Source organism: Glycine max, chromosome 15 (assembly GCF_000004515.6).
Source record: "Glycine max cultivar Williams 82 chromosome 15, Glycine_max_v4.0, whole genome shotgun sequence".
Lineage (NCBI taxonomy): Eukaryota > Viridiplantae > Streptophyta > Magnoliopsida > Fabales > Fabaceae > Glycine > Glycine max.
The window spans coordinates 37209101-37281189 of NC_038251.2; the positions used below are offsets into that span (position 1 = coordinate 37209101).

Here is a 72089-nt window from a genome sequence, read left to right on the forward strand (position 1 = left end):
GCACCACCATCGAGCTTGGTTTTAAACGTGACGCACTAAAAGGAAGCTTTTCCAAAGTGGTCTTCGGCATTACATTTAAGCTCGATCCATTGTCAATAAGTACCTTTGCGACGACGTGGTCCATACATCTCACCGACAAATGTAGAGCCTTGTTGTGTCCTCTCCCCTCAACGGGAATCTCTTCTTCCGCAAACGCGATGTAGTTGTTGGTGGTTATATGATTAACGATGCCTTCGAAACCCTCCACCGAGATATCATGTGCTACATAGGCATCGTTAAGAACCTTCATCAACAGCGCACGATGAGGCTCGGAGTTTATGAGTAGTTCAAGCAAAGAGATCCTTGCTGGAGTTTTATTCAGTTGTTCGACTACCTTAAACTCGCTTTGTTGGATGAGGCGGAGGAACTCATGGGCCTCTTCCAAAGTCACTGTTTTTCCTTGAAGTCCTTCTTTCTTTTCGGCCCCTCTTACTATTGGAGGATCTACTTCTTTCGAGGGGGTGGCTACATCTGTGGGCTCTTGGACCATGGGCGCTTTCCCTTTAGAGAGCAATTCCGCCGGGTGAGGGGAAGCGAACACCCGACCACTGCGGGTTACACCACTGAGGCCGGTGATGTTGGTTACCTTAGCTGACAGGGAGTCAACTTCGGTTTCAACTCTTTCGCTGGACGCGGGAGGGGTATACTTCCACGGAACGGCCTTATTACTTTGATATGCAAATGGCGTTGGCTTGGGCGCCGTCCGGGGGTATATTGGTGTGGAGCCGGTCCCTTTCCTAGTAAAGGATATCACTAGGGCCTTGGGGGTTAGAGGAACCCTCTTCTCTTCCGACTGCATGCAAATTTGTGGTTCTTCCCTCCCTCCTATGGACACTTCAAACTGCCGACAATCCATGAGCCGCTGAAGCAATTCTTCCACCGCGGGACAGGTTTCTATGTCATGCGACTCCCCGAGGTGAAACAAACATTCATCCCTTTCGTCTCCACCACGGGAGACCATGCACGCCGCTTGCAGTTATTGATAGATGAAGCGTCTAGAAGTAGCCACCTCTCCTAATCTCTTCGCCCGCGATGGCCCATGCTCTTCGACGGCGTTCACGCTAGCCCCTCCATGACTAGCTAGCGGTTTGGTTCTAACATTTGGTCCTTCCTCCTGAAACGATAGCCAGCCGGCACTAATCAGGTGCTGCACCTTATACTTGAACGGGATGCAGGAGTCAATATTGTGTCTGGGAACTCCACTATGGTACACACACTTGGCACCCGGGTCATACCACTTGGGCTAGGGTGGCTGGAGAACCTTCCCGGGTATGGCCACTACCAAATGATTCTCCAATAATGAAGGCCATAACTCGGAGTATGCCATGGGAATAGGAGGGAAGTTGTCTTTCGGGGGCGGGTGCTGTGCATATTTATAGGTCGCGCTGGGGGCTGTATTATTAACTGGCCGGGTTGCGGCTGGAGCTGTGCGTTGGGCCGGCGCTCTTTCTGCTGCGGGTGGTCCTTTTACTTGAGTCGGGAGGGAATTCCCGGCTCGAATTAGAAAATTTGGGGGATTGGGCTGGTATGAGCTTTGGATATTTTGGGGTGCTTTCATCCATGTTGGGGCGGTGGTGACCGCGTGGGCGTCTCCTTTCTTTTTCCTCGCGCCCACTACTGGGGCTCTTCTGTTGTTGTTGGGGGCCATATTGGCAGCATATTTGAACTTGCCTTTTCGTAGCCCGGATTCAATCCTTTCTCCGGCGAAGACGAGATCCGCAAAGTTAGCTGGCATGTAGCCTATCAGCTTTTCATAGTAGAATGTGGGTAACGTATTGTACTGGTACTGCCTAATCAAAGCAGTTGCCAAGTCCTTCCATGATCGGATCTAGGAAGCTTCCAGATTGGTATACCATGCTACAGCTGCTCCGGCCAAGCTGTCTTGAAAGAAATGGACCAACAATTTCTCGTCCGCAGAATACGCCCCCATCTTTCGGCAATACATCCGAAGATGCCCCTTCGGACATGTCGTACCTTTGTATTATCAAAGTCCGGTACTTTGAACTTGGGAGGGATGACGATGTTGGGCACGAGACATAAATCCGCCAAATCCGAGAATGGGTAATTGCCGAGGCCCTCGACTGCTCTCAACCTCTCTTCAAGCGCCTCAATCTTTCCCTTATCTTCCGCAAAGGGAACAGATTCTTTTACGGGTGTGGGTGAGGCCGGGGTATGACGGACTACGTTCGGTTGGGGTAGTTCATGCGGGGACGGATCTTTGAGGTGGAGCAGGGGGCCAAGATGGGTATCTCCTTCCCCATCGTCTTGCCCGGGATAGTCTTCATAAGGTGGGAGTTGCCCCTCAAAAGTAGGGGCTTGGCTTAACTCTTCCGGGGTGGCACGGGGGGTGAAGTTCGGAGGCAGGCCATAAGGATAAGCCTGCGGACTATACCTTCGACCGAACACGGCCGTGTTTCTGTCTAGGCCCGGATTCAAGGCGGGCTGCAGCACCGGCTCCGCTTCCCTAACTGTACTGGAGGCGGTTGCGATGGCTTTATCCTCTATGGTTTTCTGAAGTTTTAACATGACCTCCGAGATGGAAGCCATTTGATCTTTTAAGGCCGATAGATCGGCCTTCATCTGTTCCTGCACGCCCTCTTCATTATCCATTTTTCTGGATCGAGTGTTATAGGGGTGCCTTGGTGTTTTCTTAGTTATGATGAAATTCCTAAAGAAATAAACAACGGTGAGTATGCTACCAAAACATGAGTATGCAAATGGATGATCGGAGCACTTGGATCCACCCCAAGATTTTTAGATAACGTAATGAGTCCAAAACTTCTCATTTTATAAAAAGAACAAAGCTTTCATCTAGCCAAGGTTATACAAAGGTGTTACAAAAGAACCTAACGATTCCTAATTATATGGGCCATCAAATCTATCATGTGCTGACAGTAATTGATTAGCCCATGGATCTCCTCGGGGGCAGTACACACTTCGGCCATGGCTTTTACTTTGGCTAACAGACGCGGGAGGTCTTGACTTCCATTCAAAGTCAAGGCGAACCTATCCATCCACATAGCCGCTTCTTGATGCAACGCATCAATCACCCTCCCTCTTGCTTCTTTTTCGGCATACACTTGTGCAAAATCCTCCACTAGCTTTTGTTCATGGGCCATGGACTGGTTCAATTCTTCCTTGTATTGCCCTATGATAGCTAGCATGCTTTGCTCCGTGGCTTCCAAGTGTTGATCCAAACTCCTTTTGGACCTCGCGCAAGCAACTAATTCTTCTTTTAAGATCATGCCATGCACCCGTGACCGATCTCTCTCCACTCTTTGGAGCTTGAGCTCATTGTTACTACCCCACAATGCTCCTCGGAATTTCTCTCGGCCATATTCCTCCTTGCGGGCCCTTTTGGTTTCTTGTTCAAGGGCTTTTGCAGTGGCCGCATTTTCCTCTTGTAACTCGGCGCACTCCTTCCGGATATGTGTAGCAGCTGACTTGAACTTCTCCTTGGCGAGTCTTGCCTTCCCTAACTCTAACTTTAGAGCTCGGACTTCTTCATCTTCCTCCGGAGCTTCGAAATTCTCCTCATTGATAACTTTCAATTTGGAGAGCCAATCTAACCCTCGTGCATGAATTCTTAGCCATCCATGATAACCTCCAATGACGCCATTTCGGATGCCCCTAAGCTCTTTGTCTTTCTTCAACGGATTCCTCCACGCCTTGTGGATTCTTTGTATAACCTTGAGACCTTGCGCGCCTAGATCCCTCACAAGGCAAGGCGAGAGACTTTCTTCGGTTGGCGCTCCCCTCATGGGGTACCCTAGCTGTCTTATGGCGAGTGTGGGATTATAATTAATACAACCCCTAGTCCCTATCAGTGGAACATTAGGGTAGTCCCCACACGAGAAAAGAACTCCTTCCTTGCCTTCCTTCCAACGAGGAAACCAATTGATCGCGCTGCCTCCTATCCCAGCCAAATGTTGGTCCCAATCGACTCTTCCTTTTTCGGCGCATGAGCGATAGCTTTGAAGCGGACACGGGTGTCTCGTGTCTTGTCGGAATAGGTGTGAAATCAACCATACACAGAGAGCGGGTAAACAACAGACAATCCGCACGCTGTTTTTCTCACACCTCCGGTCAAAGGTGTCAAACAAATCTGCCAAGATAGCCACCACTGGACTTTCCTTGCTATGGTGATATGCGAGGAAAGCATCAATGGCGGCTAAGTCTACCAAACCGTCGACGTTTGGGAAGAGGACAACCCCAAAAATCAGCAAGGCTAAAATATCTGCAAACGGGCCCCACTTCTCTTGGCTAGCCATATCCCTTGCCTTTCCTTCCAAGTATTTCCGAGGCAAGCCCACTACGCCGTTCCGAGTTTGCTTCGTGCGATCCAACTCCTTTGCTGAATCCTCAACCACAGCCGCAATCTTGCTCAAGGAAGGAAGAAAACCGGAGAAGAGATACGGTTTCCTCCCCCCTAGAGGGCATCCTAATATTTCCTCAAACTCTTCAATAGTTGGGACCATTTGGAAGTCCCCAAACGTGAAACACCTCAATGGCTGGTCATAGTATTGGGCGAGGGATACGACAACTTCCGTAAATACCTCCGTTGCGGCCAAATCTAGAATCTTTCCGTACACTTTGCGGAAGGCTTGCCTTTGAAGAGGTCCCATCAATCGTCCTAATTCCTTGAGGCTAGTGACATCTAGACTTTTAACCTTGACTTGATAAAACCTTTTGCCGTTTTGATTTGTCCCCATCATTTACCTAAAAAAGGGAGTGGATCAAGACTCCGACATGAATGATGCAATGCGTATGCATGAAACAGGAGGAAAACAACACGAAGGGGTAATTCACACACACGAGACCGTAGAGATCCAATTTTAATGCTACGTTTGGGCATGATGGCGCCTCGACGTAGCATTAAAAAGGTTACGTATTACTCTAAAGAAACCAAACACCACTAGCAAAAACTATAAACTAGTGCTATTTATCAAAAGATGCATGAGAACAAATGGCACGGAGCGTGTTTGCTCTTTGCCCCTATTTGGGAACCTATAGGACAATATCTAGGGGTCTCTAATAACTACTTCCCAACAATTCATAACTCACACGGCTGTTTTCTAGAGGTATCATCACTCAAGATAATAATATTGTGGCGGTATGGAATACCAGCGACAACATATTATAAAGAGAGAAAGCTCTAGACGAGGTTTCACTATTATCAAGCAAGTCGGAGACCTGGCATGATGATAGATTCACCTCCACTCCTTAAATTCCCATGAACCCGGGTGTAGGGCCCCTTTTTACTCAAAACCCGTGGGTGCTTAGAATGCAGTGTAAAGAATGCAAAATAGACAACAGTTATTTACATTTTACACAGTTCAATGAAAGTACACACAAAGTTTCACAATTCCACAATTCCTAAAATAGGCCTAACTCACAAAAGTCCCCAGTGGAATCGCCAACTGTCGCAACGTGCCCTTCGCGGGCGAGCGAGGGCGAGGCTCACGGGTGCACTTTCCAAAGGAGGAAAGATGCACGGAGTCGCCACCAACGTTTATTTGTGGAAAACGTCGGAAAAACCGAAGGAAACTGGTCAAAAGGAAAATTCTAAGTTCGGGAGTTGTATTTACGCTTGAGGAAGGTATTAGCACCTCTCACGTTTGTCCCAAAGGACAACAGTCTATTTTTTAGAATTGTGGAATTGTGTTATCTTAACTTTTATTTCTTTTTATTTTTTGAGTTCGACAAAAGCGGGGCTTTTGCTCCTACGTACCCTCCTTTGGAGAGGAAATCAGACCTACGTAGTTCTTTCTTAAGCGTGAATCAAGTGATTCTTTTTACTTGAAAGGTGATCATTTTAAGGCGTTGGACCTTAAAAATGATCCATTTTACTTGGTAAGAAAATGAAATGATAAACTTTCAAAACCCTATTTTTGTGGACGAGCTTGACTAGGCGAGTTGATTTTAGCCTTAGTTTCACTTTAGTTAATTAGTCAATTCAATTAAGAATGAGAAATCCCAAAGAGAAAACGTCCGATTGATCTTTCGCTTTTATTTTACTAAAAGGTATTTTTTTATTTATATTATTATTTTACCTCTTTTTTTGATTTCCAACGTGGTTACGGCACGACCGAACGGTCGGAATTCATTTTAACCAAAATTAACGGACGATACAATTCAAACGATCGGTGGAAATTTATTTTATTTTTAGATTAAGCGAGAAATGACTTAAATAAATGGCTTAAGCACGTCAAAAGGGGGTATAAAAAGCAAATGAAAACGAAAATAAAAATACATGAAACAAAATGTGGACCACCACGGGTACATAGAATGAATTGAAAAGCTTGGTTTGAGGTACTTACCCGTTGAAGACTGAAGAAAACGAAGAACGAACGATGAATCTTGAAGAATGGTCAAGAATCTTCGCGTAATTACTCACGGAAACGTTACGGAAGCGCCTCGGCTTGGATTTTCTTCACGGAACTAATTTTCCTCAGCAATTTCGAGAGAGAGAGAAGTGCCTAAGGGGCTGAACCCTTTTCTTCTTCACTTCTTCCCCTATTTATAGCAAAATAGGGGAGAAGCTTGCCGCCCAGCTCGCCCAGGCGAGCAAGGTTGCTTCCTCCAGAAGCAACAGCCTTCTGGAGGAAGGGTCTGGAAGGCCCAAGTGGGCCAGATTGCTATTTGCACCCCCTTTTTTACTAAATGCACCCCCCTTCTATTTTTTTGGTAATTCTTTTTCCGTAACGTTACGAAACTTTACGAATTTCATAACGATACTTATTTCCCTTCCGCAAGGCTACGAATCCTTACGGATTATGTATTTACTCTTTTTTAGCTTTCGAAGAAGTTACGGAAACTCACGGATTGCGCAAAAACATCTCTTTTCGACTTTCGCCACATTACGGAATTTCACGGATCGCGCAAGCCTGCTTCCTTTTGATTTCCAAGACGTCTCGGTACTTCATTTATTGTGCAACCAAGGACGCCAAGTGTCTCGAAGCGGCCAATCCAAGGTTGTATATCATCAAATAATAATCCCCCGGACGAAATTAGGGTATGACAATAGGAATTTACTTAATCTTTCATACCAAGCCCTAGGTGCTTGTTTTAACCCATAAAGTGATTTTTTTAATCTATAGACATGATCTAATTTTTGTGAGTCTTCAAACCCGGGAGGTTGTTCTACATATACCTCCTCTTGGATTAGACCATTTAGGAAGGCACTCTTGACATCCATTTGATAAAGTTTAAAGTTCATAATAGATGCATAAGCTAAAAGCATCCTAATGGCTTCTAATCTAGCTACGGGTGCAAAGGTTTTTTCATAGTCTATCCCTTCTTCTTGGTTGTACCCTTTTGCAACTAGTCTAGCTTTATTTCTAATTACTAAACCATTTTCATCTAGTTTATTTATAAATACTCATTTTGTTCCTATAATGGGTTAGTTATGTGGTTTCTCAACTAGTTCCCAAACATTATATCTCTCAAATTGATTTAAATCTTCTTGCATAGCAATTATCCATCGATCATCTATTATGGCTTCTTTAAAGTTTTTAGGTTCTATCATAGAAGCAAATTCCATGTTATTGCATAAATCTTTGAGAGAGTGTCTAGTTGTTATCCCTTTTGAGATATCTCCAATGATATTGTCAAGAGGATGATTTCTTGAGGTTTTCCATTCTTTGGGAAGATCATCATTTTCTTGGGCTATGTCATCTTGAACATCCTTGTTTTCTTCAATTCTCTTCCTTTTTAGATTCCTTTCTTGATTGTGCATATCTTTCAAAGAATCTGCAATATCATCAAGAAACTCCTTTCTCGGAGAGGTAATATTAGTTTCATCAAAAGAAACATGTATTGATTCCTCAATTGTCATGGTTCTTTTGTTGTATATCCTAAAGGCTTTGCTATGTAGGGAGTAACCAAGGAAGATGCCCTCATCCGCCTTAGCATCAAATTTACCTAGGCTTTCTTTACCATTGTTTAGGACAAAACATTTACATCCAAAAACATGTAAATGAGCAATGTTTGGTTTTCTATTGTTAAAAAGTTCATATGGGTTTTCTTAAGAATGGGTCTTATTAACGCTCTATTCATAATATAACATGCGGTGTTGACAGCTTCAGCCCAAAAATATTTTGGAAGTGGAGCGTCATTTAAGAGGGTTCTAGCTATTTCTTCTAAAGATCTATTTTTCCTTTTTACTAAACCATTTTGTTGGGGTGCCCTTGTCGAAGCAAAGCTTCATGGTGAATCAAAGGTGATTCAAAGTTTTTTTGATGATAACAATGATGATAACAAAAGATGATGACAAAGGTGATGACAAAACTCAAGTGACTCAAAGATCAATCAAAGAACAACTCAAGTGAATCAAGAATAATTCAAGAGTTCAAGATAAGAATCAAGAAGAATTCAAGACTCAAGAAGAAAGTTAAGAGTCAAGAATCAAGATTCAAGGTTCAAGGTTCAAGATCTCAAAAATCAAGATCAAGATTCAAGACTCAAGATTCAAGAATCAAGAGAAGGCTTAATCAAGATAAGTATAAAAAGCTTTTCCCAAAAATTGAGTAGCACATAATTTTTCTCAAAACATGTTTACCAAAGAGTTTTTACTCTCTGGTAATCAATTACCAGATTGTTGTAATCGACTACCAATAGCAAAATTGTTTTGAAAAAGTTTTCAAATTGAATTTACAACGTTCCAATTAATTTCAAAAAGCTGTAATCGATTACAATGTTTTGGTAATCGATTACCAATCCCTTTGAACGTTGAAATTCAAATTCAAATGTGAAGAGTCACATCCTTTCACATAAAAGCCTTGTGTAATCGATTAAATTGATTTGGTAATCGATTACTAGTGACTGTTTCTGAATAAATCAAAAGATGTAACTCTTCATAAAGGTTTTTGACTTTTTCAAATTGGTTTTAAGTTTTTCTAAAAGTTATAACTCTTCTAAATGGTTGTCTTGACTAGACATGAAGAGTCTATAAAAGCAAGGCTTTGTTTTGCATTTCAAGCATCTTGAATACTTTTCCAATCAATCTCTTACAATCCTTTACAAGCCTTGAATCTCTTTGAACTTCTTCTTCTTCTTTGTACCAAAAGCTTTCTGAAGTTTTCTGATTTTCCAAACCTTGAAAACTTGTACTATTCATCTTTTTCATTCCCTTCTCTCTTTTCCGAAAAGAATTCGCCAAGGAATAACCGCCTGAATTCTTTTTGTGTCTCTCTTCTCCCTTTTCCAAAAGAACAAAGGACTAACCGCCTGAATTCTTTTGTGTCTCCCTTCTCCATTGTCAAAGAATTCAAAACGATACAGTCTGAGAATTCTTTTGATTCTTCCCATTCCCTAATACAACAGTGTTCAAAGGACTAACCGCCTGAGAATTCTTTTGTATCCCCATTCACAAAGTATCAAAGGTTTAACAGCCTGAGATCTTTGTCTTAACACATTGGAGGGTGCATCCTTTGTGGTACAAGTAGAGGGTACATCTACTTGGGTTTGACTGAGAACAAGAGAGGGTACATCTCTTGTGGATCAGTTCTAGTGGAGGGTACATCCACTAGGGTTTCAAAGAAAACAAGGGAGGGTACGTCCCTTGTGGATCTTTGCTTGTAAAAGGATTTTTACAAGGTTGAAAGAAATCTCAAGGATCGCAGGTTGCTTGGGGACTGGATGTAGGCACAGGTTGTTGTCAAACCAGTATAAAAACTCTTGTGTGTTTGTTTCCTTCTTCCCTACTCTTTTACTTTCCGCTGTGCATTTAATTTCCGCTTTTACTTTCTGTTAAGTTTCTCTTCTACTCCTCATTCTCTTAACAATTTAGTAAAAGCCTTAGAAGAGTAATTGTTTAATTAGTAAAGGTTTATGAATAATTAATTCAACCCCCCTTCTTAATTATTCTGAGGCCACTCGATCCAACAAGTGGTATCAGAGCTGGTATCTTGTAGAAAGTCTAACCTCTTCAAGATAAATGGCCTCCTCAAATCCCTTGTTTCCTGAAGGAAATTTCATTCACAGACCACCCATTTTCAACGGTGAGGGTTACCATTATTGGAAAACCCGCATGCAGATATTCATTGAAGCCATAGATCTAAATATTTGGGAAGCAATAGAATTAGGACCACATATACCCACTATAGTAGATGTAAGCACAAGCACTACAAGCCAAAAACCTAGAGATCAGTGGACAGAAGAAGATAGGAGAAAAATCTAGTACGATCTGAAAGCCAAAAACATCATCACTTCAGCCCTAGGGATAGATGAGTACTTTAGAGTGTCAAATTGTACTAATGCCAAGGATATGTGGGATACTCTCTAGTTAACCCATGAAGGAACCACAGATGTAAAAAGGTCTAGAATAAATACTCTTACCCATGAATATGAATTACTTAGGATGAACCCAAATGAAAATATCCATAGTTTGCAAAAAAGGTTTACACATATAGTAAACCATCTTGCATCTTTAGGAAAAATCTTTCCTAATGAGGATTTAATTAATAAAGTCTTAAGATGTTTAAGTAGGGAATGGCAGCCCAAGGTAACTACTATTTCTGAAAGTAAAGATCTTTCTTCCATGTCTCTTGCCACTTTATTTGGTAAATTGCAGGAACACGAGATGGAACTTTAACGCCTCAATCAGAATGAAGAAAATGACAAAAAGAAGAGAAGCATAGCCCTTAAAGCCTCATCTTCAATACAAGAAGATAACAAAGAAGAAGATTCAGATGGTGAAGAAGATTTTTCTTTCTTTGTTAAGAAATTTCATAAATTCATCAAGAAAAGAAGAATTGACAGGCGTTAGAATTTCAATAATGGAAGAAAATCACAAGATGATTCTCAAGTCCTTAGGTGTTACAAATGCAACAAAATTGGTCACATAAAGGCCAATTGTCCTTCAAATGAAGAATGGTCAGAGAAAAGTGAAAAGAAAAGATTTGATGAAAGAAGAACTAAGAAAGCATACATTGCATGTGTAACACCCTGATATATATATATATATATATATATATATATATATATATATATATATATATATATATTAGTAATTATGTTTGATGTTTGATTATTTTTTGCGTTATTTTCATCCGTAATTATTTTTAAGGAATTTAATTTAGTTAATAAAGGGGTGTGGATAGATAAGGATCTAGCTTCTCAAAGAAGCCACGAGGAAGCCTCTTAATGAAGCTTCTAGAGAAAGTTACATGAAGCTGTCTCGGTAAAAATGCTGCCCAACCTTTGTTAACCGTTGGATCTTCTCGAAATTTGGTCTTCAACTTCACAAGACAATTTTCCATGATCTTACCGTTGGGATCTTTGAGAAGATGCTAGAGTGTGCTAGAAGCCTCTTAATGAAGCTTCTGGAGGAAGCCTCTTAATGAAGCTTCTAGAGAAAACTACATGCAGCTCCCTCGGTAACAATGCTGCCCAGCCTTCGTTAACCGTTGGATCTTCTCGAAATTTGGTTTTAAACTTCACAAGACAATTTTCCATGATCTGACCGTTGGGATCTTTTAGAAGATTTCTGGAGTGTGCTAGAAGCTTCCGAGCATCTCTTATTTAAGTATTTCAGCCTTTGCTTTCGTGTAGCTTAGGAAAAACGTCATTTCTTCTTCTTTCTTTCTTCCAAAGCCATTTCAAAAGTTCCAAGAACTTTCTCCATCACCCACAGCCACCATTAGCCACCACAAGCCATCATTGTTCTCCATTGAAAACCCACACCGAGAGGAACCCTTCAACCGAAGCGGAATCTTCCAACTTGGCTTGCGGTTTCGGTAGAGAACGAAAACCCTAATCTGACCTTTCGTTTTCTTTCGAGGTAACCATGGTTCTATGCTTGTTTCTTGTTAGTTTCATCTTGTCTTTGCATCTTTTCTGCCTTTGGAACCGCCATTGCATGTCTTATGCTTCCTTTGAAAAACCTTAGAGAAAGAGACTTTGTAAACGTTATCCTTTCATGAAATGCATGTTATTTTGGTAGCCTACACTGAACCCCGGTCACATTGGTGTGGTCGGAATTTCCAAATGATGTTCCTTTGTAAAACCCGAAATGCTCTCAGCTCTTTCATGTAGTGATGTGGGTGTTTGACCCAGAGCACTGTTACTAGCTTTGTTTTCTGAAATCCATACTAAGTCTCCTTTGTTTTGGCACGGTAGAGGCTTGTGTGGAATCGACAAGCAAGGAAAAAAAGGAATCTTCAAGTGACGCAACGAGGAATCCGCGAGGTAGCACACGATATGTAAGGGGAGTTTATTATAAAATTTACCGTTTTAACACCATAGTTAGGGTCAGGGAACCTAGCTATGAGGATATTTGCCTGTCCCTGTTGCATGCTGATTTTTCTTCAAAGAAAATTACTTTTTAACTAATGGGATGCGATATATATATATGTATGTATTGTGATGAATGATATTGTTTGGTTGATTGAAATGTGTTGCGTGAAGACCGTGCATGTGGAAATGATATTGTTGTGTTTGTTTGAATTGTTGTTGATGTTGCTATTGAGGATTTTAATTGATATGTGATGATAATGATAATTATGATGATATTGATTTGAGATGACGTTGTTAATAAAGACCATGTCAACATGAATTGTTATTATTGATGAATATATGAATATGAAATGAGGTTGTTGTTGTTGTTGATAACGTCATTGAGATGAGATGATATTTATGTTGTGAATGACATGGAAATACGATTTGTTGATTGATGTTGGAAATGCATTGGCATGTGCATGTTGTGTATGTTCGTGGGGGGCACTGTGCACTGACCTTTCAGGGTCTTTGGCACTAGCTTTTGGTCACGTTCATATGTTGGAAATTGTGTATGATCATGGGGTGCACTGTGCACTGACCTTCCAGGGTCTTTGGCACTAGCTTTTGGCCATGATCATACGTCGTATGAAGTGTATGTCATGGGGGGTAGAGTGCACTGACCTTGTCGGATGGCCCAGACGTGGGTAACTAGCGTGGTTAGAGAATCTAAGCATTTCTGAGGGGATGCTTAGGCGCTTTAATTGGTCCATGGTCTTTGGCATTTACTTTTGGCCATGATCATAGCTCATACGACACAGGAAATAGAGTAACTGTGGCCAAGTGTACTTTGTACTAGGGGGCTATCACCTGGTAGGGAACACCTTTGGGCTCCCAGGCTGATCACCTATGGGAGGGGAGCTGTTACGTGCACAACCAGGTGGTCTCGACAAATTCAGCACAGTTCCCTAAGTGAGAGTGTCGTGTGGACACGCTTAGGCTATTTCCTGAGATTTGGTTGTTGTTGGTACGTACCACATTGCATCTGAGTATTGAGTTAGGTGCATGCATCATTCTGTGCAGTCTTGATCGGGTCCATGGATGGATGATGAGTAATTGTTGGATGTGAATGATGAATATTTGTTGGATATGAGTGTTGAATAATGATTGTTGTGTATGCTTATCATGTTTGCCTATGTTCCTTGCTAATTGTGGTTATTTGGAATTGGTATTGGTTCTTTTATAATAAACTCACCCTTGCAATTTTGTATCGTGTGGTTGATACCTGTAATGATCACGAACCTTGTTCGTGGGAACAGAATGACAGTGGCAGGGTGTAGGGAGTAAGATTCTGGTGAGGAGCCGCCGAGCCGACGTGATGATGTTGGCGTTATTTTGGGAGAAAGTTGTGTTTTGTAATCAACTCCTCCGTAGTTGGTTTTTAAGTTTTATTTTGTTGAGTTAAAGATGTAAAATTGGGATTTTAATTATATATATGAACATATTTAATTTTCATTATGTGTATGACGTGTACCGAATTATTGTTTCTATGTAATTATGCATATTCACTTAAGTAATGGCGTGTTGTTGGATGAATTTATGTGTGACAAAATCACTTCTATTTTCATAATCAAAAATTAAGGAAGTTCTTTTTATATAAAAAAAAAAATTGAAATCATTGAATATTAGAGTGTGGATACCGTAGCGACGAAGCGGGTCATTACAGCATGGGATGACAATGATTCATTCAATGGTTTAGAAAAGGAGATTAATCTTCTGACCAAAGATTATGAAAGTGACGAGAGCATCTCTCAAGAATGAAAAACAAGGAGAAAAAGCATGATCCTCATCTTTGAAGATCTAGACACTTCAATCCTGAAAAAGGTAATATCAAAACCATTATCTTATTAAAATTTCTCTTAAATATGAAATTTTTATTCAAAAAATTTGATTATGATGACTAACAATTCTTTATTTGTGTGTCTTTTGATTGTTTGAAATCATGAGTATATTTGCTTGATTGATTTCATCTTATTTGCATGAAATATTCATTCATTTATTTAAGTAAAATTAATATTCCTCTTACTTGTGTTTTGATTTTTTTTATTATCTTCATGTTTTAATGTTTTTGCATGACATGATATGTGAGTTACATGATTGAGAATTATTCATAAAGTATCTTCAAATATATTTTTCATAAAAAATATTTTGATAATAATTCAAAAACTTCTTCTCTCCTAGAAAGCTTTTTGTTTTTTGTTTTCTGGCTAAAATAACCACTGGTAATCGATTACCATAATAGTGTAATCGATTACAAGCAGTTATTTCTGGCAATGGTTCTTTCTGGTAATCGATTACCATATTTGTGTAATTGATTACAACGCATCCTTGCACCTATATATTCAAATTTCAAATTCTGAAACCTGCAACCCCTCTCTCTCTCGAAAACCCTCGCCCCCAATTTTTCTTCCAGCCATATCTCACTCAATTCTTGTCCAAATCACTCCCCACAAAGCCCAAACTTCATCTTTTTTTCAATCTCTTTCATTTGAACCGATTGAAATCCCGAAAAAACTCCTCAAATGGTGAAACCATCAAAAAAGCGGAAAGGCACTTCGAGTCGGAGTCAACGGCATTCCGGGGCACAGAAAACCTCAATGCCTTCCTCCATTCCCTCTGGATCATTGTTCTCATCAGAGGAACAGCATATACGGTACACAAACCTCTTTTCCTCTCGTTCCATTATAGACCCAAAATTCATAGATATGGATTTCTTCTCAAATGAGAGTTTTGAATGCCTTCAAGCATTTGAAAACTCCAATCTTATTCCATTCATGTCTCTGAAATTACCTGTTTATTCTGAACTAGTCAAAGCTTTCTATTCTAATTTAGAAATCCATGAAGGTACCCTAATATCTGAGGTTTATGGGATTAAGATGGTCATTGACCAATCCCTATTTTATGATTTAACAAAATTGCCTAGTGAAGGTGTGCCTTTTGAGGGTGCACTGATTGATGAATGGAAATTCGATTTTTCTGTGCATGATGCCCGCCGGTTGGTTTGCACCAACCAAGCGGATATGACCGGAAGGCTTCTTGCCGATTCATTGGCTTTTGAAAGCCGCATCCTCGATTACCTTATTGTTCGCATTTTGCTTCCTAGATCTTCAAACCTTGCCCAGATTTCTGAAGAAGATCTCATTGTCATGTGGACCTTTCATAAAGGTTTCCAAATTTATTAGGCACACCTTGTTAGATATCGCATGCAGAAGGAATTGCGATTGAATGCCCCTTTGCCTTATCCTCATCTTATTACCCTTTTCCTTTAACACTTCAACATCCCTCTTGATTCTGAACCCTATGTTCCAATCAAGAGATCATTCCTTATAGGCGCTTCAGTCATAGTATCCCTTGGTTATATTAAGGAGCATGATGGCTCTTGGGTAAAGAAGGGTGCTAGAAATGTTGGTGAAGAAGGACATGAGGGAGAAGATTCATCTCTTCTTTCGAAGATTTTGGAAAGGTTTGATGATCTTCAAACCTTTGTTGGTGAGAGGTTTGATACTTTGGAATTGCAAGTGGATATGCGCTTCAATGAAATGGAGTCAAGAATGACAAAGGTTGAAGAAGATGTATCTTACATTCGGTCAAGCTTCAATCTTCCACCACCGCAGCCACCATCATCTTAGAATTATATTTTAATATTATTACTACTTTGATTTTCAGCCTTGTATTTTGGCTATATTATTATGGTATTTGAACAATTTACTATTTCCTTATTTGCATGGTATGTTTGGACCAATATTAAGTATGTTATTTGACAATGTGGAGTTTAAAATTAATCTATTCATGGTTGTTGCTTCATGGTTTTCATGGTTCTTGCTTCTTGCTTCATGATTTGGTTGATATTTTTTTCATGAATATTAAGTATGGATGTTTAAGTTATATTTGTATACCTTAAGTTTGATACACACTTTGGCTTTTTGTTGATGCCAAAGGGGGAGAGAAATGGGATTAAATCAAGAATTCACATGAGTAATCAACTTATTTTTAAGATAAGCATAAATTCAAAAACAAAGGGGGAGAATTTATGTGAGTGATCGACTAGGAAAAAGTGTGTGTGTGTGTGTGTGTGTGTGTTTCTTGATTTCAGAAGTTGTCATCATCAAAAAGGGGGAGATTGTAGAAGCAAAGCTTCATGGTGAATCAAAGGTGATTCAAAGGTGTTTTGATGATAACAATGATGATAACAAAAGATGATGACAAAGGTGATGACAAAACTCAAGTGACTCAAAGATCAATAAAAGAACAACTCAAGTGAATCAAGAACAATTCAAGAGTTCAAGATAAGAATCAAGAAGAATTCAAGACTCAAGAAGAAAGTTAAGAGTCAAGAATCAAGATTCAAGGTTCAAGATCTCAAAAATCAAGATCAAGATTCAAGACTCAAGATTCAAGAATCAAGAGAAGGCTTAATCAAGATAAGTATAAAAATCTTTTCTCAAAAATTGAGTAGCACATGATTTTTCTCAAAACATGTTTACCAAAGAGTTTTTACTCTCTGCTAATCGATTATCAGATTGTTGTAATCGATTACCAATAGCAAAATTGTTTTGAAAAAGTTTTCAAATTGAATTTACAACGTTCCAATTAATTTCAAAAAGCTGTAATCGATTACAATGTTTTGGTAATCGATTACCAGTCCCTTTGAACGTTGAAATTCAAATTCAAATGTGAAGAGTCACATCCTTTCACATAAAAGCCTTGTGTAATCGATTACACTGATTCGGTAATCGATTACCAGTGACTGTTTTTGAATAAATCAAAAGATGTAACTCTTCATAAAGGTTTTTGACTTTTTCAAATTGGTTTTAAGTTTTTCTAAATGGTTGTCTTGACCAGACATGAAGAGTCTATAAAAGTAAGGCTTTGTTTTGCATTTCAAGCATCTTGAATACTTTTCCAATCAATTTCTTACAATCCTTTAAAAGCCTTGAATCTCTTTGAACTTCTTCTTCTTCATTGTACCAAAAGCTTTCTGAAGTTTTCTGGTTTTCCAAACCTTGAAAACTTGTGCTATTCATCTTTTTCATTCCCTTCTCCCTTTGCCAAAAAGAATTCGCCAAGGACTAACCGCCTGAATTCTCTTTGTGTCTCTCTTCTCCCTTTTCCAAAAGAACAAAGGACTAACTGCCTGAATTCTTTTGTGTCTCCCTTCTCCCTTGTCAAAGAATTCAAAACGACACAGTCTGAAAATTCTTTTGATTCTTCCCATTCCCTAATACAAAAGTGTTCAAAGGACTAACCGCCTGAGAATTCTTTTGTATCCCCATTCACAAAGTATTAAAGGTTTAACATCCTGAGATCTTTGTCTTAACACATTGGAGGGTACATCCTTTGTGGTACAAGTAGAGGGTACATCTACTTGGGTTTGACTGAGAACAAGAGAGGGTACATCTCTTGTGGATCAGTTCTAGTGGAGGGTACATCCACTAGGGTTTCAAAGAAAACAAGGGAGGGTACATCCCTTATGTATCTTTGCTTGTAAAAGGATTTTTACAAGGTTGAAAGAAATCTCAAGGACCGCAGGTCGCTTGGGGACTGGATGTAGGCACGGGTTGCTGCCGAACCAATATAAAAACTCTTGTGTGTTTGTTTCCTTCTTCCCTACTCTTTTACTTTCCGCTGTACATTTAATTTCTGCTTTTACTTTCTGTTAAGTTTCTCTTCTACTCCCCATTCTCTTAACAATTTAGTAAAAGCCTTAGAAGAGTAATTTTTTAATTAGTAAAGGTTTAGGAATAATTAATTCAACCCCCCTTCTTAATTATTTTAAGGTCGCTCAATCCAATAGTCATAGGTGCAGAAACGTTGTGTTCTATGCCATGTTCATCCCAAAACATTTCAAAATCCTTGTTTTCAAATTCACCTCCATGATCACTTCTAATGGAGATGATTTTGAGACTTTTCTTGTTTTGGATTACTTTGGCAAGTCTCATAAATGCATGAAATGCATCATTTTTGTGAGTAAGAAATAAAGTCCAAGTATACCTAGAATAATCATCAACAATTAATACTGCATAGTAACTACCACCAAAACTCATGACTCTAGAGGGTCCAAACAAATCCATGTGCAGTAATTGTAATGGTTGAGTGGTAGAGACAATATTTTTAGATTTAAAAGATGCTCTTGTTTGTTTACCTTTTTGGCATGCATCACATAATTTATCTTTTTCAAACTTAAATTTTGGTAAACCAACGACTAGGTCTTTTGAGATTAATCTATTTAGATTATCCATGTTAATGTGAGCAATTCTCTTATGCCACAACCAAGGATCACTATCTTTACTTAAAAAGCATTTATCATTTTCAGATTTTTGTTTCAAATCAATCATGTAAACATTATTTTCTCTGAAACCTATATGCTCAATGTCTTTGTCATGCTCATGCTTGATAACACATTTTTCAGAATCAAAAGATACTTTATATCCTTTATCACATAATTGACTAACACTTAATAGGTTATGCTTTAAACCTTCTACAAGTAACAGATTTTCAATGGGAGTAGAGGAACTCGTACCTATTTTTGCCGACTCTAATGATTTTGCCTTTGTTTTTGTCGTCGTATGTAACATGTCCACTTTTATTGGGGGAAATAATTGTAAACATGGATACATCTCCCGTCATATGCTTGGAACATCCACTGTCGATGTACCACTTCTTCCTTACAGATTCTTCCTCGTTGTTCTCATGAGATTTTGTCATGAGACATAAGTTGGCTTTGTCTTCATCATGATCTTGAAATGATTTCAGATTTGACCTATTCTTGAAATTACTTTTGAAAAACAGAGAATTTAAAGAGGCCATTTATCTTGAAGTTGTGAAACTTTTCTCAAGATACCTGCTCTGATATATCTTGTTGGATCAAGTGGCCTCGAAATAATTAAGAAGGGTGGGGTTGAATTAATTATTAATGTGTCTTGACTAATTAAAAATTATCCTTCTTAATATTACTAGATTCAATTAGGCTTTACTACTAAGTTATGAGGAAGTAAAGAACAAAAACAATAACTTAGACAAAAGTAAAGCGGAAATAAAAGTACACAGCCGAAAAGTAAAGAGTGTAGGGAAGAAGAAGACAAACACAAGATTTATACTGGTTCGGCAACAACCCGTGCCTACATCCAGTCCCCAAGCAACCACCGGTTCTTGAGATTTCCAATAACCTTGTAAAATCCTTTACAAGCAAAGATCCACAAGGGATGTACCCTCCCTTGTTCTCTTTGAACAACCAAGTGGATGTACCCTCCACTTGAACTGATCCACAAGAGATGTACCCTCTCTTGTTCTCAGTATTACAACCCAAGTAGATGTACACTCAACTTGTACCACAAAGGATGTATCCTCCAATGAGTTAAGACAAAGAATTCTTAGGCGGTTAGTCCCTTGAATCTTTGTAAGGGGAAACAAAAGATATCTCAGGCGGTTAGTTCTTTGAAATCTTTTGTTTAAAGGGAAGAGGAAGAATCAAAAGAATTCTCAGGCGGTTAGTCCTTTGAATCTTTTGGCAAGAGGGAGAAGGAATAAAGAAGAAGAATAGCACAAGTTGTTGGACAATGAACTTTTCTTGAAATAAAGAAAGTTTTGAACAAAAACTCTTAGAATAATGCTTTGAATGAATGAAAGAAATATGAAAGTTGTTACTTTAAAATTCGTGTCATGGTCACATATTTATAGTCGTTTGATGGCTCTTGAAAAAGATTTGTGACTTTTGGCAATTTCTTCAAAACTAGTTACTTTAAGAGTTATGACTCTTTTGAAAACTAGTCACTTAAAAGTTATGACTCTTTTTGAAAACTAGTCGCTTTAAAAGTTGTGACTTTTTAAAAAAAATCTTCAGAAACTAGTCACTTTAAGAATTGTGACTTTTGGTAATTTATTTTTCAAAATAAGTCACTGGTAATCAATTACCATTGTAGTGTAATCGATTACACATCAACAGATGTGACTCTTCATGTTTAAATTTGAAACCAACGTTTAGAAACACTGGTAATCGATTACAAGTATTGTGTAATCAATTGCACAAGTTTGAAATGATTTAAAAATGTTTTATCACAAGTTGTGACTCTAGAAATTTGAAATCTAACGTTTTAAAACATTGGTAATCGATTACATGATTATGGTAATCGATTACAGCTTTGTAAATCAGTTTGAAAAGAATGTTGGCTACTAGTAATTGATTACTGTCTTTTGGTAATCGATTACCAAAGAGTAAAACTCTTGGTAAAAGATTTTTCTTTGAAAAATTTTCTTGAACAAAATTGTGCTATTCAATATTTTGAAAAACTCTTTTAATACTTATCTTAATTGAGTCTTCACTTTAATCTTGAATCTTGATTGAACGACTCTTTGATTCTTGAAACTTGCTTTGATTGAACGACTCTTTAATTCTTGAAACTTGCTTTGATTGAACGACTCTTGATTCTTGACTTGAGTTTTTGGCATCATCAAAATAATCTTGGAAAGCATTACTTTCACAATCTCCCCCTTTTTGATGAGCCCAGGCGAGCTGAAAGCTAGTTTGGACAAATGGATGTCTGAAATCTTTGAAAAATGACTAACAAACAATCATCAAAAGTTACAAAATCATGGATAAATCTTTCATATTTAAACAAAAACATTAGTAAATGTACAATATATATATATATATATATATATATATATATATATATATATATATATATAAGAACTACATTTAAGGATAGTTTATAAGAAAATTATTACAATCGAAAGATAAATTTATGTTGTTAAAACAACAGGTACCGAAATCTGAGATAAATTTTAATATTGGGGTGCCAAAATTTTGAATATTGAATAAATTTTCAAATAAATTGGAGCTCAAATCGGACAAATGTGTCTTTATGGGATACTCTTAGTATTATACTTCTACAACACCTCCAAGGACAACAAAGTGTTTGTCGTGCTAAGACTAGAGTGTTCCTTGAGAAAAGATACACCTCCAATGGAGCTAGTGAAAGGAATGTAGAACTTAGAGAAATTCAAGTTACAGCGTACCGATCCACCTACAATGAAACAAGAACACATCTCACAAAGCGTTTTGGATCGACTTCTGCTCACCTTGGAGATGAGCCTATGACTATCAGGGGGCCATTATTGGGCATGGATCTAAGGAGTGGCTTGAGACATGTTAAATAATGAGATTTAAAGGATCTATAACTTGTACACATTTGACATTTCACTTAATAGTAAGTTTTATGTTTTTCAAAATAATAAAAATTATTACTAGCATATTCTATCCTATTTTTATTTATTAATTAAGGAAGTATAAAATGGAAAAAAAAATATTGCATAGGAAATCATTATATCAGCTATACAAAACTCATTTCATACATTATTAATCGCATTTGATACTTCTTTATTATTCTTTGGATACTTAACGAGACTTAAGGTGCTTTAGGAAAATCAAAATCATAGGCTACAACCATATTTTGATTTCATTATGAACAAGCATCATCCACCACAAGCTTGGAACTATATATGGTTGGAAACATAAAAAGCTGTTAAAGACTCAAAATTTGCTTCATATGCTGGAGAGAAAAATCCCCTAATGAGCTAAAAGTCCACTAGAAACTGTACAAGCTAACCCCGTGGACAAAACTGTCATTGGAGAAAATCAAACCCACATTTGTAAGCAAAAAAACAAAGAAAACCCAGATGATTGATTAACAGCTCCTCCCATCAACACACACCCCATTGGTAGTTGTACTTGTATATACACCATTTAAGGAACTATTGGAAGATTTGAACCCATTATTTCCATTATGTGCTGCTGCTGCTTTCAACATTGGTGAGTGTATCCCATTTGTTAACTTGCCATAACCTTTGCTTGCAGGCACAACTGTCCTCTCACATGCTGCTGATATTAATCCTGTCACAATGAGGCATTCATTATTGAATATATCTTGCTCAGACAAAATGCACCATAGATAAACTAACAATACAATGCAACAAAGGAGATATAAGGTGGGCCCAATGGTAGGGGAAGGGTGAAGGGAAAGAGAGGGAAGAGAGGTCGCTGGTTCAAATCTCTCCAACTGAAATTTCTAACAAAACTAGCAAACTAACATTTGCTGATAATTAAAAAAAAAAAAACAATACAATGCAACAATGCGAATGAACTACCGATTTAATAAAAAAATACCTATTAAATGGAGTGCACAAGAAAGGTATTCAAAGAAATAATCATATAGTAGAACTCTCCATTAATTATACAAATTGAACAACCATCCAAACCACAAATTCAGTTACAAGTGATGAAGCAACTAGACAAAATATGCATAAGAGGTATACATGTCTAGAAAACATAAATAATACGAAGCATAGTGTAGACAAATGATGCCCCTCAAGTTTATAGATTTCCCCACTAAGTTTGGAACTACCAACTCAACTGCAGATTCACAGTTTAAGTACCCAAGATGAATTTCTTATGATAGTGATGAGTTGGCTACAGTCACAATCAATGCATTAAATTCAATATATGGTTAGTAGTAACAGGCATTTGAGCTCATCAACAATAAACCATAATAAGCTATGGAATAAAAACAACAGGAACCACTAACAAGTTTGGATGGCAGAATTACACTTCATTCCCCAAAGAAGAAAATCAATAATTTCATCATTGTAAGAAAAACATCTTTAAGTTTAAATGAAAATAGGCATGAATTAACTAAGGAAAAAATACCTAAGAATAATGGAGAAGGTTTCCCTGGTCTGGACTTGAACTCAGGATGAAACTGAGCACCAATGAAGAAAGGATGACCAGGAAATTCAACTATCTGCATTTATATAACTCAAATTCAAATAAGGGAAATATTTAATAATATGTGGCAAATTCAAGATCCATGCCGTAAGGGTTTCAAGCAAAGACACACCTCCATGCGCTTCCCAGTTTCGTCTTTGCCAACAAAAGATAGACCAGCACTCTCGAGTTGTGATATCATATCAGGATTAACCTGTACACAGCATGACAATTATTGTACAATGTTGCATCTTTCACATAAAGGAAGCTTGTGCATGCAAACACAATTTACCTCGTATCTATGCCGATGTCGCTCATCAACAAAGCTTGCATTACCATACCTATTAAAAATTCCAAATTATAATACCATAGATGTTATATATCAATGTTTGATGGAGAATTGGAGATCAATATGATCCCATTTTAATTAAACTCTTATAATACAAGTGATAATGAATTTTCTTGTTGGACCAAAGATTATAAAATTTTTCACATAAACAAACTTAAGACTGGAGCAAATTAATCAGTTTATCCCTCAGTAGATGACCAGCATATGCAATAGTTCTTAAATCCTTACAACTTGGCTGATTTGCAGTCAGCAACATGAAAGTAAGTTCTCCTTGAACCAAGACGCATAGTTCCCCCCATATGAGTCTTTGAACCCTATTGATAGAGAATACAAAGTTATTATCTTAACTAAATTTTACAGGGAAGAGTATTATCACAAAATGAATAGAATAAGATGGATGTATCCGGAAATATACTTCTGGCATAAATATGACACAAGGGTTTTTGGTTTTGGGATCAAATTCTGTGCTATTAGCATCATGAAGACCCAGAACAGATCTTGAAAACTCAATTACACCTATTTGCATCCCCAAGCAAATGCCCAGATATGGAATGCTATTTTCTCGAGCATACTTGGCAGCAAGAATTTTTCCTTCCACTCCTCTGTCACCAAAACCTCCTGGAACTAGAATCCCATTAGCTCCCTGCAACATAAGTTCATTTAGGGAACATCTCAAGGTAATCTACATCTACATTTCAATACATTTAAAATGAAATTAATGCAGTATTAACACAGAAACTAAAGAACTGCATTTAGTCTAAAAAAACAGTCCAAATAGTAGAATGACTAAAAACCTTCAAAAGACCCCAAGCAGCTTTATATGCATCAGGATCCTGCAAGAAGTAAATTTATCATCAGAGATTAGGCATAAAGTAAAACAAATCAGTTGAATGACATGCAGAACAATAGAAAGATCAATCACCTCTTTAGAGGTATCATCTTCGAGATGTTCAGCGGGAACCAAATCCACAACAAGCTCATGATTGCAAGCAACAGAAGCATGCAAAAGTGCCTACACAAAAACACAGAATATAAGTCTCTGGAATCTGGAATATCATAGTTAAAGGTTCCTTAGAATTGGTTCGTATCAAAATCACTTGATTTGTGAAAATAACCATCCATGCCCAAAGCCATCAAAATCAATCTTATGAGATGTTATTGATATATTTGTATGCATTTTAAGGAATAATAGCACCTTGGCTTATCCTCATAATAAACATCACTTCCTTTTATATGGAAAGGGAAAGAATCATGGACAAAAGGATAATGAGTTCATCTATAAAACCTAGTCATAAAGAAATACAGCATATTCCATTGGGGTGGGAGGGCAGGGGTTGAGGGGGAATACCAAGGTTTTGAAACTAGGCGGCTCAACCGGGAACCAGTCCGGACACCCCAACAAATTGGGGCATTTCAGAACCAGTCAAACCGGTCCAGAACAGGTGAAAACCAGTATAGAGTACCGGTGTTGAACCAGTCTTATTAAATTTTTTTCATTTTTTTTGTTTTTTTATTTAATCTAAAATATTTGTAAGATAAAAAAATGCATACTTAAATTTTCACATAATTATCAATTATTTTGTCAACTATTATTAACTTTTATCTTATGAAACATAATTTAGTCATTTATATTAATATATAATTTTTTAGATCCTAATTTTTTATAATTCTATTAGTTTATTACTTAAAATATTATATAATATTAAAAAATATAAAACCGGTTCAACCATTGAACCAATGTCTTCACCAATTCAATCACCAGTCCAGTTTAAAAAACATTGAGGAATACAAATTTAACATGAAAAACTTTCCTGGGTGCTTTTACACAAGTGAATCTCTGAATGTGTTGACTGGCTTTGCTATTAAATCAAGAATGCAGTTGCACAAAGAAAAAAAAAACACAATACATGTTTTTTATGTGTGTGGAATGCATCATTAGTCATAATGTTACGAGTCCCTATCAATTCTGAGAAACTAATGCTTCCTTGAGGTGCAAATCATAAATTTTTCCAATCTTTATCTACTTTTTTATGTTACAGTCAACCCAATCATTTCCCTAGACTCTGAGTAACAGTATAGTTGCACACTTTCATAAAATTAATCAGTTTAATTTAAACAGTATTAAAATGTTCCTAATCTCCATCAATCATCGCAAGTCACCCTGAAAGTTGCATAAAATTAGGTTTCCATGCATCAGAACTGTAGGGTGATTAAATAATGATTGCTGATGATATTACTGCAGACCATCCATCCTAAGTGTATCTAAGCTAGAGAGAACAGAATCAGCACCAAAAATGATAAACCATTTGAACTCTAATAAAAGCTAACAGAATATAGGACATTGAACTGGACCAAATTAATACTTATGAAGTTCATCATGCCTGTAATATCAAATTCAAGAACTAAAAGGGCCAGTTAAAGATATTGCAATGGGAGTTTTTATGTATTACTACCAAACATGGAAAATAAATTAGAGATGTACCTTCAGTACAGAAAGATATGCATCTGAGAGGTTAGTATATTTTCCCACCATTGCAATTCTAACCTGTGAAAAACAAAATAGTTGTAAGCTCAGTACTAGCCACTATAGAGAGTTGAATATTGGAACTCACAGATTCATGAAATATATTAGCTTTTTTAGATGATATATTAGAAAAATTGAAACTTACCATTTCATGAAATTTGTCATATACTTTTGTTGTTGTAATCCACTCCTTAAAATTAGGCTCTGTAGCAACACTGTAAATAGAACCATAATAATTAGTGGAATCACAGAACATCACTACATCAGCACATCAGGATGATCAAGATGTACATCAAAACAAGAATGAGTTTGTCAAACAAACCCTCGCAGGTTTAATGTTTTCAGGATTGCATCATGCGCCTTTTGGTCCTGTTGGTAAAAAAGAATATCAAAAGGAAAAAATCTGGTTATTATATGAAGCACATCACTTAGTGTAAAAAGAAAAATAAAGCAATTCAACTGTTTAGGCAAAAGGATACTAAACCACAAGCTAAACAATTTAAAACTTCGTAAACAAGGTTCCGGTAATGCAAAAGACAACCACAAAAAGCAGTTTCAGAAAGTACCACAAAATTACTTACACTTAATAGCAAAGGAATGTGCCAAATATTTGGAACATCATAGAGAGTTAGTATGCTTGATGACTGCAGATACAAAAGTTCCCTTTGAGAATATATGCAAGGCTATAAAGTTAAGCAAGGTGAAAATTGTCAACATTTATATCATATTACCGGAACATGACAAAATTGAGAAAGTTTTTCCTTAATGTTGTCATCAAGTTCCTGCAAAGGATAAAACAAAAATTTCAATCATTATTACGTGGAACCAAATAGATAAAAAGAAAAGTAAAAAAGAAATAGAAAGACCTTTGAACTGCGACAAGCAAGAAGATTTGGGGTCAACCCTAACCCTCTAAGTTGGCGGACACTGTGTTGGGTTGGCTTTGTTTTCTGCATATTGAAGCATTCAGTAAATAAATTATAATATTAAATTGGTTATACCATTTGAAAATATGCAATAGCAGTCCCAATCCATTTATTAATGGCGAAACATATATCTAATATCTAACTAGGAAAAAGAACCATTTTATGTTCACAAATAAGACTAAATTCTTTTTTCTCATTTATTTCTAATAAAAGCATGAATATAAATGTTTCATTGATAGCATAGCTTGCAGCATACCTGCTCACCAACAACATTGATAACAGGCACCAAGCTGACATGAACTAAACAGAAGTTACCAGGGCCTACAAAAGGGAAACAATAAGATAAGCAAGACTCTTTGCTGAAGTACACCCAACAGAAATTAATCAATATAATTCCGGAGAATATAAGGTCTCAAGTATGACAATTATTACCAACACGGTATGAAAACTGGCCAAGTGCTTCAATAAAAGGCATAGACTCGATATCTCCTACATTAAACAAAAGTCATTTTAAATTAACATTGATAAGAGGTTCTAGCATTTTCATAGAACTGCTAAAGTCAATACTACTTGCAGCCACTACGTGAAGTGAGAAATGTTTGGGCCCACCAAACCCATGATTTTTATATGTAAAATTAAAATATAGAAAAAATGAATAATGTAGTATTGGAAATCAAATTCTACCTTAATAAAAACAAATGATCTAAAAATATTAATTTACCAATAGTTCCACCCAACTCAATAACACAAACATCAGCTGGGCCTTCTTTTCCATCAACTGGTATCTGTGCCACACGCTCTATCCATTCTTGGATGGCATCAGTAATGTGTGGAACAACCTACCAATAAAAAGGTGAAATCAGAAACAAAACACATGCAACCCACAAAAATATTTGGAGGAAAACCCAGAATAACTAAATATACCTGCACAGTCTTGCCAAGATAATCTCCTCTTCTCTCCTTTTCAATTACAGACTAAAGCATGAAAAACAAAAAACATTAAGAATTCATACACACCTAGGAAAAAAAAACTAATTAATTAATTAAACATGAGATTTAAAAAGAAGAAACAGACGGTTTATCAACCTGATATATTTTCCCAGTTGTGATATTATTGTCACGAGTTAATTTGAGGTCCAAGAAACGTTCATAGTTTCCAAGATCAAGGTCAACCTTCAACCAAAATTGAAAATAACACGTGAATAAAAAGTTACCATGTTCCAATAACTGAAACCAATCACAAGATTGAAAATTCACATGATAATGGCGGAAAACATGTTATTAAAAATTAATCAATAAAAATTTCAGAGAAACAAGTAACTTGCATCCCATGGCCTTAAAAAAAATACAAAGTAATCTATTTACCTCACCGCCATCATCTAAAACAAACACTTCCCCATGCTCAAAAGGAGACATTGTCCCTGCATCAGTGTTCAGATAGGGATCTGCAAGAGATAGAAAAGTTGAAACCACAACTAGAATAATTAAAAACAAACAGCATTATTTTGCATAACATCAAAAGATTAGTTTCATAACGAAGAAACGAAGACCAAGCTTTTACACCATTTACCAGCTCAAAAAGCACAAGCTAGTCCTTCCCATTATAGCACATAGATAAAATAAAAAGCAATCTCCATCAGTTCCCCCTAGAAGTTTACATTGCCATTCACCATTTTTTATAAGCTCATGTTCAAAACATCAAATTATTCTAAATAAACAATCAATTGTTTCTTGTTAGAGCTGGAAAAAAAGATATTTATAAAAAAAAAAGATGGAGTGATAATTCATAACAAAATAGAATCATCATTCCATTGTTTGGATAATTTAAAATAAAGTAAAACAAAAGAAATATAATATATATATATATATATATATAATAACTTCACCCCATATCTACAAATTAGAGGAGAAAAATAAAGATTCTATAATGGAAAGCATTTTATCCTGCTCTATTCCATTTCATTTTTGTTTCAAACAACAAATGCAACACCCAGAACCATTCTCATTGCATTCCATTCCATTTCTTCAATAAAAAGAGTGAAAAAATTAAAATCAAAAGGGGGGGCGGGAGACAAGAAACAATACCAATCTTGATAGAAGTAACCCGAAAGCCACAAGCCTGAAGGAGTACTCCAATACTGCTTGCAGTGACTCCTTTCCCAAGTCCACTCACAACTCCACCCGTCACCAACAGGTACTTCATTTTTATTCTCTCTAATGAAACCCCTCTTTTTTATTTCTTCTCCTATACAACATGCAAACACACTCCACATGTCAGTAACCACGACACAAAACAACGTTAGCCACACACAAAAACACAGTGAATTTAAATGACCCTTTTTTGTAAGATCCACCACTTTCCCATAAAACCACCAGAAACAACGACACCAACAACAGAAACAAAAAACATTACACGTAAATGGGAACGAGATGGCAAAATACACACACGGCAGTGACATTGCACAGGCATGACCCACATGCAGAACCAAACAGAAACGACAAAAAAATTACAAAGAACGAAACTTTACAGCGAAAGAAAAGGTATGCGAGAAAACCTTCGGTCGCAATGAGGGGGTGCTTCTGTTAGACGCAAAAATGGTTCCCTTTACCTAATGGGCAAAGATAACAGAGGAAGAGAAAAATGGGGTCTCGGTGGCGCAAATTTGAAGGGTTGGATTCTGAATCAAGGGAGGAATGGGTAAGTGTTGTGAGGGAATGTAAGAGGGAGAAAAGATAATGAACAAGTTCGAGTTCTTGAGTGGCTTTAATGGGAAATGCGTATTGGTTGAATCTTTTTTTTTTTTTTCTTTTCCCTCTCTGCAGACAATCTTCTCGTTTTTGATTCAGGCGGCTGGTGAACAAAGAAGCTCACTCCCCCCTTTTTCAACTTATATAGGATATATAGGAAGCTAAACCCATGTGTTAAAATGAAATAAATTAAAAGATTAATTGTGCCTTATATTTTATAATATTTGTAAAAAATTGGATTTAATTTTTATATTTTATGATGGGTTTAGTAACACATTGAGTTGAACATAACTCATGTTTTTTCTCAATTTATAGATATACTTTTAAAAAAAATTGAAATACATAAATAATTATTTGGTGTCTCACAAATGATAAATCAAACACATGCTTAAACATTATATTTTTTGGTAAATCTTAAATATTGTAATTTTAATTCTTGTTTTTCTAAAATATATGATAGGTTTTTTTATACATTATTTTATATGTAAAATAATTTATAGTTTATTTTTAGAGAAATTTGAGTAATTAAATAATTTTCTTATATAATAACTAAAAAAAATCTAATGATAAGGTAAAAAAAATCAGAGTATGTGTAGTTTTTCGAGAACTTAAATTATTTTAATTTTTGAATTATTATAAATGTATACATAAATTTATTGTCTCTTTTATTTTATTTTTATCTCATTTTTAATATTTTATTTTCCTATTACATTATTTATCACGTCAAGACTATCGGCAAATATTGTAGCATTCCAAGTTTCAAGTATTAAAAATATATCTCAAGGAAAACCTTTATTAGGGCGTTGTTATATTATTTATAATATTTGTTGTTAGTATTATTTGTAATGACCCATCTTTGTTACATGGAAATAGGAACTAATTTAAGTGGAAAATTTTATTTTAATTCATTTAAAACTCTTCAATTAATTTATTTTTGAAAGTATTTCCATGATCCATCAAGTAACACATCCTTCTCATCAGACATCAAAGTATTTTCATGATCCATCAAGTAACACATCTTTCTCAAGTCCCAATTATCAATATACATGTCTAACTATCATGTTATGTCATGTTGACCATTTACTCCCGAAAGATTTCACCCTGAGCAATTAATTCAAGTACATCCCTTGACATAGTCACACCTTGACCATTCACAGAGACTCGAATTAACCCTACAGAGAAAGTGTGGTTTTATAAAAAATGGATAAGCGTGGGTAGTGGCTTACCTCTAGTAATGCTTGCAACGACCTTATCCTATTTAGGGATTTGCCCACCATCCATTCTATAAGCCCTTTCACCATAAGCCCCCACCGACAAACTCCAGTACTAGGTTGAGGGACTTCTTAGCACTCCCAACTTATGTGTCTTCTCACATGCAATGTCATTCATCAATGCATGCATGTTACTATCATTCAAATCAATATCATATGTCATCACAAATTCATTAACCAATATCAACACCATAAGAGGTTATAATATCATAGATTCACCATTCATATGTTCATCACGCTCACTAACCCACCTATAGTTCAATAAGTAAAGCAAGACATTCCAACACCTATAATTCTTGCAAAAGACTCACTAAAAACTCATATGAATGTGAATTTGATAATCTCAACATAAAGTCAACTCTAATCATAAAACAACATCATCTTAATCACATCTCATACCATCATCAAAAAAATCAACCAACACAACTCAAGACATTCAACAATTAATATATTTACCTCGTCATCAATATAATATCCTCAACATCATGATAAATTAGCAATAATAAAATCATATATAAAACCATGCATCATAAACATGCATCACTCTACTGTTTATAACAACTATATACTTCATGTTTAAGGTTATCAAAACATCTCATAAATTTTGGGTTACTATCTCCTTCGTTTTCTATTATGCACTTATGGCATTCATAGTTTATAAACATGATAAATAAAGATACTAACTCAATTAAGTTGGTTCTTGTCTCATTTGAAATCTAAGAAGATTATCTCCAACTTTTATGTTTACCCAAAGACCTAGTTTGGAAACATATTATGCCTAAAATTACAATTTATACAAAACTTTTACTTATTACTAACAACTTGACCTTTGTTCACTAATTTGATCATTTCTAGAGTTGTCATAATTTTTTAAGTGAGACCAAAGTCATTAGTTAAATAACATAGGGCTACAACTTTTATGAAGATCCCTTTTTCCAAATTCAGTCATCTAGATCACTTACAGGATCACACAACTCTCCTAGTGAGCAAAATTCTTTGTGAATACACTAATATACAACTTGCTCAACGAGTCTACAAACTCTGCAACTTGCGAACCCAAATGCAATTCTATCATTCCTAATTCCTTCAATCACTTACAAATGATTTGTAACTCATTCCAATAATACAAAGTTAAATAAAGAATTCCCAAATCAAGATCAATCAAGGTTTAGCTTCCCTTACCTCTATCAACTAGGGGCCTAACTTTGAGAAGGAGAAAGTGAAAAAGAGAAGGCTTTGGGTTCAAGATGAGAACTTTCCTCCACCCCAACAACAAAACACACCAAACAACAAACACTTTTATAAATCAGCATTAAAACATCAACAATTAACACTTTTATAAGCTACCAAAGGTGCTCTATGAAGGAACATGAAAATGAAGATGAAAGGGAAATGAGAAGGGTTCCTTACCACCACAACCAGCCACCAACAAAAGGGAGACAACAGAAAAGGGTCCCTTGAGCAAGGAAAATAAGGTCTCAAGCTCTCCAATGAAGGGAGTGCTTGGAGAGAAAGAATAAAGTAAAATGAGAGTGTTTAGATTTTTTGGTTCAGATTTGAAAGGGTCTATTGAATGGTTGGTGACTTTTCCTATTCCTCCTCTTTGCACCCCCACAACTCACTAAACTCACCCACCCCATTTCCATCGCTTAAGGCTCACTCACCTATGCCCAAACACTCTAGAACCAACTAATCACACATAAACAATGGTTTAAGCATAATCATAAATATAAACATAGATATAAATACCACAAACTGTAACTTAATAATTAATTGATTAATTAGAGACACTTAATTTTAAATTTAATTACTCTTGTAATTTAATTAAAATCACTTAATCGGGCATTATGAAATACACGATGTTACATTACTATCTCTATACTATATTATTGGTTGTGTTGGATGTGCACATGACATAAGAGTGTCACGTTCATATGCATTTTGTATTATTATTATTATTATTATTATTATTATATTTCATATTGATGTTATTATATTATATTTATTATTATTAATATTGTTAGTAATGTTGTTATGCTATTATTGTTAGTATATTGTCTATGTTATTATGTTTTTTTTATCTGTGGAAATCCAGACAATGTAAGGGGATTTACAATAACTTATACACCTTGTCCAACCAACTGAAATAGAGTGATACAACCTAAGAGAGTGTTTAAGGCCCAATAAGATGCTAACCTTAGCCAAACCTTACCCATCTAAGTGTTATGAAAAGGAAAAAGTATGACATTAGGTTTAGTTTTGGGGAGAAATTGAGAACGAAGATAGAAGATAAAAGGAGCATAAGAGAAAAGAAAGAAGAAGGAACTTGGAGGCTCAAGTCGAAGCTCTCCTTTGTGCCTCTTCTTGGTGAGTATTCTTCCCTTTGTCTTTCCCAACCCCTCTTAGTTGTTGAGTTCATCTCCTCCCCTTTTCCCATTTTCTCTACCCTAAGTAGAAATTGATGTTTTCTTTAGTTGATTATGAGAAATTGAGGCTTGGGTATGTTAATTGATTAATTGGGTTACGATGTTTGGATTGTTCTTTTGAGTTTCCCCTTTTTGGTGTTATTGAGAATTAGGGATTGATAATTGATGATTTGGAGATCTTGTGACCTATGATGAAATTGTATGGATTATTTATGGCTATAATTTATTCTTTTTTTTTCTTCTTAGAATAGTCTTGTAAGTGTTAGGAATTGTCCCTAAACCTTTGAGGTATGTTTTTGGGATCCTTTGGGAGGCTCTGTAGAAATCCCAATTACGACAATCTATTTGTTGTAAATTTTCCCCAACATCCAATTTTGCTAAACTTGCATCCAATGTTGAGTGTCTGATGTAGTATGTCTGATGTTGAGCGTTTGATGTTGTGTTATATGCATGGCCATACGAAAATGGGCCAATAAGAGTTAATGGACTTGTTTGTGTTTACACATCCACTCTAGTATTAAGGAATTGACGATCAAACTTAACGAGGATGACACTCTTATGCCTCGTATTTGATAAAGACATTTGTATGACGAAACAAAACCTACACAATGGAAATGGTTGCATTAAGATTGAAATCAAATCACTAATTTTCTCATGGGTTGGGTAGCAGCAATGCATTGATAATGTCAATCATTGTCTATAATATTATAAGGATAATATTATTGCTAGTCTAGTGGGAACCTATAAGGTCACACACATAGAGTTATTAACTGGAATAAATGAATAAATTAAATGTGATTTAATTTAGTTCATAGTTAGTAAAAATATGATTTAATTAATCATCAATTTATCTAATCAAATCAAATAATTATACGTATATCTAACTAAATAAGATTAAATATGATCAAATAAGATTTGATAAAATCAAATAAGGTTTGATGAGATCAAATAAGAATTGATAATAATTATTTGCATCAAATAAGATTTGAAAATAAAAGATATGATTGAGTTTTGGATTAACAATAATAGGACAGAATGTCATGAACACAATTTTGATGAGTTATCATGTCTTTTAGAAAGAGACAGTTAATCTGTGTTTTCCACAAAAGGAAAAGAACCAAAAAAATCAAATCAAAATCAAAATCAAAATCACAAAAATAGGAAATAATGTCATAGCATTACACAATTTTCATGATTCAAAACCTTTCGCATTACTAGCATTTCAAGATGAAGGTCGCATGCATCCGCATCCCAAAAATCATGTTCATATTAGGCCATAAGTGCGTAGATTTCTCTTCATATGCCAATTTCCCAAATCTAATGTCATATCTTTTAAGTTTAGGATGAGAGGTTGTAAGTCGGTGAAAACGACTAACTTTTGTGTATAAAACTTGTATAAATTGTATCAAACTCTTTCAATTTATGGTTATTTTGTAAGGTTATAAGTATTTTCTATTAAGTATAGGTAATAAATACTTAGTATTTTCATTTTGTGTGTTTAATAATCATTTTCTCTCAATTTCAGGTTAATTAGGCAAGCTTTGCAAAGTGTTGTTTTTTACCTTCTCGCTAAGCCAATATGCTGGCTTAGCAAGCATCCGCTAAACGCAACACTCCTGGGCTAAGCGCGAGGAAGAATCCAGAAGAAGATGAGTTGTACATGTTTGCTAAGCGCACCGCTTCATCTCTCTAAGTGCATCGCTTCAGTTCATCCGCTAAGAGAGAAAGGCGCGCTAAGCCACAAAAATCACTAACGTGCGCTAAGCGGTCCATACGTGCGCTAAGTGCACGAGCACGAACAACGCCACCTATTTAAGCCCGAAATCAGATTTTGTGAAGGGAGTTTGGACTGGGATTTAGAGCATTGCATGTCTAGGGTTTCTAGAGAGAGAAAGGTCCAAGTTCTAGAGAGTTTTGAGAGATTTTGTTGTGTGAAGATCTGTAGAGACTAGAGCTCAAAGCAGGAGCCAATTTGAGAGCTTGAGATGAATTTGTGAGTGATTGTGAGATCCTAGAGGTGGAGGAGACATCCTCGCCACTTGTATTTTTCAATCTTTCATCTTGTTCTTCTCTTTGTTGTTAAGAAGGCTTCCTGGTATGGAAAGCTAAATCCTCTGTTGGATCTTCCCTGTAGGTACCTGATGTAAATATATTTCTATCTATTTAATGATGTTTTGTGTGTTCTCTGTGCTATCTGCTTTTCATTCCAGTATGCCTTTACCTTGATCACGTAGATGCATGCGCTGTTAGGGTCATTCAACAGTGGAAACTGGTCTGACTCTAAAGTCCTTGATAGTGCTGGGTTGAGTTGTCGTGCTTTCACGAGGAATCGGGGTGCGATAAGTCAGTTGAGTATGTGTGTCTTAATGCAGTCCTGGTTGAGTTTAGTCTTACAAGAGGAATCTGCGAACGAGGCTTGATCAGGATTAGGCTAAACTATCATGAGGAATCGGGGTTTAGTATCTCAGGAGACACCATAAGAGCATATGAACATTGTTAGATAGAGAATATCTTTTTAGCATCATGCACCTATTAGGAAGACCAACATGTTCTCTACTTATTTTTACACATCATTTCTCTCGCGTGATTTTCTTTCTTTTTGCACAGATAGTTTATACACTTGTTCATATTCACACTTATTTTTACACAATAGACGCCTATTTGCTGAATTAGCTTACCAAATAACACAAGTTCCCCAAGTGTTCGATACTCGGTTCTTACCGTTTTATACTACTTGTGTGATCCAGTGCACTTGCCGGAAGCCGAACAAAGGCCCTCTCAAAGAGTAAATCTCTTGCTTTCTCATAAGGTTCAGTCATTTGGTACTAGTGCCTATTGGATTGTTTCATAGGACTCAATGTCCTTTGCTTTATGATTTCATAGGACTCAAAGTCCTTGCTTTTATCTTTCATAGGACTCAAAGTCCTCGCCTCTATCTCTCATAAGACTCAAAGTCCTCTGTCTTTATGCTTACATAAGACTCGAAGTCCTCTATCATTTACATTTCAAGGAATTCAATGTCTTTAGTCATTTACGCTTTCAAAAGGCTACAATATCTTCATTTACATTTCAAAGACTTCAGTGTCTTTAGTCATTTACGCTTTCAAAAGACTATAATATCTTCATTTACATTCCAAAGACTTCAATGTCTTCAGTCATTTATGCTTTCAAAAGACTACAATGTCTTCATTTACATTTCAAAGACTTTGATGTCTTCAGTCATTTACGTTTTCAAAAGACTACGATCTCTTCATTTACATTTCAAAGACTTCAATATCTTCAGTCATTTATGCTTTCAAAAGACTACAATGTCTTTATTTACATTTCAATGACTTCAATATCTTCAGTCATTTATGCTTTCAAAAGAATACAATGTCTTCATTTACATTTCAAAGACTTCAATGTCTTCAGTCATTTACGCTTTCAAAAGACTGTAATGTCTTCATTTACATTTCAAAGACTTCAATGTTTTCAGTCATTTACGCTTTCAAAAGACTACAATGTCTTCATTTACATTTACAAGACTTCAATGTCTTTTGTCTTTTACATTTTACAAGACTTCAATGTCTTATGTCTTTTACACTTTATAAGACTTCAGCATCTTCTATCTTTTATAGGACTCAATGTCCTTGTCTTTGTGCTTCTTAGGACACAACGTCCTCTGTTTCTATGATGTGAAAAAGAAAACTTTAGATGTCTTCCACTCTATAGAACTTCAATGTCCTCATGTTTTCTCAGTTTCACTTCCTTGGTTTGCCAGTTGCCCGGTCAAATAGCAAGATTGCTCAAACGAAATTAGTGTCATTATCTTTACTTCCCTTTTATTTCTAATAAAAGATAAGTAAAGATGAGCAACTGTCATACCCTAATTTCATCCGAGGACTATCGTTTGTTGATCTCTTGATCCTTACTAGTCGACTTATGGTGTTGAATGTGAGTTACAGTACAAAACAGATGATCATTGAATGTTTTGATCAAGAGTGCAAAAGATACCGAAAGGGAGGGGCAAAAGGGTCATTTCAGGGAGTTTTCTAGACCCTGGCTCGCCTAAGCTAGCCTCTAACTCGCCCAGGCTAGCCTCTAGCTCGCCTGGGCTCCCAAATTGCTTAAGGGTGAAGGAACTAGCTAGCCTAGGCGAGCTGCAGCTCGCTTGGGTGAGGCAGTTTACTTCAAAGTGAAGCAACAGCTCGCCTGGGCGAGCTGCAAGTCCCCAAGTGCCCTTTTTTGCTATAAATAGACGTGAGGGAAGATGAGTAAAGGGTTTCAAGGTTTAGTATTGAAGGATATTGAGAGAAGAAGGAAAGAAAAAGAAGAAATAAGAGAAAAAGAGGACGAGGCGCTACCGAATCACGACTGTAATCAACTTCTATATCGTTCTTCATTCGATGTTCTTCGTTCGTCATCCAGTTAGTTTTTGTTTTAAGGATTTGGATACCATTTATGCGCCCTTAGGGGCCCTCTTTGTTGTTTTGTGTATCTTCATCTCCATCTATCATTGGCGATCTCATTTTCCTTTGTAAAGTAAATTTTAACCGATCATTAGTTACGTAAGTCATCTTTTAAAGAGATTGAAAGTTAATGAATATAACCAAGATAAAACCAACTCATAACTAACTTCTTTTTATCAAATATCACTTGAGATCATTTCAAGATCCAATGCTTTAACGATTCTTTCCTTTTTTCAAAATCCAAAGATCGTTTCAAGGTCAAACGCCTTAACGATTCTCTCCGCTTTTCAATATTTAAAGCATCATTTCAAGGTCCAACGCCTTAAACGAATTTTTGTTCGCAATTAAAATTAATCTTTCAAAATTCTAAAGCCAATTCAACACACAAACTTTCAGACTTAAAGAACTATGTGGGTTTGAATTCCTCATCCCATCTGAGAATACGTAGGAGCAAGGACAACACCCTTGTCGACCCCACAAAATAAAGAAACATGAAAAGGGAAAATACATAATTTTGAAGTCATGCTTTGCACACTCAATTAAAGGTTGTCGTCCCTTGTGACAGGCGTGTGGGGTGCTAATACCTTCCCCGTGCGTAAACAATTCCCGACCCTTATTCTCAAATTTCACATACCTTTTTTGGTTTTTCTAACGTTTTCCTAGAATAAACATTGGTAGTGACTCTCGCATGTTTTCCTTTTTGAAGACTGATGTGCCATTATTTTCTCCTATTTCTTAACCCTTTTTGCACCATTTTAAGTACTGATTAATCTTAATTGTCAAATTAATTAGGCAGTTTTATTATTTGCGCCCATTAAGCTAATTTGATGTTTTTAGTCTAATTTCAGGAATTAATGAAGCATTGGGCTTGAATCTAGAATTGGGCTTGGACTTGAAAAGGGCAGACTATTTTATTCTACAAAATTTTATCTTATCTAGACTTTATCTTATCTAGATATTATTTAGATTTGATCTCATCTAGATATTATTTCATCTAGATCTTATCTTATCTTATCTTATCTAGATTTGATTTTATTTTATTTATGGGCTTGGATTTAAAACATATTTGTAAGCTTTGGGGCTGGAAAACTATATAACAGCACCAAGGTTCTAGTTTAGGCTCTCTCTTCTCTCTCTCCTATTTTCGTTTTTAGTTTTAGGCCTCTCTTCTCTTTCTTCTTTTTTTCGTTTTTGCAATTCCAGTTCTGACTTTTTGTTTTAGCAATAAAATTTCGTTCTTCAATCTATAATTTTGTTCTCTATTGATTAATGGAAGGCTAAGTCCCTAGCGTTGTTTTCTCTTGAGGATCAAGAACAGTTCTCTTTGAGGTTCTATTATTACTGTTAAATTCTGTTCAATTTTTCCACTTCACTAATTACTCTGAATTTGTTGCTATTAATTCATGCATGCTTAGTGCTTGATTAATTATCTTTGCGCTTAATTTACGTTCATGCTTAATAATCGTTTATGAGTAATTGGTGTATGTGTTGCTTAATCGCATAATGAATGCCTTATGTTAAATTTCGCTTAGTAATTTAATTTAGGGTTGGATTAAGTGGTTGAACTGAATATGGATAAACTCTCGTAACCTAGGATAAGAGACTTGCTTGTGAATCAAGGGGAAGCAACGTGTTTTAATTCTGATATTTTCTAATTCACATCTATTCGCTGTTTAATTTACAAAAGCAAACAACCCTCCCCCATTCGTTACTATTTTCCTACTATTTGTTATGAACATTTGGTGTATCATTGCTCGTTGGGAAACGACCTAGGATCACTTCCTAGTTACTGCATTTTAATGTTTATTTGATTCGGGTACGACCTCGATCAAAGACGCTCCTTTGTTTTTTGCCTCATCCTCTCATCGAAGGATAGGTTACAACAATAACTAATTAGCTTCCAAATTAAGCAGGCACAAGAAATGTAATTAAAATTTCCTAGAACTAATTTGCATCTCAATGAGGTTCAGTTGAGTGTAACTACTCTTTCACTTGAGTCAAGGGCTGGTAGTGTTTTTTTATGATGATTTTACTTGCCCATTTAAAGTGTTATATGATGGTCTCATAAGTTATTAAGTTATAAATTTACATTTTTATAGAGCACTCCACTTTTTCCTTTTATGATTCATAGCAAGGTAGCAAAGTGACTTGAATAAATTCAAAATTTTTTTAATGGTTCATTTGATTATCTGAAATGACTAATGATGGTACACGGGGTTTCAAATCCCAAGTTCTAGCTATTGCTTCGTAATTTAGTTCCTTTTTCCTTTGGTCTTTCTTCTTATTGATCCTTGTATTTATATTAGCAATACCAATGCAAAAAAAAAAGTTGTCTATGAATATTTCTTCTTAATAACTCATAGTATCATACCATGTGGAATGTCCTCTATATATCCATGACTGAAATCAGAAAGGTAACAATTCCTATCTATTAATATACCTTTTAGATTTTATAAATTATAGTAAAGTTGTTTCACTTCACTTTACTATTTAGCAATTTTTTTTTCATTTAAAATTAAATGTTGGCACCCTTAATTAGTGTAGGATGTGTTTGGTTTGTGGAAATCTTTTTTGTTCTCACTAATAATTACAAAAAAAGGTTAGTTAGTTTTAAAGATTTGTATGGAAAATGGTGAAAACACTGGGAAAATTTAAAAATAGAATAGAAAATGAAAACAAGTCAACACTCTCGATCTTTAGGTTTAAATACAATTTTTTTAATTCATGTATCCCCCGGTACCCCAGAAAATGATTTTACCACTTTGACATGGGACTTCTTGTATTGGTGTGGCACTATATGACATGTCACCAAAAAGAGTACAACTATAAAACAATCTCATGATAAAAAGTTGAAATTGAGAATTTTAAAAAGAACATGTAAATTGATTGGGATATATATATATATATTTTGTGTGTGTGTGTATATATATATAAATTGATTGGGATATATATATATATATATATATATATATATATATATATATATATTTTGTGTGTGTGTGTGTGTGCCAAGACATTTTATCTAGGTACTATTATTAAATTGACTACACTTTGTGCATTGTAGTGTGGTGCACATGAACAAATGAACTAGTGGATGTACCTAATGCTTCTCACATCACACCAAAGGCCTTAGACAGGTGGGAGCAAAGACTATCTGATGTTTTCAAAGGTCGGCCTTATGATATGTATGATGTTGCCCTCTCAATGCATGTTATGAATTTTACCTTTAAAATTTCTCAATGCATGTTGTTTTTGCTATTCTCTAATTAGAATTGGAGTTTTACCTTAGTAAATTGTGTTTTCTTATGGTGCAAACCTTTATTGCATGGGTTACCAAGGTTAATATTTTGAGGTAACTTCTTAGGCTCATTATTTTTGGACCCAAACAGACAAATTTTTCATCTTGTATCATTATTGCCTTAATCTTTTCTCTTAAATAAAAATTATGTTATCCACTACTTACATTGATAAAAAGAAATATGTGTAAATTAGGATACCAAAGTTATGGGAAGAGGTAGAGTTGCTCGGATTCAAAGGAGGCTACTTGTTATAGAGGGTAAGAAAAGGATTATGCAGTAGCAAAATTATGTTGATCAATGGTTGGTAAGAATCTTTCCTTTTTGTTGATTTTTAGTTGATTTGAATGAGATGGATGGATAGAGCAAGAATACAACAAATTAGTTAGATGTCTACTTCTAGTGCTACTACTTTTTCAGTTGATTTTTTTATTCATTTATCATAAATACGTCCAGAAGAAAATAGTTTTTTTAATTTTTTTTGAAAAAAAATACATTCTAAGATCCATCTTGGAATCCTCAATATATATATATATATATATATATATATATATATATATATATATATATATATATATATATATATATATATATTAAAATATATCCTAAGACAGTTCTCTGAATAACCGTCTTAGAAAGGTATCATTCTAAGAAGGTTTTTAGCTTAGAACCGCCTTAGAAGTATATCTTTTTCTAAGACGGTTTTTAGGGAACCGTCGTAGAAAGTTAATAACTGATGTAGAATGTCCAAAATAACTGTCGTAGAAAAACACTATATATATATATATATATATTATCTCTTACCAGAAGTAGGGGTATACGCAGATCGGTTTGGGTTAGGTTTGATGAAACTCATAATTCAACCAATCAAATTTAAATGAGTTGGTTTGGGTCAATTTTCCAATAAAAAAATTAAAGTCCAACCCAAAACAACATGTTTGTAAACTTTGGATTAGGTCAACGAGTCAAAACATTTAAATTTGTCTATTATTTTTTAAAATAATATTTTCTATAAGTTAAAATTTTTATTAAATAGAATGTCGGATACATTACTTATAATTATTATGTGTAGTCAAATCATGGAAGAAAAAGATCAAGGGAGGAATCAAATTGTTATTATCATCATCACATAGGTTAATATATTATGTTAAACATGTTTTAAAAATTGAAATATAATAAACAAGTTCAAGAATTATACCCACGAAGCCTAAAAACCCAAAAACTAAAATTATTACAACATAGTTTGAAAATTTCAATGTTCTCAAGGAGTGAAATGAGTAGTGCAACTAAAAATCCAACTAAATCTAAAATGATTTAAAACAAATTAAAAAAAAATGGATATTCTACAACCAATTGAGAGTTGAAACCCTAATTTCATGAGAGTGACCGAGTAAAATCGTAAGAATTGATAAAAGTAGAGATGATCTCACTCTTAGTTACTAAATTTGATAATAATAGTAATTGATTTTTATAAATTTAAAACACACAATAATAATAATAATTTAATACTAATTGACCGACCAACGGATTAACAGGTCCAGATATTAAAATGCGCGACCCAATCCAAAACTCAATGGGTTTGAATAGGCTAGATTGAGTTTGACCCAAACACAAAATATTCAACTCAAATTGTTTGGGTTGGTTTGGGTTAATTCAGGTTTCTAACATCCAAGAATTTGTCTCTTTGTGAATGATTTATTAAAATTCTTTAAATTGGAGGATGCATTTCAGTTTTTTAGTTTCTAAATGTTGAAGCATTTTCTTATAAAAAAAATGTTAAAGCATTTGGTTTAAAATTTTGTAATAAGCAATTTCAATGTTGATTTAATGGTTTTAATATATTTTCAATTCTTTTAACACTACACGTGATTTGAATGTGTTTTTAAATATATATTTCAACAACTCGTTGGTCTGTGTGGTCCTGGATTCAGTCACCTTAAGCAAGGTCTTGGGTTCAAGCCTTGTAGATGAAAAAAACATAGTTGAAAGAGAAGATCCCACTAAAGATGGCCAATTAGGTTTCCCAGCAGAGATTAGTCATCAGTAAAACTGATGGATACTTTGCATCAATATCATGGTAAAAAAAATATACTTCAATTGTTTTTTAACGTTCAGACTTAGAAAAGAGGATAGAAGAATGAGAACAACAGAATGGAAAAAATAAGTTGAAAGAAAATATTGTGTTTTCACTTTTAGTGATCCCGAGCAATTTTGAGCTATGTGTAGGTATTAGTTCTTGGGACTCTCTTATATGTAGGGAAGGTTCTAACTCATGTCGGAGTTTGGAGGCTTATTTTATATAGGAGATGATGAGACTGTTATATATTGCACATTTAAGGCGTAGCAGCAAATAGGGGTTTGCACTCGAGCAATTTTGAGTTGTGTATAGGTATTAGTTCGTGGAACTCTCTTATATGTAGGGAGGGTTCTAACTCACATCGGAGCTTGGAGGGTTATTTTATCCAAGAGATGATGGGATTGTTATATATTGCACATTTAATCGCAAATAGGGGTTTGCACGAGTCAGTTTGTGTTGGATTTAATGAAATCTGTGATTCAATCTAATCAAATTTAGACAGGTTATTTTTTAAAAAAAAAAAATTAAAACCCAAACCAACAAGTTTCTAAACAATTTGGATTGAGTTGGATCAACGAGTAAAACTATTTAAATTTGTCTATTATTTTTAAAATTTAATAACTTTATAAGCTAAAATTTTTATTGAATGGAATACCGACTACATTACTTATAATTGTTATGTGTAATTCCCTTTATTCCACCCAAAAAAAATTGTTACATTTAGTGAAACATTGTTGTCATCCTTAGCACACTGTCTAACATGCTATGTTAAACATGATTTAAAAAATAAAATATAATAAACAAGTTCAAGAACCACACACACGAAGCCTACAAAATCTATTAATACATAGTTTGAAAATTATAATGATGTCTAATTGTCAAACGAGTAGTTCAATTGAAACTTCTATTAAATCTAAAATAGTTTGAAACAACTTATAAAATAAACTTGATATTCGACAATCAGCTGAGAGTTGAAATCTTGATTTCGTGAGAGTGACTTTGTGAGAATAAAAAAGAAGGGTAGTCTCACTCTTAGTTACTAACTCTGATAATAATAGTAATTAATTTTTTAAAATTTAAAAATATATATTATATGTAATAATAATAATATAATATAATAAAAATTAATAGGTGAATAGGTTAGATAATAAGTTTGGATATTAAAACCCGTGATCAGCCAAAAAACTCAATGGTTTGAATGAAATTGGTTAGATTTGACCTAAACACAACAATACACAACCCAAATTATTTAGGTTTATTTGGATTAATTTGGGTTCGTAAGAGATTCATACCATGAATACCCTAATCGCAAAACATCTTAAAGAAAGTGATCTAGTATGTGACTCAACCTTATTTTTCTATTTGTCTTTTACATTTGTAGCAACAATTTATTTTCCCTGTTTGTGTTTGATAGTTGCACTAATAACAATATTTTAAATATGTAATTTTTATTCTCTTATTTCCAATTCAACTAGCTTAGTATCATGTGTCTTGCACGAGTATTAAATTCACCTTTTATAATTTATTTGAGTACTTTTTTATATTATTTTAAATTTTTAATATATTATTAATTATTTAGTTGAAATTTTAATAATAGTATATTAGTAGATATTTAAATATATTTATATATACACACATGCTCGAAAAAATTGTTATTGTTGGAGCTATTGTCATATGTAGGATTCCTTTTACTTTGTTGATGTCTTACATGCTCCCCTTTGACTTTTTTTTTTAATTATTTAGTTCATTGTTTTAACCTCCATAATAAATAACATAAAAAAAATGAAAAATAGAAATAGAAAAGGATGTTAATTTCATGATCATAATGATTATATATAGAATAACTAATTTGGGGGGGGGGGGGGGCTAAATTTTATTGGAAGAAACACAAATTAAAACATAAGAAGCAAAGAAATGAGAAAATTTGTTATCAAATAAGAAATGAAAACATAATAAAAGAAAATGTGTTAAAAAAGTGAAAAGTTATGATAATGCAAACTTCTCAGCCACTCACACACGTATATAATATATAAATATTATTTAATTAAAATAAGTTGAATATATATTTTCAATCAATCAAACAATTAATTTATATATCAAATTGATTAATTTAAGATTAAATGGAAAAATTAAAAATTAAATCAATTTAATAGAATAAATATAAAATATGCATTAATTAATTGAATTATTTAGAGGAAATGAATATGGAATTGCCATGTGGCATCATCCCATAGAATCAAACATTCTTATACACACATACACATGCTAGTATGCAGAGTGTACAATGCACGAGAAATTAACATTTTATTCTTATTTTAAGATATGCAATTTTATATTGATTAAGGTAAATATGGAGTATTATGTAAATTTATTAATTATTTGTTTTAATATTTATTATAAAAAATGAATATAAATTTTAATAATATTAGTGAAATTAAGTATGATGATGTTTATTTTCATGTTAATATTGTAGTGATATTTTTATTTTTAGTATAAACCTATATATAAATCAATAGCTCAAATGATAATTTTTAAATATAAATACTATATAAAAATATTAATTATTTTTATAAATATGATTTGATAATATTGTGTGTCCATCTCATACTTGCACCAATATTTTTTCAGCGAGTATCAATGTATGTATTTTATAAATATTTGCAAGTATATGAATGATATCCGTAAATATTTTTTAAAATAAAATTTTAAAACTAAAACAAAAAAATTAAGAATTATCATGTTAATATTACAGTAATATTAAGAGAAACTATTCACTTAAATATTCTGAGCATCCAAAAATATTTTTAAGGTAAAATTATTGCTAATAACTACTTTAATTAATTAACAAACGTTTTTAATAGAATATTAAATAATTTTAATTACTAAAAAACAGACTTGTTTTCTCATTTTCTCATTATTTATATATTAACAATATTTTAAATTTTAAATTTAATAATTTTTAAAATTAAACATAAAAATATAAACCAAGTAGATTTAACAAAAGAAGAAAAATTGAGGCAAAATTAAGTACTTATATGAATAAATAATATGATGGGAGGTGGTCACAAAAGTATGTCAGATACTTTTCGTCACTTGAAATATTTATTATTTGATCATTATTTGAATTTTGATAAAGCAAAAGCTTTCATTTTTATAAATGTTATTTTTTTAATAATGTTGTTGATTAGTTTTGCTATTTTTTTAGGGATTAGTTTTGCTAATTAAATAATGTTAATCATATTTAGAAATTTGGTTACAAAATCAATTGAAATTAAGTAAAATTTTCTAATAAATACATAAGTCGCATCCCAAGAATTAAGCCAGAATGTTCGACTTTTTTTATATTGATAGAGGAATCTAATTTTTTTTACTGTATCAACTAATGCTAATTATTAATTTTTTAGAAGGTTAATGAGAGAATTCAAATCCATTATTTATCTCTCCCTTCTCTCTTTAATGCTTAATCTCCTTTCACAATCATCAGGTAAACTTTATAACTCCTACTCTCTTAGGAATCCAATTGTTACCGGAAAAAAATTATACAAGTTAATTGACATAATGAAAAATAAAAGGATTAAAGTTATACTATCATAATATTTAAAAGAAAAAAGTGAAATTAAGTCTAATATTTTAAAAATAAGATGATAAAAAGAGTTAAGAAATTTTTCAGAAGACTACAATTCCCTAATATATATACTACTATTAATTACTTGCAAATCGATCATTCTTCTTCCCAATGCATGTAGTGTTGAGTTGGCATCATGACACATTATTGTTCCACCACGTAGTGTGGAATTGGCATGCATTGGCATATGTCAGTTATAAGCTTCAGCATTGCTGTGATTATAAGGAGGACCAGCTCAAAGTTCTAAAAAATAGACACTTTCCTTCGTTTACGTTAGGAAAAAATCCAAGCTTCTTTACTAACCTCTTTACTAAAAAATAGACACTTTCATCAAGCATGTTGTCTTTGTACGTTACATTTTATACATTATTTTTTTCTCTAATTGTTAGAGGGTTCTGTCGAGTTACACTTGTACGTACATGGGGTTAATTCGGCAGATTCGGGATTTATTTCAATATGACTGGCAAATCTCTTTGGTCCAGGGATGGAAGTACATGAATTCATAGATAGAAATAAAGTATTTTCATTTTCTTAATATTTATTATATTTAAAAATTAAGATAATTAATTTTATTTGAGAGTTTGATAATAGAAATAAAGATATTTAAGTAAAATAGATATCCAAAACAAACCTTAATAGCATGTGCTGTAATTTTTCAAACAAATGTTTACTTTTCTTTTATATAAATTATTTTGTTATGCATTCTTAAATCATTTTAAAATATACAATTAAAACTATTTTATATAAATAATAAATACTTATATAATTGGTCCCCTGAAATTTAATTCTGCCTCCTTTGATCAGTGTTCTCCGCACGCAGGGCCAGCAGAGTGGCAGATTTGCTAACTGTTGAGGGTGCTAAAGGCTCAACGTCTTCGTATCAGTGCCTGTCCGCACTGCATGCTGTTCTTGCAGTTGCAGAGTTGGGACGTAATTGTTTCCAAGCCTTGTAGTTTTGGTTTCATGCTTTTGTTGCCTTTTAATTACTTAATTTTCTTCCTATACCTACATTAATACGTGTTTCAAATTAGTATTTTTGATTATTCAGCTTAACAAGAGATTTTACATTCGACTGTTCGATTAATTGATATGCAATTATATTAAATATTTTGAAGAAAAATTTATTATTCATAATAATGATAGATAACATAACTCAAATAAGATTATCTTGAATAAAAAAATAGATGTGATTTAGTAAAAAAAAAAAATTAATATTTTTAATCAACATCCTATATTACATGAGTTAGATTTAATAGATAAATTTTATGATTGTAAAATGACATTATCATACTCATTTCCACTAAATTATAATTACATAATCATTAATTATTAAAAGATTCTAAATAACAATATATTATAATCAAATTAACTAATAACACTAATATATATTTTATTCTATTTATAATAAACAATCATGATTAGAATTTTGTTACTAATAAATAATTATAATTTAAAATTTAAATTAATTAATAACATAAATATATTTTGATCCTAATTTAAATTTAAATTTAATTAACACTAATACATTTTTTTCTAATTATGGTAAAAAAATTGTTATCAAAATTTTATTAAATTATAATAAATATTAATTATAATGATAATAATAAAAATAAATTAAATGTTATCTTAAATACTAACATATATACTAATAATAACATACATTTTTAATAATCAAAATATAATAGTAAGAGAAAAAAGGTTACAAACTAACATACAAAAATTATTTTACACAGTCATCCAATTATAACCACTATATATGTAAGTTAGTTAATTTTTAAAATAATTATTTTAAAATAATTCAAACGGTAATTTATAATTAGATAACAGTGTAAAACTATTTTATAATGCATAGTCATTTAAATTCTAATAGTAAATACATTGAAAAGTTACGATAATATAAAAAATTATAAATTATAAAATTAATGCCCTGTAAGGCACATGATATTTAACTAGTTCTTTATTATAAAAGTAAAAAAATTATAATTATAATTACTTATCATAGAAAATTATTCATATTATATATTTAATGTAAATACACAACAAATGGCTTTTTTTCTTTTTACTGCACATAGCAAATGACCTTTTTTTGACAAAAATAACCTCATGGTATTTCATTCATTCATGATAATTGAGAAAATACAAGAGGGGATATAAGCCTAGCATGAGAGGTGGCCACCCCTGCAAGGGAGTGAGCAACACCATTTGTTTGTCTCCCAACATACTGAACTTTATAGTTAGGACTTTGCACAAATAAATTTTTACATTGAAGAATAATAGCACCTATCTCGGACCTATCAATAATAGATGCTATGCCACAAATATGAAGGGTTATTGTCCACCTCTGCATCTAAAAGGTCCCCTCTTGGGTAATATCTTGCTTTGAAGATTCTACCCACCACATCGTCTGGGTTGGAAATGAGGTTCCAACCTTGCTTCCCCAAAAGAGCAAGGTTAAAGCCAAAAATGCTCTAAAACTGCATGCCTTCGTGATCTTTATCAATAGCTAACTTAACCCAGGACATCCAATGGATACCCATGTGATCATGAATCCTCGTTCCCCACAAATAAGAGTTAAGCATCTTTTGAAGCCGTACTTACCAAAATCTAGAGTTGACCGATGTCAGGGTGGATGTGGCCAAGGTAGGCTCCACGATCTTGCATGTCAGACTGTGAGTACCTTTTGTTAGAAGGACAAGAGGGGATACCTGCAAAATAATGGACTTCGATGTTCAAGTAAGTAAGTGAGTTAGTTGAGAATGGAAAAAAAGAGTGAGATAGAACCTAGTATTTATAGAATGAGATGGGAGCTTCAGGTCCTTGTGTTCTTGGGGCTGTTACAGTGGTGTAAAAACCCTTGCATATAATTTCTAGCTTGTAGATAATAGCTAGTAGATAAGTTATGGCTTATAGATAATGTGTATCTTATAGATAATTAAGTACCTATCTGCCACTTGATAAGGAATTTCAACATTATCATTAATATTCAAATAATGAGGTATTAGGGACACTGCCGGCCCTGTAACCCGATTGCTAAGGGCGAGATGTCCGTGCTCCTATGCCAGGGTTGACATGGAGGATTGGCGTGTGTATTGGAGTGCCACATCACTTGCCATTTCCATTTTGTGGACCCTGGACAATACATAAGCCCCACAAGCTCTGAGCCAGCTTGTTGGTGAAAAAGGTTGTTTGGTGTCGAGGGTGATTATCTAGTGTTGAGGGTAGCAGCCTTGACAAGTAGGAGTTAGTCACGAGTTTGTCGAGCCCCCAAGTTTGGACAAGTGTTGTCTGTTGTTAAGGGTGGTAACGTCGATAGGTACGCGAGTTGCAAGTCTATCAAGCTTGTTAAGCCCCCAACTTGGACAAGTAATGTCCGGGCTGCTTCGGTTAAGTTATCCAAGGTGGACACACTTTTTGTTTTGCAGGCAAAGTCATATGTGTCAGGTGAGGGGAGTCCCTATATTTGACAATTATGTCCTTTTCTAACCGTTGGAGAATGCATTAAAGGAAAACGTTTCATTTTCCTTTTAGTGCGGGTGAGTGCAGTTCACACACATTACTCTTGCATATGTGTCACTCAAGGAGTAGGCATGTACTGGAGACACGATGCATAGGTTAGTGGGGTTGCATCGTGGTGCGAACTTTCAGGGCTTCATTTCAGCTCCTGCCAGTTACCGAAGATTCGCACCTCCATTTAAATGAAGTGTACATTTGATTTTTCATCACCTCCACTTTTGAATTTCTACTCTCTCTCTGAAATCTCCTTGCCTTCTGCTCGCGATTATTGTGATTTCCCTTTCTCCTCTGATTGTCTTATTTGTTTTAAGGTATTATTTCTCTCCACTATGTCTTTCATCTCTGACTTTGCCATAAGTATGGGAGGTAGTGACTACGGGGGTTCAATTCAGCAACCCTTGGTGAAGCGAGAGGTTATTCCCATCGGTGGCTCCTCTTTGGAAAGGACATGCCAAGAAGCTTATGATAATGAGTCTTCTTCCTCTGAGAGGTTGGTGGACTCGCATCGAGTTGGCAGAGGTTCTTCTCACCTTCGTAGGAGGGCACGACCTTCTATTGCCTCTCTGGATGGGGAACCTTTTCTAGTCACCACGATCCTTCCCCCTTCTACTTCTGGGGGAGCGAGAAGGAGTCGTGGCGAGGATGTTAGGGTTTATCCCCACAATAGGTGTAGACAAAGTACTAGGTAGCCTTTGTCCCCTTCCACCGTTGCTGGCTATGAGTGGGTAACGAACGATGTGTTGAAATATCGGTCTTCCATTACCTCTGTGGCGAGCGTCGCTGCTTTGGAGCGTCAACTGAGGTTGGCCAACCCAGAAAACTCCTGTAAGATGGCTGTCCAGGCTTGCGAGAGTGATGATTTTACCTTTTTGAGGGCTGTGTCGGGTTGCCCACCCTTCTTTTTTATGTACCACTATCTCTATGATGTTGTGGGTCTGGTTCTCCCCTGAACTCCTTTCAATGTGCTCTACTTGAGCACTTACAAGTATCCCCTTCTCAACTTCATCCTAGTAATTTTGCTATGGTGAGGGCCTTCGAGGTCCTACGCCCCTTTATCAACATACGACCCAGTGTGTTCGTGTTTTTTTTTTTTTTATATATTTTCCAAATGAAATTGACAGGGAAAATAGGCTAGATATCCCTGACTCCTCCTTCTTTGCTTGCTCAGGTGGTTTCATCTTCTCCTCCTACTATGGTTGTTGCCTCGATCCCTTTGGCCAGTCTTGTTGTGGCTCCTCCTCCCACCATTGTTGTGCCCTGGTTGAGTGCTAGTGTGACAACCATAAGTGCTCTAGGAATGTCCCCTCCTTCTTCTTTTGCTTCACCAGTTCTCCCCTCAACTATTTTGGCATCGGCATCGCTTTCCTCCTTTTCCCGCTCCAGTGTCTTCTTAGATCACGTTTACACTTCTCGTGATACTAATCCAATGTGGAGCATGGGATATAGGAGGGACTAGAGAACTCCAATTGGCTTTGTGTCTTCTTTTGACAAGAATCTTATTCGGTCAGTTGGGCTTTAAAATGCCATTGACTCTGCAAAGGTATTTCTCTAGAGAAGTCTGGCAATCCTAGAAGAAAATGGGTAAAGACACCAGGAAGCTTTAAGCAAGGTGGCATCCTTAGAGGCTGAGGTTACCAAGTGAAGGGCCACTACTCGGACTGTTTGGAGAGTGGAGCATCCCAAGGTTGCTAATGCCACTATTGCCTTTGTTGAGGCCGTCAAGTCTAACCATCAGTTGTCGTCGAAGGTTGGTGATGTTCTTGCCAAGCTACTGTGCCCTTGACTGGATGGTGACAAGATGTTTGGGTGCTACAAGGATTTTGATCGAGGCCGTACTCGGATCAAATAAACATTAAAATGTAGTAACTAGGAAGTGATCCTAGGTCGTTTCCCAATGAGCAATGATAAACCTAATGTTCATAACAGATAGTAGGAAATAGTAACAAATTGGGGGGGGGGGGGTTGTTTGCTTTTGTAAATTAAATAGCGAGTAAAATTGAATTAGAAAAATATCAGAATTAAAATACGTTGCTTCCCCTTGATTCACAAGCAAGTCTCTTATCCTAGGTTGCGAGAATTTATCCTTTATCAGTTTAACCACTTAATCCAACCCTAAATTAAATTACTAAGCGAAATTTAACACAAGACATTCATTATGTGATTAAGCAACACATACACCAATTACTCATAAACGATCATTAAGCATGAACGTAAATTAAGCGCAGAGGCAATTAATCAAGCACTAAGCATGCATGAATAATAACAAAAAATTTAGAGTAATTAGTGAAGAGGAAAAACTGAACAGAATTTAACAATAATAATAGAACCTCAAAGAGAATTGCACTTGATCCTTAAGAGAAAGCAACGCTGGGGACTTAGCCTTCCATTAATCAATAGATAACGAACTTATAAATTGAAGAACGAAATTTTATTGCTACTGGAATTGCAAAACGTAAAAAATGTCTCAAAGAAAAAGTCTAAAACTAGAAAACAAAAATAGGGGAGAGAGAAGAGAGAGACTAAACTAGAACCTTGGTGCTGTTATATAGTTTTCCAACCCAAAGCTTACAAATCTGTTTTAAATCCAAGCCCATAAATAAAATAAAATAAAATCAAGATAAGATAAGATCTAGATGAGATCAAATCTAAATAATATCTAGATAAGATAAGATATAATTTTGTAGAATAAAATAGTCTGTTCTCTTCAAATCCAAGCCCAATTCTTGATTCAAGCCCAATGCTTCATTAATTCCTGAAATTAGATTAAAAACATCAAATTAGCTGAATGGGCCCAAATAATAAAACTGCCTAATTAATTTGACAATTAAAATTAATCAGTACTTAAAATGGTGCAAAAAGGGTTAAGAAATAGGAGAAAATAATGGCACATCAGATTTGCTAAGGGAGAAGAATGAATATGCTGGCAAGGTGGAGAGCTCTATAGTGGAGAAGGACGAGCTTGCTAAGGTGGTTGCTAACCTCCAGGCTCAGTTGAGGGAGTTGGAGTCCAAGTTGGAGGAGTTTGAGCACAGAGTGTCAAAGGAAAGAAAGGCCAATAAAGAGCTTGAAGAGGAACTGCTGGTTTTCAAGAAGCATCCATGGAGCAACATGAAAAGGGCTTTTATAAGGTTGTCCGACAAGTCAAGTTCTTCACCAAGGATCTTGACTTGGGTCTTGTTGACCCATTGAAGGACATGAAGGATGGTGAACTGCTTGACGAAGAAGAGATAACTGTTGTAGAGGAGGATGCGGGCAAGGAGCAAGGCGATAGGGCCAATGTTTAGGCTGCCCTTTTCTTTATATTTTTTCTTTGTTGGTTTTTGGCCATAATGGCTTTGTAATTTTGACAATGATTCTTCCTTTTAATGCATTTACTTTCCTTTCACTACTAAACTTGTCTTGTTGTGTGTCTTGCATATTGTTTCCTTGTTGTCTATAAAATGCTCCGTCACTTGTCGTAGTAAGGATAGACCGCCTTGATGAGAGTGAGATCTCAGCAGTGTAGGAAGCGAGACCTTGATGACTTTGTATGAAATAGAAAGACAAATGACATAAGATCATCTTAGGTTTGATTTTGACTTGATTAAATGTCTTGTCAATCATCTTGGTGATGCTTCCTTTCGCTTTGCAGAGCTTCTCCCTTGAGGCTTGTGAGGAGTCAGTTTGGCAATGATAAATTTCAGGAATAGAAGAGCTTGTCAAGGGTAGACCTTGCATACCTTATATTTTTGCAAAGGCGAGACTTGGAACCAGAGAGGCTCACCAAGGGCGAACCTTAGGTTTGACAAGCCTTTGGAGAAGGGAGACTCACAAGTGGCGGACCTTGGGTTCGACGAGTCTTTGGAGAAGCGAGACTCACCAGGGAAAAACCTTGAGTTTAATGAGCCTTTGGAGAAGCGAGACTTACCAAGGGCGGACCTTGGGTTTAAGAAGCCTTTGGAGAAGCAAGACTCACCAAGGGTGGACCTTGGGTTTGATGAGCATTTGGAGATGCGAGACTCACCAAGGGTGGACCTTGGGTTTGACGAGCCTTTGGAGAAGTGAGACTTACTAAGGGTGAACCTTGGGTTTGATGAGCCTTTGGAGATTTATCGAGGCTCACCAAGGGCAAAACTTGGGTTTGAAAAGCCTTTGGAGATTCGTTGGGGCTCACTAAGGGTGGACCTTCGATTTGACAAGCCTTTAGAGATTCTTGGAGGCTCACCAAGGGTGGACCTTGGGTTTGACAAGCCTTTTGAGATGCGACCCAGAACACGTTCGTCCAGGGTTTTGTTGAGGCTTACCAAGGGCGGACCTTAGGTTTGACAAGCCTTTGTAAGGTTGACACAAGGAAATTTGAAAAACTGAAGGGAGATAGAACTTTATTCAATGTAGTCAACTGAGTATGAATTCCCTTCATTCACCAGTTTTGCCTCGTTAAAACCTCTCAAGCCAAAACCTTGATTTTCCTCTATTGGGACAAAAGGCTTGAGTAGGAAAAAGAATACAACACTTGGTCTTACAGTAGATCAACGGAAGTAGAACTTTAGATGGGTAGTGTTCCATGTTCTTGAAATTGCTTTACCATCTAGTTCCTATAGCCTGTATGCTCCATTGTCTAGGCTTGCTACCACACTGAATGGGTCTTCCCTGTTGGGCCTAAGCTTTCTTACTTAGGGATCTTTCCTAGCTTCACCTCAGACTCACCACACTAGGTCACCAGGCTAAAAGGCTTGAGGATGAACCTTTGTATTGTATCTCCTTGATGCTCAGAGTTTAGTGGCCTCTTCTTTGATTTTGGCATCTCTTGGACTTCATCCTTTGTCTCCAGTTCTACCCTCATGTTTTCTTCATTTTACTGTTTCTGGAACAACAATCTCCTTGTTAACGGTTCCCCCACTTCAATGGGGATCAGGGTCTCTGTGTGGTATGTAAGTCAGAAAGGAGTTTTGTTGGTTATTGTTTAAGGTGAACAGTGATAAGCCCAAAGTATGGTGGGGAGTTGCTCTTTTCATAGACCCTTAGACTTGTTGAGTCTGGTGCGCAGGGCTTTAAGGATGACCTTGTTGGTTGCCTCCACCTGACCGTTGGTTTGGGGGTGTTTGACAGAGGTCACGAGGTGCTTGACACCTAACCTCATAAGGAATTTTTCATAAGCTTGAGCTTTGAATTGAGTACTGTCGCAACCTACCTCATGATAGGATGACGAAAGCATGTAAATAAAAGAAAAGCATGTTCGTCTCCTAGGGAGAAAACAAGTGGAGTCGCCACCAACGTTTATTCGAGGAAAACGTTAGAAAAACCAAAAAGAAGATATGCAAATTTTGAAAATAAGGGTTCGAGAGTTGTTTACGCATAGGGAAGGTATTAGCACCCCATGCGCCGGTCACAAGGGACGGTAGCCTTTAATTGAGTGTGCACAACGTGACTTCAAGATTATTTATTTTTCCTTTATATGTTTTTTTTTACTTTTTGGGGTCAACAAGGGGGTTGCCCTTGCTCCTACGTGTCCTTAGGTGTGATGAGGGATTCAGACCTACGTAGTTCTTTAAGTCTGAATGTTTGTGTGTTAAATTGATTTTATGGTTTTGAAAGATTTATTTTAATTGCGAACAAAGAGTCATTTAAGGCATTGGACCTTGAAATGATGTTTTAAATTTTGAAAAGTAGAGAGAATCGCTAAGGTGTTGGACCTTGAAATGATCTCAAGTGATATTTGATGAAATGAAGTTTAGTTATGAGTTGGTTTTATATTGGTTTTGTTTATTAACTTTCAATCATTTTAAAAACAACTTTACCGTACTAGTGATCGGTTAAGATTGAACTAAGAAAAAGAGATTGCCGATGATAGATAGAGAAGATGAGTGTGCACATAATAAAAAAGGGGACCCCTAAGGGTACATAGATCACATTCAATCCCTAAAAATTAAACTAATCGACTGGTGCGAAGAACACCGAACAAGAAATGACTTAAGGATGATAACAATCACGATCCGGTAGCGCCTCGGCTTCGTTTCCTCTTTTTTCTCATTTCTATCAATTCCCTCAAGTACTAAACCTCAGACCCTTTTAAAACCCCCCTAAGATGCCTATTTATAGGCAAAAGGCCACTTTAGGGTGGTTGCAGCTCGCCCAGGTGAGCTGAACCTTAGCCCTGAAGTAAGGAGCTCGCCCAGGCGAGCTAATTTCTTAACCATGAAGTTATTTGATGGCCCAGGCGAGCTGGGGCTTAGGAAAAGCAAGGAAAATACCCTTTTGCCCTCCTTCATTGGTATCTTTTGTTTTCCTAATTGAAACACTGAGTGGTTCCTTGCTTTACACTGTAACTGGCGTTCAATGTCGTAAGTCGACTAGCAAGAATCAAAAGATCAACTAATGATAGTCCCTGGATGAAATTAGGGTCTGACAAGTACCACTGTCAATGACGATGATATATGGGAGGGCATATCTACATATTATGTATTTTCAGGTGAACTTTTCTACCTCCTCGTTGGCTAAGATTTCCTGTAATGGCCTCACCTCAATCCATTTGGTGAAATAGTCAATGACAACTAGTAAGAACTTGACTATTCATGGGGCTTTTGGCAGTGGTCCTAGTATGTCCATCCCCCACATGGAGAAAGGCCAAGGGGAGCTTAAGCTATGGAGATTGTTAGAAGGAGTGCATGGAATGTTTGCAAAACTCTTGGCATCGTCTGGATCTCCTAGTGAAGTCGAGGGTGTTGGCCCTGAGTGTTGGCCAATAGTATTCAGCACATACCACTTTGGTTGCAAGGGAGGGTCCCTTGGTATGGAAGCCGCAGATCCCTTCATCAAGTTCTCGTATGACATAGTTTTCCTATTGCCTGTTTAGGAATTTGAGCAAGGATGCTGTCAATCCTCTTTTGAATAACTCGCCATCAAGGATGACATAGTAGTTGGCCTTCCTTTTCAGACATCAAGCTTCGCTTTCGTTTGGTGGAAACACCTACCAAATTAAGAAATTCTTATAGGGGGTCATCTAGCTGGTTCCTCCTCTTTTCCTGTCATAACCTCCTTGGTGTGTATGGTAGGAACTTGGAGTGTCTCCTAGATGACAGTCTTGAGATTCCCGATCTTTTTGGTATTGGCCAGCTTGTAAAGTAGGTCTACTCTAGTGTTGCTTTCCATGGGTATGTGGTACATCTCAAAGCACTCAAAGTCGTTTACGAGAGTTTTTGCAGTATGGTAGTACCTGAGCAATACTATTTTCTTGGTCTGATATTTGTTGGCAACTTGCCCTTGGACTAGCTACGAGTCAATGTAGCATCTTAGCTTCTTGGCCCCAATTTCTTTTGCTAGTTTTAGGCTTGCTATAAGTACCTTTTATTCGGCTTGATTGTTTGAGGCTTTGAAGTTGAGCTTAAGAGCTTGCTTTAAAGTAACATTGCTAGACCCTTCAAGGATGATGCCTGCCCCACTTCCTTTGACATTGGATACACGTCCATGTAGAGGTTCCACTAGTCTAGGGTGGTTTGGTCATTGCTAGCAAACTCTGCCATGAACTGGGTCTTCATGGGGCCACAAGGTTCGTATTGGAGATCGAACTTTGACAGTTCTACGGACCATGCTACCATCCTTCATACTAGCTTAGGCTTTCGCAACACTTGCTTGATAGGGTAGTTTGTCTAGACTACCACTTGGTGACTTTGTAAGGACTTAAATGAATTCTAATTGTTCCTAAATAGAATTCCTTAGTTGGGTTAGATGTGTCTCTTACTCTAGAGCATGGAAATGTATTATGTACTTGCTCTCAAGTGAGACAAAAATTATATTTCCTAATTAGGGTAAGATGATGATTATATCTAGGGCTATGCAAAAACCGGTTCGCAAAAAAATCAAATTGAACTGGTTTAACCAATTTGGTTTTTAACCTAAATCTGTGAACTAGTTTTCAAACTGGTTTGAAACCGAACTGATTTTAGAAAACCAATTTTGAACTGGTTCTTGAAAAACCAAACGTCTCTCTCGCTTAGCGAGACATTTCGCTAAGTGTGAGTGTCAAAAATCACTTGGTTAAGTGTAGCTTTAGGACTTGACAAGTGCTGAACGTAAGGGACAATTGGAGAATTCTGCACAAACACCATTTTTTCTTTCTCCCTCACTTATCCAATCTTGCATCTGCATTGTGTTTACTGCATCAACAATTCAAGTAAGTTCCATACAATCTCTTTCTCTGTTGGTTTGCTCAACCTTAGGTTAGACAACATTTAAAACTAGCTTTAGAAATTATAGGACTGTAGTATATTTAGAAGTACTTAAAATTTAGGTTTTTGTATAGGTTGTCTGATGTAGATTATGTTATGAACTTTGCATGTGTGACTTGACTGTAAAGGCTCCAATGTTTGAAGAAAATGCACAGTGTTTTCTGCATTTTCTCTGGAAAACACAATGAACTCGCTCAGCTAGCTTACCGCGCTCAGCAAGATCATCTATATTTGTTGCACATAAGCGTTTTCCAGAAGACCTCGTTGAGCATGCCCATCACGCTGAGCGAGTGCATCAATGTTAGTTGAATTCTTCTGAAGAACTCACTGAGGGCATTTATTGCATTAAGCGAGCTGACTTTGAAAGGATGAATATTCATCCTCTTGATGAAGTATCGGTGGCTAAGCGAGGCTAATTTGCTAAGCCCAGATAACTTAGTCAGAAGTTTTTGCTAACAGTCGCGCGCTAAGCCGCGAATCTTTGGGCTAAGAGAAATCTGTTGTGGCAAGTGCTGAGCTAAACGACCCAGTTCGCTGAGCCTCCATAACTTAATGATTTTTTTTTTGTGTGAAACCGCTAAGCACAGATCAGAGAGCGCTAAGCCCATATCTTTGCGGTTGGATTTAAGCTTAGCGGGCTCTATATTTCGCTAAGCAAGTATAACTTTCTCTTTGAAGACTTGCTAAGCGAGCCCTCTTTCGCTAAGCGGTATATATTGTTTTGTGAGGACTACTAAGCGGCCTTTGTCTTTATTTTAATTTGACTTTTGCAAATGTTCACATTCTTTTCTTGCAGATGGCATTGAGAAAGAGAGTAAGAACTGAAGACATCCCTTCATCTTCCAACCTACCTCCTCCGACAACAACCATGGAACCAGATGCCCAACAAGCACATCCCATAATTCCTATGTTGCAGAGCGTATTCAGGGGGCAGCTGATGATTGTATACAACTAGCATGAGTTAGCTCACAATAGGGCAATTGTATCCATGGAAAAATTTCTGGAAAAGGTGGCCTGGCCTGAAGCTCAGCTTCCTCTGGGGAGATCCCCTGAGGTTGTTCCTTCTAGTCCCGTACCAGCAAGGACAGAGCCAAGACCAGCTGAGCCACAACCTCTGGTAGTAGATCCACCTGCTTCTCCGGAGGTTGAGATACTATCTCCTCCACTAGCTCCACCGGCACCACCTCTGATAATCATTCTCGATGACTCAGCTGATGAAGCTGCTTCTCCTCCTGATTCACCATCCTGCTACCTAGAGGATGGTTTGGACTTTTCTGATTGGATGGACTGCTGAGGAAGTTGTGGTCCATCTTGACAAGAATGTGGATATTTTTGATGATTTTGTGCTTCTTTTGTTGCGCTTTTTGGTTTACTATTAGTATAATTATGGTTTTAGAACAATATTTTTTTTTTGTTAATTTTGTGCACGGGTAGCTTAGTTGCTTAGCCTGAAGCATCCTGAACAGTTTAACTTAATTTTGAATGGTATGGCAGTGAAGCAGTTACTTATTTTATCAAAATGGTTGTATGTTGTATTTTGGATTGAGTGCATGATTGTGATGGAGTTTGTGTTTCTTATCATGAGTTTGAGCAAGTGTGTATGTTAGACAAAGAAAGAACAAGAATGTGAACTTGCAATTAGAATTGTTAGTCAGTAGACAGATTGATTGTGAAAGAAAAGCTTGAACCAAAATCGGTGAGAGTGTAACCTTAAACTGTGAGTGAACGACTAGTTGTGAGTAATAATCTTTGCATGAATCTCTGAATTTTAGAATGAAATGTATAACTGAGAACATGATGAAGGCCATGATTGTACATATACAAGCTCTTTTGACCAAACAACTTACCTTGAATGATAATTGCATCCTTTGCTCCCTTTTTGAGCTGAATGATGTTGTCAAAAATTTGAACCCTAAACTAAAATAATTATGTCTTGATACCTTGTTTAGATTTTAGGAGAGCATATGGTTCAAGGCAAATTTACTCTAAATTTGGGGGAGGAAGGTCAATTAGAATGAAAAGAAAAAGGTTAAGCATCAATACACACAACAAATAAGTTGTATGTTAAAAAAAAAGAGAAAGAAAAGAATAAATTGTGTTGTTACAATAAGGTCAAAAGCAACTTAAGAGGAAAAGATAGTGAGAAAGCTACTTGTATAATACAAGACCATTGGGATAAGTTAAGGATTTGTGCTCTCTTAGAATCTAAGCCTTTGAATCCTAGAAAAACCAATGAATTTTTGTAGCCAAGCCTCACTACAAACCTGAGAAAGTCATTCTGATTCTGTTTATACATGATGTGCCATCATTTTCTTCTATTTTCTAAACCCTTTTTGCACCATTTTAATTACTGATTGGTCTTAATTGTCAATTAATCAGGCAGTTTTATTATTTGGGCTCATTTAGCTAATTTGATGTTTTTAATCTAATTTCAGGAATAAATGAAACATTGGGCTTAATCCGGATTTTGGTTATGGACTTGAAGAGGGCAAATAAAGCAGTGCTTACCTTAGTTAATTTCTAATTAGGAAATTTCGCAATTTTATTTTATGTTGTTCAGTGTTTATTTCGTTTTGGGCCAGAGTATTGTAATAGGGCCCAGTGACTTTGAGTGACTCTTTTTAAATAGCAGCCTTGGGATTCGTGCAAGGCATTCTGTTATGCTATTCATTATTCAGAGCTTTTGTTTTAGGGTTTTCGTTTTTCTGCTTAATGCTACTGTTCACGTAATGCAATTTTACATTTTCTGTTTCTAATTACAATTTCGTTCTTGCTTCTTCTTCTACTCTCATTTACGTTTCTGTTTCATCTATGTTTCTGTTCATTTACGTTTCTGCTTCATGTTTCATTTGCGTTTTCTGTTTGAATCCATGGAAGGCTAGATTTTCTGGTGTTGTTTCCTTTTGAGGACGAAGCCCAACTCTCTTTGAGGTTTCGCTTGAAATGTGGTTCCTTGGCAGTTTTCCCTTCACCAGTTATCCCAAATTCGTGAATATTAATCAGTGCACGCTTCGTGTTCGATTAATTGCCTCTGAGCCTAACTTGCGTTCATGCTTAATGGATGAAGGGCTAACTGGTGTATGTGGTGCCTAATCACGTATTGACAACCCTAAGTTGATTTTCGCTTAGTAAATTGAAATAGGGTTGGATTAAGTGGTTGACTGTTAGGGACAAATTCTCCATAACCCAGGATAAGAGAATGGCTTCTGAATAAAAGGAAACAACCTATTTTTAATATTAGTAATTTCGTATTCCAGTTTACTTGTTCTGCTCTTTAATCACCAAACAAACAAACCCCCCCCCCAATCGTTACTGTTACTGCAAGTATATTATGAACATTTGGTTTGTCACTGCTCGTTGGGAAACGACCTAGGATCACTTCCTAGTTACTGCATTTTCATGTTTATTTGATTCGGGTACGGCCTCGATCAATACATTTATGACTTTATGGCATGAGATGAAATTCAAAGATTGGACCTCTTGCTAGTTGTTATTAATGAATAGCTTAAACACTTGTGCTTGAGTGAAACAGTAGCTGTGAGACTGGGGTTTAAGCTACTTTCCTTGATATCTTTCTTATGCCTAACTTCATCTATTTGTTCAGGTTACATTTTATTATTCTCTTTGGATAACTTCATACCTTGTGAAAGACAAGTGATGAGGGCATTTTACTCCATTTTCTTATCATGCAATCAGTCACTTTGTAGCACACACCTTTGTACATAGTCATTGCATGTCATTGTCACTTGAGGACAAGTGAGTTGTTCTCTTTTTGCTTGAGGACAAACAAAACTGTAAATTTGGGGGAGTTGTTAGTCGGTGAAAATGACTAACTTATAAAACTTGTATAAATTGTATCAAACTCTCCCAACTTATGGCTATTTTGTAATGTTCTAAGTATTTTTTATTAAGTATAGGTAATAAATACTTAGTATTTTCATTTTGTGTGTTTAATAATCATTTTCTCTTAATTTCAGGTTAATTAGGCAAGCTTTGGAAAAGGCTGTTTTCACCTTCTCGCTAAGCCAATCTGTTGGCTTAGCGAGCATCCGCTAAGCGCAACACTCCTGGGCTAAGCGCGAGGAAGAATCCGAAAGAAGATGAGCTGTACAGGTTCACTAAGCGCACCACTTCATCTCTCTAAGCACACCACTTCAGTTCATCCGCTAAGCGAGAAAGGCGCGCTAAGCCAAAAATCACTAACATGCGCTAAGCGGTCCATACGTGCGCTAAGCGAACGAGCACGAACAAGGCCACCTATTTAAGCCTGAAATCAGATTTTGTGAAGGGAGTTTGGACAGGGATTCAGAGCTTTGCATGTCTAGGGTTTCTAGAGAGAGAAAGGTCCAAGTTCCAGATAGTTTTGAGAGATTTTGTTGTGTGAAGATCTGTAGAGACCAGAGCTTGAAGCAGGAGTCGGTTTGAGAACTTGAGATGAGTTTGTGAGTGATTATGAGATCCTAGAGGTGAAGGAGACATCCTCACCACTTGTATTTTTACAATCTTTCATCTTGTTCTTCTCTTTGTTGTTAAGAAGGCTTCCTGGTATGGAAAGCTAAATCCTCTGTTGGATCTTCTTTGTAGGTACCTGATGTAAATATATTTCTATCTATTTAATGATGTTTTGTGTGTTCTCTATGCTATCTGCTTTTCATTCCAGTATGCCTTTACCTTGTTCACGTAGATGCATGCTTTGTTAGGGTCATTCAACAGTGGAAACTGGTCTGACTCTAAAGTCCTTGATAGTGCAGGGCTGAGTTGTCGTGCTTTTACGAGGAATCGGGGTGCGATAAGTTAGTTGGGTATGTATGTCTTAATGCGGTCCTGGTTGAGTTTAGTATTACAAGATGAATCTGTGGACGATGCTTGATCAGGATTAGGCTAAACTATAATGAGGAATCGGGGTTTAGTATCTCAGGAGACACCATAAGAACACATGAGCATTGTTAGATAGAGAATATCTTTTTAGCATCAGGCACCTATTAGGAAGACCAACGTGTTCTCTACTTGTTTTTACACATCATTTCTCTAGTGTGATTTTGTTTCTTTTTGCACATATAGTTTGTACACTTGTTCATATTCACACTTACTTTTACACACTAGACGCCTATTTGTTGAAATACCTTACCAAATAACACTAGTTCCCCGAGTGTTTGATACTTGGTTCTTACCGTTTTATACTACTTGTGTGATCCGGTGCACTTGCCGGAAGCCGAACAATATGCAAAAGTGTAGGTGTCATGTATGCATAGAGCAATCTAAGAATTACCCCACCCTACTTGCCAAGCAAACAGACAATTCCCAGGTAGATGCAACAAGTACGTCACATGTCGTTTACCCTAGGATTTCAATGACACAAATTATCTCTAACTACAAACGTAATAGATAGATAGATACACACCAAAAGACAATAACATAGCAAAGGTTTTTCACAAGAATGAACAAAAAAAAGAGAAAGGGGAACATAAATAAAGAAGAAGTCATGATAAAATTGCATACTGATCGAATGACTTAACTCTCTAACGGTCCCCAGTGGAGTCGCCATCTGTTGCAACCCACCCTACGATAGGCGTGCGGGCGAAAAGCAAAATGTGCGTCTTCTAAAAAGAAAACGCGTGGGAGTCGCCACAAACATTTATTTAAGGAAAACATTAGAAAAACCAAAAAGAGGTTTGGGAATTTTGAAAATAAGGGTTCGGGAGTTGTTTACGGATAGGGAAGGTATTAGCACCCCACGTGCCTGTCACAAGGGACGACAACCTTTAGTTGAGTGTGCACAGCATGACTTCCAAATTATTTAATTTTCTCTTTTTATATTTTTATTTTATTTTTTGGGGTCGACAAGGGGGATGCCCTTGCTCCTACATATCCTCAAGTGCGAAGTAGAATTTAGACCTATGTAATTCTTTAGTGTGAGAAAGTTTGTGTGTTGAGTTGGATTTATGCTTTTGAAAGATTCATTTTAATTACAAACAAAATGGTCGTTAAGGCGTTGAACCTTAAAATGATCTCAAGTGATATTTGATGGAGAGAAGTTAGTTATGAGTTGTTTTTTTTATTTTGGTTTTTGTTTATTAGCTTTCAATCTTTTTAAGACAACAATCTTTTTATGGCACTAGTGATTGGTTATGATTAAACTTTACAAATAAAAATGAGATCACCAATGACAAATGGAGAAGATGAATGTGCGCATAATAACAGAGGGAACCCCTAAGGGTACATAGATTACATTCAACTCTTAAAAACTAAACTAATCGACTGTTGTACGAGGAACACAAAACAAGAGAACGATGTAGGGAATGATCATGGTCGCGATTCGATAGGGCCTCGGCTTCATTTCTTCTTCTTCTTTCTCTCTTTCTCCTTCTTTTCTTTCAATTATCTCAACTCCTGAACCTTGGAACCCCTTAAACCCCCCAACATGGCTATTTATAGGAAAAGGCCATTTTGGGGCAGTTGAAGCTCGCCCAGGTGAGCTAGTTACTTAGCTCTGAAGGAATGAGCTCGCCCAGGCAAATTGGAGCTCACCCAGGCGAGCTGGTTGCTTAGGCATGAAGCTATTTCATTGCCCAAGCTAGTCAGGTGCTAGCCTGCGCAAGCTAGGGTCTAGAAAAAACCAAAAAAAGACCCTTTTGCCCCCTTCCTTGGTAGCTTCTCATTTTCTCGATCAAAATGCTGAGTGATTCCTTGCTTTGTGCTGTAACTGGTGTCAAACACTGTTATTCGACTAGCAAGAATCAAAATATTAGCGAACGATAGTCCCCAGAAAAAATTAGGGTCTGACAAGTTGAAAATTGTTTTAAGAGCCGAACTGATTTTGAAATTTTATTTTTTTGAATTAGCAAAGTAACCTTGCCCAGAAAAATATAGATTACTCACATTATCATTTTCATACTTTGCCCAAACCTCCATCCTATGTGTAGACTATTTGAACCACTTAAATGATTTCCATGCACATTACTACAAAAGTAAACAAATGATTGGCCAATTCTCCAAGCCATGGTATTGATAACTACAGAATGTTCAATAACATTCCTTCAAGGATGATGCCCGCCCCACTTCCTTTGACATTGGATGCCCATCCACGTAGAGGTTCCACCAGTATGGGGTGGTTTGGTCATTGCTAGCAAAATTCTGCCAAAAAGTTTACCATGAACTGGGTCTTCATGGGGCCACGAGGTTCGTATTGGAGATAGAACTTTGATAGTTCTACGAACCATGCTACCATTCTTCCTACCAGCTTAGGCTTTCACAACACTTGCTTGATAGGGTAGTTCATCTAGACTACCACTTGGTGACTTTGTAAGGACTTAAATGAATTCTAATTGTTCCTAAATAGAATTCCTTAGTTAGGTTAGATGTGTCTCTTACTCTAGTGCATGAAAGTGTATTATGTACTTGCTCTCGAGTGAGACAAAAATTATATTTCCTAATTAGGGTAAGATGATGATTATATCTAGGGCTGTGCAAAAACCGGTTCAGAAAAAAACCGAACTGAACTGGTTTAACCAGTTTGGTTTTTAACCCAAATTTGCAAACTAATTTTCAAACTGGTTCGAAACCGAACTGGTTTTAGAAAACCAATTTTGAACTGGTAATGAAGCAGTTCTAAACTGAAGTGGTTTCAAACTAGTTTATAATTGTTTTAGAGCCGAAGCGGTTCTGAACTAATTTCAAACTAGTTGAAAACTATTTTAAGAGCCGAACTGATTTTGAATTGGTTTTCAAATGTTATTTTTTTGAATTAGCAAAGTAACTTTGCCCAGAAAAATACATATTACTCACATTATCGTTACCATACTTTTCCTAAACCTCCATCCCATGTCTAGACTATTTGAACCACTTAAACGATTTCCATGCACATTACTACAAAAGCAAACAAATGATTGGCCAATGCTCCAAGCTATGGTATTGATAACTACAAAAATGTTCAATAACATTCCACGTACTCTCAGACTAGAGTTCAAAAACCTTACAACTTATTCAAGGCAGTGCATGAGCTAATGTTAAGTGGAATAGATTCTTCAAGATGATTATTGGCAAGATTCTTGGATGACAGTAATTGAAGAAAGTTAACACCACTAACACTGAAAAATGCAAAATGACCATGAGAAAGAATGACTAAAACTCACAATTCAAACAAATTTTTGCCCCCAGTTCCAATGAACAGACCAACCTTGGTCCATACTATGTTCTTAATAATTCCAGATAGACCAATGAACAACCTATGCATAAATGCTAACTAATCAATTGATGTAATAGTTGCAGTAGTAGACCATAAGTTTTTACATTTGAAAATTTGAATATTTGAATGCAATCAATTTAATGATGTGAACATTCATAATAAAGGAAACAAAAGTAATTATGTTAAAACATGTCATAGTCTTAGAGATACACAAAAGGCTCCAAGCTGTCAACATACTTATAAACACTAACAGAGTATTAAGTAGTAAAACTTTCAATTGAAATTAATGAGCTACAATTCAGTTAAGGAAGCCTTTTAGTAGCACTTTTAGAATGAAAATACCTGTTTCAGCCAGAGGCTAGATCATTTATAAGTGATTCAATGCCGCATGTATCAGATCATAGGTGTCTGAATATGTTGAGAAAGGTTCATACTTAGGAACATTAATCAAACAACATAGATTTCAAATATTTTTCCATTACAAACTGTAATACATGTTCAAAATGCACTAAAATAAGTGAAGAGGTGAAGTACTTCACTTCAGTTTTCATTTTTTATAAAGATAACTAGAGGACTACCTAAAATGCACAGTTATAAAATCAATTAAGTAATTATTAACTGTCTCATGCCATTCAATATTTAGCTTAATTGAACAGATTTCAACTAAAACTGAAATCCAATATACTAAAGCTAAATGAGAACTGAATCATAAAGATAAATTCCGATATATACAAACATACATAGCAAAATACAGGACAAAATATAGTGGAAAGTAACTAGCACAATCAAAAACCTTGAAAACAATGAAATTTCACAAAACAACCAATGCATTACCTCATGCGCAAAATTCTCAAATGCTGGGGGCTGAAAAACTCTTCAAGTTAATTAACAATATGTCAAAAACATAATGCCAGTAACATAATAATTTATTGAAAAAATTAGTAGCAAAATTCAAGAGTGAAATATTTTTTCCAATAATAAATAACTCAATGACAACGTCTACCAAGTAGAAAGCAAATATAAGTTTAGAAAACAATTATTCAGTAAATTCCTGGCAATAGAGAAGTTTTGTGATAATTCTTAAACATCAACATCACTACCTTGTATAAAAACATGTTCAATGTGAGCAATCTTTGCCCGGTCTTCGCCTTTGAGTTTCCGACAACGTTGTTTGAGCAATGAACAATCCCTCGAAATTTCAAAAGTTGAAATGGATTTGGGTAGACTTCGGCTTTTTGCATGTCAATTGCGCTAAGATCGCAAAGAGTGCAAGGCCTCCCTTGAGGTCGGCTCTGATCGAGAAACCCTTTGCGAAAACTGCACATTGCTGTTCATTACTTTTTTTTTGCCAAAACAGGTTGGGTCAAACCAAATCGGCTACAAAATGAAGCAGGTTTTTTTTGCAATCCAGCTCGAGTGTGAACTTGGTTTGGGTCGGGTCGGTTACAATCCAATTCGGTCCGACCCTGTTTTTTTGCACACCCTTAATTGTATAGTTATGATATGATAAAATATGGTTAGATGATTTGGGTCAAGACTTATCGGGTCGGATCGGGTAGATGCATTAGACTTGACCAATGGTTTAGTCTATTGGGCTTGGTCAAATAGAAACCCAAAGATACAAATAGTACAAAGAACTTGTAACATAGAGTTCATAACTCATTGGGTTTGGCCTAATGGAGACTAGAGAATATACAACCTCTCATACTTGAGTATGATAGTACAATGAATCTGAAACATAAAATTCATAACTCATTGGACTCAACCAATGACTTAGTTTATTGGGTTTGACCCAACGAAAACCAAATGATACATTTATAGTTTATATTTCACTATTATATTAGTCCCTAAAACTTAGAGAAACTTGAATAACTTATTGGGTTTGACCCAACGAAAACCAAATGATACATTTATGTTCTTGAATTAGGGCCAAAATGAAAAAAAAGGTTAATTTCAACTTTTAAGAACTTAAATGAATCTAACAAAAGAGATTTATTTAAGTTTTTTTTTAAGTTGAACTAAAATAATAGGATGATACAAATTTAGTTAACTAAATTCATCATTTACTCAAAAAAATGTTAGCTACACTTAATTATCGCACATCGTAGATATTCTCTTCCCAATGCACATGTAATGTTGAGTTGGCACTCGGCATCACTACACCACAACGTACTGAGGATTTGGTATGCATTGAAATGTCAGTTATAAGCTTCATCATGTCTGATGGTAAGAAAGGCTAGTTCAAAGTTCTAGAAAATAGACTTTTTCTTCGTTATTACGTTACGTTGAATATCCCATTAATATACAAGCCTCTCTGCTAGCTATTAGCCTAATACTAACCTCCACTGTCATGTTCCATCTTCATCATGCTTAATGTTTTGGTACGTTACATTTTACACAAGCTTTAATTAAAATTATCCTCAAATTTACTTTTGAATAGATATTTTTATATATAATTTAAATTTATAATAAATAAATATTTCTAATATATAAATTATATTATCATTTAAATTCATAAGATGTAAATATCTTTAAATTTGTATCAATTGCATTTTAAACTTATAATAAATAATTTAAATCACGATACAAATTTAGTTTTAATTATTGAAACTTTTTTTTTTAAAAATAGTATTGAAATTTAATTTATAAATATAGATTAGAAGATATAAGTAAATAAATCTAAATGGATAGATAAAGATACGAGGAAAATAGTTTTTTTTTAAGAAATAAGAAAAAATAATAGTCTTTTGGAATAATTAGATGACATTAAATCTTGATCATCTATATATGATTATATGGTCCAAATTTAGTCCTCTTATTTTCATATAATATATGATTTTTTGGTCAACGATGGCTAAAATGTTTTTCAACTGACTAGGGATATTGTTTGGTCGTTGTTGTCCAGATTTTTCCAGGTGATATCAGCCAGTGATGTTTTGGCCAATGCTAGCTAAATTGTTTTGGCTAGATAACGATTGTCGAATCGATTCAAAACAAATAAAACTAGGAAATTCTGCAATACAGGATTAACCTAGGTCGACTCAGAGATACGACTCAATTTGGTTGCTACTTTAATTCACTTATAAACACCAAGGAAAATTTCAACGAATAGTTTGTAGGTACTAGAAAAGAAATGTGACAATATAGAACAAAAATGCGAAATCTAAATTGAAACAGAGTTTAGTTGCAGAACACAAACAAAATTGCACAAACAAGTTGTAAAACAGATTCGAAATCACCAATCCAATTCAATAAACCAATGCAAACAAATTATCATAGTTCTGCAAAGAATGATCATGTTATGAAAGCTCAATCAATGTCATTAGAGTTAGTTCAATCGAATTAATCCCTAAATTCATTGAGATCACAAATTAGTTGGAATATCATCCGAACAACCTATGATTAAATTTCAAAATTAGGAAATGAATCCATGACCTAATTCATTTTCAATCCTAAGCCTATTAATAATCATGAAAATTAAAAATAAGATTGAAGAAAAAGATGAACATTCATACAAAATTGAAATACTAAACCAGCACTCAAATTTAGCCTTGCTTGGAGTGAATCCTTGGATCGATTGAGTGTTTAGTCTTCCATGATCATCACTAGTGGAAGAGCCACATAATTTCTGCAAGAAAAAGGAAGAACAAAATTGAAATGAGGGAGAAGAATGAAGAACAATGGAGAGAAAAAGAGAGAAACTATTTTGATCCTAAAGCTTGCACAACAAGTAACTATTTTTTTTTTTGGTACAAATGAAGTAACTAAGTAACTTCCACTAATATATACAGTTACTACTCAGAAGGAATGGATGTGCCTTGATTAGGCCAGTCTAATCTATCTGATTAAACCAATTACACAAAGCAAAGCCCATATTTGCAGCCCAATTATTCAAGTGCAGAGGTTTTGACTTCCAAGCCCAATTTGACCCTCGAAATGATAGAATTGGCCCAAGCTTATTTTTGACAAAATTCAAGATATTTTTCTTAGCTTTCCAGGGATTGCGCACATGCTCCATTTAGAGTTCTGAAATTTCCTATAGGCCCTGCATAAGTTAGATAGGTCAAGTAAGCAAAAAAATCCTAAAATAAGTCACAATTCTCAATTAAGCTCAATCATTTGCCTAAGACCAAAATTGAGTTAAGGTGAGAAAATAGGAGTCAAAGAGAAGTCAAATATGCTAAGAAGAATATAAAAATATTGAACTACAAATGCTTAATCAAATTCCCCCACACTTTATATTTTGCACTCCTAGGAAAAAATAAAAGAAAAACTAAGAAAAAGAAATCAAACTATAAATAAACCACAACTAAAAGGAAGGTATGAACAAGGCACACATGTTTTTCAATGTATCCTAACAATGCACAAAAATGAGAGAGATGGAAAATGGAAGAATGGTCTTAAGGTAACAACAAATCCATGAACACAAAATGCAAAGTGGACAAGTAGTCAAGTTAAAATTAAGAATGTCCCATGGTGATAGAAATCTCTCAAAGAACAACACTCAACCTTACCAAATGTGTATGGGTTTATGTTTACACTCAAGCACCACATGTAACTAGCACATCCAAATTTTGACGAGGCTCTAATCCATTCAACTTGAAATACACATGCATCAAAAGGTTCAAAGGACTTTTATTGGTTTGTAGGTAAAGGTGGATATAAGAAGAATATTTAGGCTAAAACTAAGGGAAAAAAGGGGCAATGGGAAGTAAGCCAACAAGTAAAAAGAGGGTTAAAAACAAAGAAACAAAGTGGAGAACAAAATTAAAATAACAAGATCTTACAAGAATGAAAGTGAACCACAACACATTTTTTTTATTCACTTTTTTCTCTTCTTTTCTTTGTTTGTACATTTTTCTTTTCTTTTATTTTTCTTTTGTATTCTTCTCTTTTTTTTTCTTTTCAATAAATCACAAGAAAATGAAATGACGAAAACAAAGGCACTTTCATAAAACAAAGTACAAATCCCCCACACTTGTTTGAAACCCACTCCGAAAACAATTCCAAGGCCCCTTTTCTCCCTAAAGTTTAAGACAACACGATTTTCCACTTTTTGGCTTGTAATGAGCCACAAAATGAAAGGAGTTAAAGGCTCAAAGATGGTGACAATGGATATCAATGCAAGGTAGGCTTATTTGGCTGGTGGCTAAAAGAAAGAAGGCCTAAGTCATCTCAATAAATGCATGTGCAACAAGAAATGACAAGAGAGGCAAGGTAAAACCTAGAGTAGTCTAGCACAAGGGTGAAATCATACATGAAAGAGCATGAATGTAACACCCTATTTTTCGTAAAATAAATTAAAAAAGATTTTTATTTAAAAATAAATAGAGTTTTAGAAAAATGATGCGGTTTTTATAATTAAATAAATAAGGAGAAATAAATTTATTAATCAAAATAATGGTTTGATGTAAAATAAAAGG

At 35.5% G+C, this 72089-nt stretch overlaps 1 protein-coding gene across 3 annotated transcripts; it reads right to left on the reverse strand.

Moving 5' to 3' along the window:
- Positions 1-21747: 21747 nt before the first annotated feature.
- On the reverse strand, positions 21748-29751 carry LOC100799980 (CTP synthase). 3 transcript variants are annotated; one of them, XM_003546607.5, is made up of 22 exons: positions 29429-29750; positions 28959-29118; positions 28239-28318; positions 27960-28046; positions 27798-27848; positions 27595-27712; positions 27306-27362; positions 27130-27194; positions 26814-26897; positions 26679-26729; positions 26529-26591; positions 26270-26316; positions 26093-26162; positions 25906-25968; positions 24346-24435; positions 24218-24256; positions 23839-24066; positions 23652-23737; positions 23367-23415; positions 23208-23288; positions 23018-23111; positions 21748-22204 (listed from the first exon to the last, which is right to left on the reverse strand). In XM_003546607.5, the coding sequence occupies exons 2-22, from the start codon at positions 29074-29076 to the stop codon at positions 21999-22001; spliced, it is 1827 nt and encodes a 608-aa protein (XP_003546655.1). In that variant the 5' UTR covers positions 29077-29118; positions 29429-29750; the 3' UTR covers positions 21748-21998. The 3 variants fall into 3 exon arrangements, with proteins under 3 accessions (XP_003546655.1, XP_014623720.1, XP_006598012.1); XM_014768234.3 differs by having other exon boundaries at positions 29402-29750; XM_006597949.4 differs by lacking the exon at positions 28959-29118 and having other exon boundaries at positions 29429-29751.
- Between the last annotated feature and the right edge of the window lie 42338 nt (positions 29752-72089).

Excerpts from the sequence above, each read along its gene's own strand:
- LOC100799980 (XM_003546607.5), bottom strand. The coding sequence starts at position 29,076 with ATGAAGTACCTGTTGGTGACGGGTGGAGTTGTGAGTGGACTTGGGAAA. Across the intron at positions 26,592-26,678 it reads CTCAATTTTGTCATGTTCCG|TCATCAAGCATACTAACTCT; the intron begins GTAATATGATAT and ends TTGTATCTGCAG. Across the intron at positions 25,969-26,092 it reads ATGACAAATTTCATGAAATG|GTTAGAATTGCAATGGTGGG; the intron begins GTAAGTTTCAAT and ends TGTTTTTCACAG.